We start from the raw sequence: 68,852 nt of genomic DNA, 5'->3' as shown, positions 1-68,852 counted from the left end.
CTGTCACATAGATGCACCTTCAGAACATTATGCTTCTCCATGGCTACCAGAGACATCAAAGGGCTGGAATAAGAAGAGGAACAGCAAATAAACAAACAAAAAAACTATTATGCTAAGTGAATCAGACACAAAATGTCACATATTATGATTATATGAAATATCCAGAATAGGTAAATGCATAGCAACAGCAGAGTGGTGGTTGCCAGGGCCTTGAGGGGAGGGAGTGGAGGAGGGAATGGGGAGTAATTGCATGATGGGCATAAGATTTTATTTTGCGGTGCTGACAATATTTTGTTGATAGATAGAGGTGGTGGTTGTACAACATTGTGAATATAAGAAATGCCATTTTAAAAGGATTATTTTATGTTATGTGAATTTCACCTCAGTAAAACAAGTATTTATCTGATTACTACTCTTGGATTATATCTTTGGGTGGAAAGATCTGGCAGGTTTGCTTGCCCTAAAATTCATATCAGCTTAATTTCTTATTTCGTTATCAAATAAGTTAATGTCATTTTATATAATGCCTGATCATATAACTCTGGTTTAGAGGAGAGACAGTCCCTAGAACATATCTTTATTTTTTTCTTTCTTTATTCTTTTCCAGTGGTTTTTCATGGATTTTATTAATTTTTAAAATTTATTAATTTTATTTTTTACCAAAAACCTTAAGTAGTGATTTTTCCCCCAATTTTTATTTTATTTTTTTAAATAGATCTTTATTGGACTATAATTGCTTCACAGTACTGTGTTAGTTTCTTTTGTACACCAAAGTGAATCAGCCATATGCATACATATATCCCCATATCCCCTCCCTCCCACCCTCCTTATCTTGTCCCTCTAGGTCGTTGCAAAGCACCAAGCTGATCTCCCTGTGATATCTTTAGAAGTATATCTTCTTCATATATCTTATAAACACATAAAAGAAATTGTATTGTACTCTGGGTTTCTTGTAAGAACATAAACAAATTTTTGGTTCCCAATCAGGTACTCAGACATGGTAATCAAGCTCTGTGGATAAGAATTTCCTGAACCCATACATTCTAAATATGTGATTTCCACTGCCAGTAATAGCTAAGATCCTGCCAAATAGACTCTTCTTCAGAAAACTAGAGTAAGCTTCAAAAAGCAGCTGTCTGAAAGCCCCAGAGAGTGATGAGAAGCAGGAAGATTTGGATGAGGTGTCCACACTCAGAGGAGGAAAATTGTTTGGAGTTCCCTGTTTTCACTGTTTTTAGTTTCAGGACAGTTGAAGTCAACTGTGTATGTGGTGTTGGGTGGCAGGGGAACAGCAGTGTTTCTGGCCTAGAAATCCAGAGGACTGATGGCTGGTCAACTGCAGCTATCAAGAGAGTGGGGTGAAGGGAGGGGAGTTCCTTTCTTGGAAAGGAAAACACTAGAGAGGGCATCCCAAATCCTGCTTTCTCATAGCTCTGATTGATCCCTGAATATGTTCACATGCATAACGCAGGTGCAAAGCAGCTAGACCAAACAAAAAAATTTAACTTGAGATTGGAGCTGGAACACAAGAAACAGAGTTTGCAGTCCAACCCAGTTATTTGCCTGCTAAAACAAAAGAAGCCATATTCATTGGTGAAAAATAATCCAATATTTTATTTTATGATGTACCAATGACAATCCAAAATTACCTGACATAAAAAGAACCAAGAAACTCTGGCCCATTCTCCAAAGCAGGGGCTAGCTAACTTTTCCTTTAAGGGGACTGACAGAAAATATTTCGGTCTCCGTGTTCATTCATCAAAGAACGAAGCTTTCCCTTGGGGCCAGCAACACCCGGCAGGAGGACCCTTGTGGGACCCCGGCTTGAAAGGCTTTCATCTGAAAAGATTTCCTCTTTATGATGAGGTTCTGCCCACACTTCCAATCTTCTAGGAGCTTGTAGAATTGTGGAACTGAAGAGCCGTTATGGATCTTGGATATCACCTTTCCCAAGGCTCATATATCCCAGTCAAACTCTGAAGGAGAGAAGAGGCAGGTCACCATATAATCTATCCAACTTCAATTTCAAAAGATGCTGCTGCTGATCAAAGGATACCTAATTCTGGAGACTTCCAGGAAGATGGTGGAAGAGTAAGACGCGGAGATCACCTTCCTCCCCACAGATACATCAGAAATACATCTACACGTGGAACAGCTCCTACAGAACACCTACTGAATGCTGGCAAAAGACCTCAGACCTCCCAAAAGGCAAGAAACACCCCACATACCTGGGTAGGGCAAAAGAAAAAACAGAGACAAAAGGATAGGGACGAGACCTGCACCAGTGGGAGGGAGCTGTGAAGGGGGAAAGGTTTCCACACACTAGGAAGCCCCTTCACGGGCAGAGACTGTGGGTGGTGGAGGTGGAAAGCTTCGGAGCCGCGGAGAAGAGGACAGCAACAGGGGTGCGGGGGGCAAAGCGGAGAGATTCCCGCACAGAGGATCGGTGCCGACCGGCACTCACCAGCCCGAGAGGCTTGTCTGCTCCCCCGCCAGGGCGGGCGGGGCTGGGAGCTGAGGCTTGTGCTTCGGTCGGAGCGCAGAGAGAGGACTGGGGTTGGCGGGGTGAACACAGCCTGCAGGGGGTTAGTGTGCCACGGCTGGCCGGGAGGGAGTCTGGGGAAAAGTCTGGACCTGCTGAAGAGGCAAGAGACTTTTTCATCCCTCTTTGTTTCCTGGTGCGCGAGGAGAGGGGATTAAGAGCGCTGCTTAAAGGAGCTCCAGAGACGGGCGCAAGCTGCAGCTAAAAGCGCGGACCCCAGAGGCAGGCATGAGATGCTAAGGCTTCTGCTGCCACCACCAAGAAGCCTGTGTGTGAGCACAGGTCACTCTCCACACCCCCCTTCCGGGGAGCCTGTGCAGCCCGCCCCTGCCAGGGTCCCAGGATCCAGGGACAACTTCCCCGGGAGAACGCACGGCACGCCACAGGCTGGTACAACGTCATACCGGCCTCTGCCGCTGCAGGCTCGCCTGGCACTCCATGCCCCTCCCTCCCTCTGGCCTGAGTGAGCCAGAGCCCCCGAATCAGCTGCTCCTTTAGCCCCATCCTGTCTGAGCGAAGAACAGATGCCCTATGGTGACCTACATGCAGAGGTGGGGCCAAATCCAAAGCTGAGCCCCTGGGAGCTGTGAGAACAAAGAGAAAGGGAAATTTCTCCCAGCAGCCTCAGAAGCAGCGAATTAAAGCTCCACAATCAACTTGATGTACCCTGCATCTGTGGAATACATGAATAGACAACGAATCATCCCAAACTGAGGAGGTGGACTTCGAGAGCAAGATTTATGATTTTTTCCCCTTTTCCTCTTTTTGTGAGTGTGTATGTATAGCTTTGCTTCCACCATTTGTCCTAAGGTTCTATCTGTCCTTTTTTTTTTTTCTCTTAATAATTATTTCTTTATTTTAATAACTTTATTATATTTTATCTTATTTTATTTTACTTTATCTTCTTTTTTCTTTCCTTCCCTCCTCCCTTCCTTCCTTCCTCCCTCCCTCCCTTCTTTCTTTCTTTCTCTCTTTCTACTTCTACTAATTATTTCTTTCTACTTTTTCTCCCTTTTCTTCTGAGCCATGTGGATGAAAGGCTCTTGGTGCTGCAGCCAGGAGTTAGTGCTGTGCCTCTGAGGTGGGAGAGCCAACTTCAGGACACTGGTCCACAGGAGACCTCCCAGCTCCACATAATATCAAATGGTGAAAATCTACCAGAGATCTCCATCTCAACACCAGCACCCAGCTTCACTCAACGACCAGCAAGGTACAGTGCTGGACATCCTATGCCAAACAACTAGCAGGACAGGAACACAACCCCACCCATTAGCAGAGAGGCTGCCCCAAATCATAATAAGTCCACAGACACCCCAAAACACACCACCAGATGTGGACCTGCCCACCAGAAAGACAAGATCCAACCTCATCCACCAGAACACAGGCACTAGTCCCCTCCACCAGGAAGCCTACACAACCTACTGAACCAACTTTAGCCACTGGGGACTGACACCAAAAAAACCAGGAACTACGAACCTGCAGCCTGCAAAAAGGAGATCCCAAATGCAGTAAGATAAGCAAAATGAGAAGACAGAAAAACACACAGCAGATGAAGGAGCAAGATAAAAACCCACCAGACCTAACAAATGAAGAGGAAATAGGCAGTCTACCTGAAAAAGAATGCAGAATAATGATAGTAAAGATGATCCAAAATCTTGGAAATAGACAAAATGCAAGAAACATTTAACAAGGACCTAGAAGAACTAAAGCTGAAACAAACAATGATGAATAACACAATAAATGAAATGAAAAATACTCTAGATGGGATCAATAGCAGAATAACTGAGGCAGAAGAACGGATAAGTGAGCTGGAAGATAAAATAGTGGAAATAACTACTGCAGAGCAGAATAAAGAAAAAAGAATGAAAAGAACTGAGGACAGTCTCAGAGACCTCTGGGACAACATTAAATGCACCAACATTCGGATTATAGGGATTCCAGAAGAAGAAGAGAAAATGAAAGGGACTGAGAAAATATTTGAAGAGATTACAGTTGAAAACTTCTCTAATATGGGAAAGGAAATAGTTAATCAAGTCCAGGAAGCACAGAGAGTCCCATACAGGATAAATCCAAGGAGAAACACGCCAAGACACGTATTAATCAAACTGTCAAAAATTAAATACAAAGAAAATATATTAAAAGCAGCAAGGGAAAAACAACAAATAACACACAAGGGAATCCCCATAAGGTTAATAGCTGACTTTTCAGCAGAAACTCTGCAAGCCAGAAGGGACTGGCATGACATATCTAAAGTGATGAAGGAGAAAAACCTACAACCAAGATTGCTGTACCCAGCAAGGATCTCATTCAAACTTGATGGAGAAATTAAAACCTTTACAGAAAAGCAAAAGCTGAGAGAGTTCAGCACCACCAAACCAGCTCTACAACAACTGCTAAAGGAACTTCTCTAGGCAGGAAACACAAAAGAAGGAAAAGACCTACAATAATGAACCAGAAACAAGAAAATGGGAATAGGAACATACATATCAATAATTACCTTAAATGTAAATGGACTAAATGCTCCCACCAAAAGACACAGATTGGCTGAATGGATACAAAAACAAGGCCCATATATTTGCTGTCTACAAGAGACCCACTTCAGACCTAGAGCCCCATACAGACTGAAAGTAAGGGGATGGAAAAAGATATTCCATGCAAATGGAAACCAAAAGAAAGCTGGAGTAGCAATTCTCATAACAAACAAAATAGACTTTAAAATAAGGACTATTAGAAGAGACAAAGAAGGACACTACATAATGATCAAGGGATCGATCCAAGAAGAAGATATAACAATTGTAAATATTTATGCACCCAACATAGGAGCACCTCAATACATAAGGCAAATACTAACAACCATAAAAGGGGAAATCGACAGTAACACATTCATAGTAGGGGACTTTAACACCCCACTTTCACCCACGGACAGATCATCCAAAATGAAAATAAATAAGGAAACACAAGCTTTAAATGATACATTAAACAAGATGGACTTAATTGATATTTATAGGACACTCCATCCAAAAACAACAGAATACACATTTTTCTCAAGTGCTCATGGAACATTCTCCAGGATAGATCATATCTTGGGTCACAAATCAAGCCTTGGTAAATTTAAGAAAATTGAAATTGTACCAAGTATCTTTTCCGACCACAATGCCATGAGACTAGATATCAATTACAGGAAAAGACCTGTAAAAAATACAAACACATGGAGGCTAAACAATACACTACTTAATAACGAAGTGATCACTGAAGAAATCAAAGAGGAAATAAAAAAATACCTAGAAACAAATGAAAATGGAGACACGACGACCCAAAATCTATGGAATGCAGCAAAAGCAGTTCTAAGAGGGAAGTTTATAGGAATACAATCCTGCCTTAAGAAACAGGAAACATCTCGAATAAACAACCTAACCTTGCACCTAAAGCAATTAGAGAAAGAAGAACAAAAAAAACCCCATGGTTAGCAGAAGGAAAGAAATCATAAAAATCAGTTCAGAAATAAATGAAAAAGAAATGAAGGAAACAATAGCAAAGATCAATAAAACTAAAAGCTGGTTCTTTGAGAAGATAAAAAAAATTGATAAACCATTAGCCAGACTCATCAAGAAAAAAAGGGAGAAGACTCAAATCAATAGAATTAGAAATAAAAAGAAGTAACAACTGACACTGCAGAAATACAAAAGATCATGAGAGATTACTACAAGCAACTCTATGCCAATAAAATGGACAACCTGGAAGAAATGGACAAATTCTAAGAAAGGCACAACCTGCCAAGACTGAATCAGGAAGAAATAGAAACTAGGTACAGACCAGTCACAAGCACTGAAATTGAAACTGTGATTAAGAATATTCCAAAAAACAAAAGCCCAGGACCAGATGGCTTCACAGGCGAATTCTATCACACATTTAGAGAAGAGCTAACACCTATCCTTTTCAAACTCTTCCAAAATATAGCAGAGGGAGGAACACTCCCAAACTCATTCTACAAGGCCACCATCACCCTGATACCAAAACCAGACAAGGATGTCACAAAGAAAGAAAACTACAGGCCAAAATCACTGATGAACATAGATGCAAAAATCCGCAACAAAATACTAGCAAACAGAAGCCACAGCACATTAGACAGATAAGACGCCATGACCAAGTGGGGTTTATTCCAGGAATGCAAGGATTCTTCAATATACGCAAATCAATCAATGTGATACACCATATTAACAAATTGAAGGAGAAAAACCATATGATCATCTCAATAGATGCAGAGAAAGCTTTCGACAAAATTCAACACCCATTTATGATAAAAACCCTGCAGAAAGTAGGCATAGAGGGAACTTTCCTCAACATAATAAAGGCCATATATGACAAACCCACAGCCAAAATCGTCCTCAATGGTGAAAAACTGAAAGCATTTCCACTAAGATAAGGAACAAGACAAGGTTGCCCACTCTCACCACTCTTATTCATCATAGTTTTGGAGTTTTAGCCACAGCAGTCAGAGAAGAAAAGGAAATAAAAGAAATCCAAATCGGAAAAGAAGAAGTAAAGCTGTCACTATTTGTAGGTGACATGGTACTATACATAGAGAATCCTAAATATGCTACCAGAAAGCTACTAGAGCTAATCAATGAATTTGGTAAAGCAGCAGGATACAAAATTAATGCACAGAAATCTCTGGTATTCCTATATACTAATGATGAATAATCTGAAAGTGAAATCAAGAAAATACTCCCATTTACCATTGCAACAGAAAGAATAAAATATCTAGGAATAAACCTACCTAAGGAGACAAAAGACCTGTATGCAGAAAATTATAAGACACTGATGAAAGAAATTAAAGATGATATAAACAGAGGGAGAGATATACCATGTTCTTGGATTGGAAGAATCAACATTGTGAAAATGACTCTACTACCCAAAACAATCTACAGATTCAATGCAATCCCTATGAAACTACCACTGGCATTTTTCACAGAACTAGAACAAAAAATTTCACAATTTGTATGGAAACACAAAAGACCCTGAATAGCCAAACCAATCTTGAGAACGAAAAACGGAGCTGGAGGAATCAGGCTCCCTGACTTCAGACTATACTACAAAGCTACAGTAATCAAGAGTATGGTACTGGCACAAATACAGAAATATAGATCAATGGAACAGGATAGAAAGCCCAGAGATAAACCCACGCACATATGGTCACCTTATCTTTGATAAAGGAGGCAAGAATGTACAGGGGAGAAAGGACAGCCTCTTCAATAAGTGGTGCTGGGAAAACTGGACAGGTACATGTAAAAGTATGAGATTAAAACACTCCCTAACACGAAACAAAAATAAGCTCAAAATGGATTAAAGACCTAAATGTAAGGCCAGAAACTATCAAACTCTTAGACGAAAACATAGGCAGAACACTCTGTGACATAAATCACAGCAAGATCCTTTTTTAACCCACCTCCTAGAGAAATGGAAATAAAAACAAAAATAAACAAATGGGACGTAATGAAACTTCAAAGCTTTTGCACAGCAAAGGAGACCATAAACAAGACCAAAAGACAACCCTCAGAATGGGAGAAAACATTTGCAAATGAAGCAACTGACAAAGGATTAATCTCCAAAATTGATAAGCAGCTCAATCAGCTTAATAAGAAAAAAACAAACAACCCAATCCAAAAATGGGCAGAAGACCTAAATAGACATTTCTCCAAAGAAGATATATAGACTGCCAACAAACACATGAAAGAATGCTCAACATCACTAATCATTAGAGAAATGCAAATCAAAACTACTACAAGATATCATTTCACACCAGTCAGAATGGCCATCATCAAAATATCTAGAAACAATAAATACTGGAGAGGGTGTGGAGAAAAGGGAACTGTCTTGCACTGTTGGTGGGAATGTAAATTGATACAGTCACTGTGGAGAACAGTATGGAGGTTCCTTAAAAAACTAAAAATAGAACTACCATACTACCCAGCAATCCCACTACTGGGCATATACCCTGAGAAAACCATAATTCAAAAAGAGTCTTGTACCAAAATATTCATTGCAGCTCTGTTTACAATAGCCCAGAGTTGGAAACAACCTAAGTGTCCATCGACAGATGAATGGATAAAGAAGATGTGGCACATATATACAATGGAATATTGCTCAGCCATAAAAGGAAACGAAATTGAGCTATTTGTAATGAGGTGGATATACCTAGAGTCTGTCCTACAGAGTGAAGTAAGTCAGAAAGAGAAAGACAAATACCGTATGCTAACACGTATATATGGAATTTAAGAAAAAAAAATGTCATGAAGAACCTAGGGGTAAGACAGGAATAAAGACACAGACCTACTAGAGAATGTACTTGAGGATATGGGGAGGGGGAAGGGTAAGCTGTGACAAAGCGAGAGAGAGGCATGGACATATATACACTACCAAATGTAAGGTAGATAGCTAGTGGGAAGCAGGCGCATAGCACAGGGAGATCAGCTCGGTGCTTTGTGACTGCCTGGAGTGGTGGGATCGGGAGGGTGGGAGGGATGGAGATGTAAATGGAAGACATATGGGGACATATGTATATGTATAACTGATTCACTTTGTTATAAAGCAGAAACTAACATACCATTGTAAAGCAATTATACTCCAATAAAGATGTAAAAAGAAAAACAATTCCATTCACAACCATCAAATAGAATAAAAGAGGAATAAATTTAAGGAGATGTAAGACTTGTACAATGAAAAATACAACGCATTATTGAAAGAAACTAAAGAAGATCTGATGAAATGGAAAGTCATCTCATGTTCAAAACATTTATGGGTGTATGTCAAAGGTGCATAGGAACAAACTGAAAGAGCTTGCAGTGGCCAGAGCTGGAGCTCTTTGAGCAACAAATTGTGTTGGATTATAACTCAAGTGTAGTGTAAACACCCATGAGTCTACACTGATTTAAATTAATGATTGAATAAATAAACAAATTTGGGAGAATAGACAAATCTCCTGTGCAGAAGAATTTGAAATAATTGATGTAGATACTCTATCCTCAAGGAGAGTGAGCCTAACTCCCTACTCCTTAAGTATGGGCTGTGCATAGTGAGTTCCTGCCAAAGCATACAGCAAAAAAGAATAATTTTACAGTGAAGTAATCTGACTAAACTATATCAGCCAGGTTATCAAGGTCAACATTAACAGTATGCACTTTCATGTTGAAAGTACGTACCCTTGATATGATGTGATGAAAATGGCAATTTACCTCTTTTGTCTTCCTTTCCCAAACTTATGACCTCAGTCTAATCATGAAAGAAACATCAGACAATTTGCAATAGAGGGACATCTTACACAATACTTGGCCAGTAATTTTCAAAACTGTCAAGCTTGTCAAAAACGAGGAAAGTCTGAAAAGCAGTCACAGCCAAGTGGAGCCTAAGAGGACATGACAACTAAAAGTAATGTGGTTTTCTGTATGAGATCCTGGAACTGAAAAAAGGACATTAGGTAAAAACTAAGGAAATCTGAATAAACTATAAGACCTTAATTAATAATAATGTATCACTATTAGTTCATTAATTATAATAAATGTACCATACTAATGTAAGATGTTAATAATAGGGGAAACTGGGTGTGGAGTATATGGGAACTTTGTATTATGTTTTGGATTTTTCTCTTAATCTAAAACTGTTCTTTAAGGTTGAATATAGTTAGCTGTGGGTAGCATAACTCGGGAGTGTGTGTCTCCTCATTTGGGTGAGAAGGTGAGATCTTTTTTATTAAAGGATAGCTGCATCTTATTAGATGGAAACAGTTGTTTTTTAGTTGCTTGAATGGTCAACAGTATGTAGAAAGATAAACACGGAAGCTGGGTAGAAAAACGAGTGGACAGTGCCAGTTTAATTCTTCATCTTTATCTTCATCATTTAATGCTTCATCTCCAAATCCACCCTCTGCCCTGCTTTGTGATGTAAACATTTCTTCTTTGCCAGTTGAAGCAATGTTAGCCTTTGCCAGTAGAGGGTACTGGAGGGATGCTGCATGGTAATAGCAGCAAGAAGGCACCTCACTTCCGTTTTTAAGCTTTCTTTCCTTTTCCCTGAGCACAGGAGCCAGTGGATTGGTGTGTAGATGGTCCAGACTCACCTCGGCAGCCCTGACTGACCGGCTCCAGCTTTGCACTCAGACCCCATTCTGCCCACCTGGTAGCCAGTTCTGCAGCAGCGCCCGCTTTACCCCCAGGCAAAAGACCAGTTCCCACTTCCCACACCTTCTGGCCATGCTGGGCCACTTCTGCATACAAGCCCTGGTCCATGCCTCATGATCTGCCAGACAGATTCAGGCTTATGTTGCTTGAACCCAACTGGTGTTACACAGCCTCCCCTTGCAGACTACATCTTTCCCCTTCTGAACCATTTATTCATTCATTTGCTTATTGATCACTTACTAGGTGCCAGGCAATGTTCTAATAAACTTTTGTGTACAAAAACCAAAACCCAAACCCAGTGATTTAATCACAAGGATGGCAGAGCTACAAAAGAATGTGCAAATTTGACAAGTCACTTATGCTAAAGTCAGAAGCATGAAAAGGAAGGAATGGGACACTTGGACCTGGGATAGGGGTGTTTGTATTAAAGTGCTTCTGAAATTTGACCTTCCAGATTTCCTGAAACATTCCAGGCCAGCAGAGGAGCTCTTTCCTCCTAGAGAACAACTGCCCCTTGCAGACACCTCATCTGAGGCTGATGCTCTCCAGGTAATGCTTGCCCTCATCAGGATCCGCTTCTTTTACTTCTCATTGCCTCCACACTAGTAGCTAAGATAATTTCATCGTGGTCTCACCAGGGCAATTCAGTGTTTTCCCAAGAGAAAACAGACCATTCACTGAAAGACTTGTCAGGACCTGGATAATTAGCACTGGCACGATCCAGCAGAAGATGTATTTGAGTGGATTTTGAGGGTGTTGGATGGAGGGCAGTATAACAAGGTAAGGCAGGAAATAATTGGTATGGGAGTATTCTCCTTCAAATCATGATTTAATATCCTGGCAAGAATACTTAGGAATGAAATGTTGTACACTTTCTTATAATGTTTTAATATTAGGATTCTAGCTTGTTTATAAGAATTGGTCAAACATTAGATCAGATTTGTGTTGAGAATTTGGGAAGTCCTCCATCCAACAGTCTTGGGTCATAATCAGTCATTGTACCCTGGAATTCACATTGAACTGAATGAAAGAAAAGATGATATTTCAAGAAAACTGAACATATTGGTTATCAACTGTAAAGTCATGTACGCTATCAAGATAATCCAAATCCAGTCCCCAAATATGAGGATAATTATTGCATGCACCTTTAAAATGTATGCGAAGAGTTTTAAGTCTCAATTGAATTGGTCCTTAGCAGGAGGATGTAGTTGTCTTAGAGCCTTGTTGACTTGGGATGGCATGTTTACTTGTCAGAGTTGAAGATGAGTATTTCTGTGATGAGGTGCAGTGGCTTCCTATGATCTTTCAATCTTTGTGTCAGCAAAATTACAAGGTCAGTTAATAAAATATAGTCAAGCTATTTTAAATAACTTTATTCTTAAATTTAACAAGCTCTTATTAGAAATGCTTTGGTATCAATACAATAAAAATATGTTGGTTTCCCCCCCACTGAATCATGTCAAGTAACTGGAAAAGTTAAGAGTTTGTTCTCCCCAGCTTTTTTGGTATTTGTTTCAAATAATGACTATTGCTTATTCACATGGCTTAATATGGGTATAATTATAATTTTTTGTATCTCAGGAAAAAGAAACAAAATATCCAGAAGAGAAATTTGCAAATGTTTCTTAGTTTCTTCTTCAAAGGGTGTTTACGTAGATGGTACACCTCTCAGATAACCTTTTTCCCCAGCTTTGCCATTCTCATCCTTAAGGCTGCAAAATAAAGAAAAAATAGAGAGAGAGTTATGGAAAAAAAAGCTTTACTTTTCACTCTAAATGACCATCACATAGATTGCAGGAAAGTTTGAAACATACCTCAGATGATTTTATCCAACAATGTGAGCATTGTTTTAGTAGCATAAAAAGATAGTAGAAATAATAAGCTATGGTTAACTTAGGGAAGAAGCAGGTTCAGAGCTAGAAGGAACCTATTTCTATAAAAATTAAAAGCAAACACAGCATAAATTGAGTAAATACAGGATTAGTGCACAGTATCACTATTAGCCATAGATAAACAGCTATGGGTCAATGACTGTTTTGTGCATATTTCTGAGCTATGTACTACTAAAGAGAAAAAAGCATTGACATAAACCCTAATTCATGATGGTTGGGTTATCTTTTAACTCATCAAACTTGGTTATCCCAAAGGGCTTCATCCTTGGATATAGAATAGCAAGAACAAAATTTTTAATAATGAAACGATACGAACCAGTATTTAGGAGTTGAAGTCATGATAAAATGTCTTTGTCAAGATATGTTATATGTGCTTTCAAAGGGCAAATTTATCTTTTTGAGAATATTTCACTGCTAATGGTATATTGGATGTAGAAACCATTTTAAAAATGTAGATTTAAAATTCATAACATTTCTCTGATGTTCTGGTATCATGCCATTAATATTTAAGAACAGAGTATAGCTGTCTCAGTCACGTTCCAAAAGTTGAGAGATGCTTTCAAGGCACTGAATATTACAATCATGTGTAATATGGCCCAAGAACCAGCTATTTAACTGTTTGCAAAATTTTGTTTAATTAAAATAAATCAAAAAGGGAAATCATGTTTTCTTATTTCACAGCCGTATATTAGTTGTCTATCAACAAATGAAATGACCCTATTTCTAAGAAGCTCTTTTTCACAAATACGAGAAGGTTGGGGATCTAATATTGTAAGAAGGCCATGGTCATTTTTATTTTCACTCTACTTATATGAAATGTTTTCATTTAAATGAAGTCAAAGAGCTTTATTTCCCTTGGAATTTTAAGGGAAATGATTATTTCCAGTGGCAGGATCAAGAATATTCCCTTGAATTCAGGACCAGCTGAGAGAATTTCCTTTGCTCTGTAGCCAGGAGGATGGTGTCGATTGCTGGGAGATGTCGGACGGTGAAACTGAAGGACAGGACTGTGCTTTCACAGCAAGAAGGCAGAAGGCAGAAGGCAAGTCTTTATAGGTTTTACTTTGGGATTTTTGGACCTCTATCTTGCCCATACCAAAAATGAAAACAGAGGAAACATTCATCTTAAGGGACTTTTGAAGGTCTCTTTTAAAGCTGGGGCAAAATCCTCCTCCCTACAGCTACCCCTCAACTTAGATTCAGTAAATCAGGCATAGCCAGTGTGCTGTGGATTTTCAGTGAAGTTCTTAAAGGACATCCTGGATGTTTGCATCCTCAGGAGTGGGGTAATCTAGTAACTCACTGTCCCGTTTTCTTCAGGGGGAAAAAAGAATTCTAGATTGTTAGAATCTGCTCTTCCTTTCTTTAGGCCTATGGTGAGTAGATGGTGTGAGTTCCAAGTAGATGTGTGGGGACACAGCTTTTGGCAATGGGAAGGCCCCTTGGTGTAGCAGCTAAAAGATCTGAGTCATCAGCTCTCCTTTTGACTTCTCCTTTCTGTTCTTCTCTGTTCTGTATCTCCTCTCCTCATAGCAATTCAGATGCACAGTTTTGGCTGGTATTAACTTGAGGGAAGAGAGCTTGCCTCCTTACTCTCGGTGTCCCTTGGCTTCTAATGGTTGCCACAGGTTGGCAATTTTGCCACCAATAACTTTTGAATCCCCCGGAGCTGAGTTTCCCTACCTCTTCATCCTGAAATGCCACTGCCATCTGTAAGAGGGGAGAACAGAGCTAAATGGAGTACAAAAGTAGGTTGGTGAGGATTACCAAAGGGAGTCAACTGTCTGGCTGGTGGGGATAGTAGGGGAGTCCCAGTAAAAGCCTACAGGGGCCACTCATTAGATGCATTTGGCATTGAGCCAGATATTTTGAACATGATCCTGTTATATTTATTGATACATAAATAAATGGACATAAATTTGCCTAAATTTTCTTGTTGTGTCTTATCCTTTTCAAAGTTTTGGCTAAAAAATCTGATCTTTAGGGTCTCCAGGCTCCACCTTTTTCCATCTTTCTTCCTCCTTCATGTTCTTTTTCAAGTTAAAAATTGCTCTTAGGTCAGGCTTTGATAACAGCATTTACACTAAGAGAAAAGAGACTTACCCTTATTAACTATTGTGCCTACTAGGAATATTTATATATAGTAGGGCACTTATACCATAAATAAAGGAATGGACTGAAATGGTGGATTTTCAAGTATCAATATGTATTTTTTTGGGGGGAGGCGTTTAGAGGGAGAAGCTCAACCTAGTTGGTGCTTGTGAAATTGAAATGCATAGGTGGCTATATATTCTATGAATATGGACGTACCCTGAAGGCATATGTCAATATGATATACTTATTTTTAAAAACCCATTAAAAATATCAGTTCTGTAATCCATGTGGTGAATTGGAAAATGGGAATGTAAAATGATGTCATAACAGAAGGCAAGGAATTTGGAGCATTCTGTTTATAAGATGATTTGATTGATAGTACAACATTTGTATTGTTACTTTGTCTGCAAAAGGTCTTCCTGTTTTCATTATTTTAGTTCAGTGGCATGATTAGTGTTGTCTGGAAACATTAGTCACTTCCTGTCTTTTTCTCTGGGATATATGTGTTGACATGGGTAGGGGAGAAGGAATAAGGGTATTCGGGAGGAGCTGGCTAACATCCAAGTTAAAAAATGGGAGGTTTTATAGTGTGTAATGTCACTGCTCTTGACCATAAACAGCATGCTCCTGTTTTCTAAGTCTTCGGTGGTGTTGTTTAAAAAATGAATTTAAGCTGCAAAGTTTGATCATTCTCGTAACAGAAGGGAGCTTTTAGTTTTATCAGGTTTCCGTTTTGCGGACACACCATTCAACTCTGATTTAGGAAGATAATATAAGTGTGCACTTACCAAGAGCTTAGAAATTCTTCAGGTAATTAAATTTACAATAGGTATGTCTAATTTAACTACTTAAAAAATGGAAGAGGTCCATTTTATCGTATTATTGGCAACCTAAGACTGGGTTTCTTGGTTGCAGAGGAAGAAAGAATCCTTCCTGAATGGTGCAGGTACTACCAACAGTTCTGTAGAATTATCAGGTTTTTTGATTGCTGGATTAGCTGGGACTCAATAGTTATTGTTTTTTAATGAAAATTCTTCTATTAGAACATTTAAAATTACTGTTCCTTTCACAGTTCTAGTACGTATGTCTGGGTAATTTGATTTATGTCTTTAGCTATTATAATTCATTTTATCAGCTATTATAATTAATTTTATCATATTCTTATTTATTGTTTACAAATAAATAGAATACAATATTCAAGTGATAATAAAGAATCTAAAATTGATGAGCTATTAGTTTTGTAGAAAAAGTGTTATTTTCTATTCAATGCTAGAAAAGCTAGATAGCTCTAAAACTTTACAGAGAATGAGAATATGTGGAATGCAAATGTTTAGAAAACAAAAAAATAAAATTTCTAAGTTAGGGAAGATTATGTGACATTAAATGTTATAGATAATGTAGAATAAACTGATATTCTTTTTTAAAATGTAGAAAAATTAAGGAAATAAAGTTAATAAAATTATAAAAGTATAGAGAAACAAGATATAACAAAGTAATAAAATATCACATTGAAAATAAAATTTGTTTCTTGTTTTTTTTTGCAAAATTAAGGCAATTTGTTAACTTATGCAGGAAGTTTAAATCACAGAGAGACACAAAAAAAGAGCTGGCTTCGATTCTCATGGGAAAAGATCTAATATTGATGATCCAACATGATAGTAATTCAAATACATTCACACCCATACCATGCCAGAAGATGAATTTCAAGTTACTAAGGTCAATCAATGCAGTACCCAAATAAGGCAACAAATTTTTGTTTCACTTTCTTTATCTTTTGAAGTGACTTAATCACTTTGCTTATGATGATAACAGTTCATATCAGCATTAATAAAAAAATCTTAGCATGTATTAGCTTATGAAGTGGTCAAAAAAAAAAGCTGAAAGCACGAGGGTTTGGTAACAACACAAAGAGAAGATTATCACAGGACTAGACAGCAGTGACAAACCTTGTCATTTTTGTTACCTGTTAAGGAGGGATCCTCAGTCCCATCTCCTGCTCTCTGAACGTCAAGTGGAGAATGGTGGACAGGGCTGCCTAAGCTTTCTTCTTGCTCTTTCAGAGATATGGAATTTTTGTGGGGAGATTTATGGTTTCTGTTTTCATGGGGATTAACTTCTGATCTCTTTCTTGGAAGTGGTATTGGTTTGGCAGGCTGGAAAACCTGACTGTAGGGGGCTATGGGATGGTAGGATAGTTTCTCAGCTTCTCCTTCACCCTCCTCCTCATCAATCACAACCAGCTCAGCATGGATGACCCCGTCATATCCCGTCAGAAGCTTCTTTTCTTCCTCATTGTCTTCTGCCTGCTGATAACCCATGAAAATCATTGTCACGGGTTCTTTCTCATCCATGTCAGAAGGCAGGGAATGAACAATATTATATCTAATGTCTTCCTCATCCTCCTGGCAAGTAGGTGAACCCTGACGTTCTGACTTCCCAACTAGTGCTTCGCTGGGACTCAGTCCCGCCTTTGGAGAGGGAGCATACCTGTCCTGCATTACATTTGATTCTTCCCAAGAAGTCATCAGCCTCTTTTGCTGGGTGTGGGGTGTCTCCTCTGCTTGTTGAAGCATTGATCGGGGTTGAGGTATTGGCCGAACGGTACTGATGTGATCGAAGCTGTTGCCGCTCTCCTCTGAAAGTCCATTGTCCATGTTGCGTGTGGATCTATTCACATCATTGCCCAGTCCGTTAGCTTTAATCTTTATCCTTTCTTGGAAGTTTGGTCCAGGAGTTACCTTCTCTCTCTGTGGTGTTGTAGGTCTGCAAAACGGATTGGCATATACAGGCTCATGATACTCTGTTGGGGATTTAGAATTTCTCTCTGAAGCTTGTCTTAAAAGTTCCTCTACTTCAACTGGTGCCAGGCCGTCGGTGCCGTTGTATGCTGCACTGTGATTAGAGCTTACTGCATATACTGACTTTTGCCCATCGTCATAAACTTTTATCCCTGTACCTTTAAAGTCATCTGATGGGAGAGGTATTGAAGACAGGACTGTACTTTCTCCGGTCTTCAAGTCCTTTTCAACTTTGATTTCCATGGCATACAAAGCTGTTGAGAGACAAATTTGATCCCTGATTTAGTTAACTTTTTCTCTTGTAAACTAGCTAGCTTTCACAGTGTTTATTTTTATATTAAGTATCCCCTTTGTGTTCTTTTATGAGATGTCTTTTTAAAATTGCTGATTTTATTCGTTAATTACATAATGACTAATAGTTTAATCACATGGATTTTTATGTAAGGACGTATGAAATTACTGAAAAAATGGAAAGGATTGAAGAAGAGAAGCTGATTGGAGAAAAGAAACTGATGGCTCCTAACGGTAAGGATTTTCATTGGGGAATCAAAAGATATCCCCTTTCTAATGAATAAATCCAACACAACAGATTTACATTCTTTACATTGCTCAGGGATCAGATCTTTTTTTTAGTGAGGAAGAATATATCGCTCTGTGCATTACTGTAGGTAAAAGGCCAAGCACCGTATATTTTATTGTTACAGACTTGCTGCACAGGCCAGCAGCCTGTTGAAATTAGAGAGGAGTGTTCTAAAATTTTCCCAACTGGGAGGTTGTTAAATGTAGAACTGGTATAGAAGAGAGAGGGAGTAGGCTAGAATCACATGCTTCTCATTTTGCCTTATGTTTCTTTTCATTTTCACTCCCATTTTGAAGAAGGGCTAAAAATAGAGCACTATCAGCTATACTAAAACAACTGAACTGGGGAGAACTGGTTGATTTTGGGGAAGTTGAAATCTGCTTCATGTCCCTGGCAAGATCCTGAGGGCTGTGATTTTAACTGGCAGAGTAAAGCTAATGGGATCCTGGGCAAAATTACAACGTTGTACTGCCTGTTTTATTGTGTGCTCCCGCCTTCCTCTGTGAATGCATCTTGCATGTCATCTCTCCTCCGTAGCCCAGTGGTTCTTGGCCTTCCCTGGCTACCCAAATAAAACTGCAACACCTTCACCCACACTTGCCCTATCCCCCTTCTCTGTTTTCTTCTTCTCTTTAGCATTTTCACTTCCTAATATGATATATTTTATTTGTTTACCTAATTTTTAATCTGTTTTCTCCCTTAGAATGTCAGCTCTATGAGGGCAGAGATTTTTTGTTTTATTCATTACTGTATTCTTAGTGTGAGAACTGAACTTGGCATAGAGTAGGGGGTTCACTGAATATTTGTTGAATGAATGAATGAATGAATGACTACTTCCTGCAGATAGAGTGTAGCTTCTCTTTTCACTCTAAAATTCAAAGGTTCCCTCTCTGCTCCAATACAAGCCTTCATTTTCCCTGGGGCTTTGAAGTATTAGTGTCATGCAAATCATTCCCACATGGGGGTAAATAATGCCGAGCCTTCTCAAGGGGAATATTTTCACTTCATTCATTTCATTTCATTTTATTCTAGTGTCTACTACATGGAATATGTTGGGAGAGATATTTTTGAGCAGGGGAGCTTTGCTTTAAGAGATTCTTGTTTCCTTCAGGCCTTTATCTTCCCTGTTCTTACCTAGTTGGCAGGGGAATGAAATGCGTGGCATAAATATTGTAACCCCATTATCCCTACTTTTGTAAGTGACTCACATACCTCATGGAACTTTGTAAAATGGACCATTGCTTAATCTGGAAGGATAGAATGTCACAGCAAGTTGCTAATATTTGATGTTGTAAAATCTGAATTTGAGAACCTACCATTGAAGACAGATTTTTCGTATACCTTTTCTATTTTGTACATCATCTTCTATTCCTTCATTTCTTTCCTTCCTTAATCTGGAAGGTATGTAGGATTTTGGAAGGTCAGGGATATTAGCATAGATGTCTTCAATTGACTCTGTAAAATCAATATTAATTTAAAATATATTTAGAATATATTTACAATAAAGGGAAAAAGTTCAGTGGACTTGTCAAAAAATATCTCAGTTAGACATAGCATAGGCTGCTCAAAAACATACCTCCTGATGTTTCTTCCTTTTCCACCTTCACAGACTATAAGAAAAAAGAATTCTCCATGATTAATACAGTTTAAAAAATAAATTCTAAATATGGATATATTTTGAAGAATTATATACTATTTGTGGAATCACTTTGGGAGGGATTCAGTTTTTAAATTAGCTAATGCCTACCCGTATTATGTCTTCTGTTGTCCTCTCAACTGATTTTAGTTTCTTTAAAATTGCCTCTTCATTGGTTGAGATTTGCAGTTCAGCTTTTTCAAGATCTTGGATCTCTTTCTCAAGTCTTAACAAAAAGATATACTTTATATTACTTAAGACAGTCCAAATACAGAGCTCTCAAATATATATTCCCCATACACAAATTTTACTTGGAATATTAAATGTAAGTATCCAGATACCTTCTAAGAACTTAGCATCACACCAAACATCACATTAAGTACATAGAAGATACCCAATACCTGAATTTGGCTCAACAATTTTCAATTAAAGTTTTTTTATTTTTTATTTTTGACAAAGGGGATTCTTAGGTAAAATATTTGACCCTTGGTCCCATTTTCTTCATTGCAACTACTAATGTTACTTCCACATGAAACAGAGATTTGTTTTACAAAGAGACTTAAGTTTAAAGTTGGACCAAAAGGAATGGTCCATCTGTCATTATCCTGCAGATTGCTAATTTTTCTTACGCAAGTTTTCATATAAATTGTTTGGAGAAAACATTATAATTTTATTTTCTAGCCAAGCAACACTTTGTAACATTATAATTATTAAATTTGATTTAAAATCATAGATATTTAACACTTAAAAACCCTGCATATCCTAACATTGAGAATGACACTTCATTTTAATTTCACAGTTCTCTAAAAGTTGTACCATATTATAGAGAGTAGAATGAAGAGGTGAGAAATGGACAAAATCTAGTACAGTGGCCTCAGCTGCTGCTGTTTATGGAGGCTACGTTTCCTAGGAAAAAAAATGTTATCACATGGCCTGACAAAGTATAAGGGAACTCGTAGGGACAGAAACAGACATTTGAAATTAGATTGCTGCTTTCTGAGCTGGTATCTAGACTAGTTTAGAGCTACATGTCTGATTCAAGTTAATTCCAGGGTGTGGCATCGTGACCTCTATCCTGGATAAAAACAGACAACCACTAGCATTCACAAAGTTAGTAAAGCTGGCCCTGGGCAGCCATGAAACGCATGTAGTTTCTCAGCCAAACACTCCTAGCTTTCAAATAAGCTGCCTCAAAGGATGGCTGCTTAGATATAGCAGCTAGTTCAGGAGCTGACAGCTGTGGGTATTACTGTCAGCTAAGATAATTGTCAGTTTTTTTGACTTCCTTCTTTAAGATGGTCATGCATCTGGCAGCTCAAAATTCCCGTGCTACTGTCACACTAATAAAAGTCCAAGCAGATCATTCTTCTATTTATTGCTTTTGTTTCAAAATTCTGACTTTCCTCCTGCCTCTAGCTGTTGGTAGTTGGCTGTTTATAGCTGAGGAGGTTTTCTTGCATATCATAGAACTCCAAGTAAAATGCAGTACCTCTGGTTTCTCAGAAGTTACTGAGACGTGATGCCATTCTATTAAATTCCCTCCACATCCATGGAGCACATTTGCCCATCAGTAGAGTTGTGGGGATATATGTTGGTTGGTACAGTAGAAAGTTCTATACTGAAAGTGATATATCTGGATTATTTTGTTTCTGCTACTCATTACTTGTGAGAGCCAATTCTTTTAACTTGCCTGAAACTCAGTTTTGTAACAGGTACAGTGAGAATATAGCACCTGCCTTACTTTATACAGAAACATGGTGAAGCTAAGAAGCAGTGATGTATTTGAAAGCACATTACATATAATTGATATCAGATGTAAATGTTATTATGGTATAATTATCAAAGGTTTTCTGCAATACACCATGCCTATTCCATGTCCTGTTCTGCAGGGTCCTTTACCTGACAGCATGTTAGAGACAGTCTAATGAGGGGCTTTTGGGGAGAAAACAAGAAGGTTCAAGTCATTGCTGTATAAAGCTCTGGGACCTCAGCATCCAGCTGTGGAACCAGGCGGACGTGGGTTTGAATTCTGGTTCATCTGTCAAGTTCCTGGGTGACCCTAGACAAGTCACCAGACCTTGCTAAGTCTCATTGTCTTCATTCATTCATTCAAAATGTTTGTTTAGCATCTACTTTATACCAGGCACTATCCTATTTGCTGGGTTATAACAGTGAACAAAACAGAGTTCCTCTTCTCAAGGAGTTTAACATTCTAGTGTACAACACACTAACACAGGGGCCAGCAAATAGTAAATACGTTAGGCTTTGCAGGCCACGTTTGGTTTCTGTTGCATATTCATCTTTTGTATTTTCCATTTTATAACCTTTTAATAATATAAAAACAATTTCTAGCTCATGGCTATATAAAAAGTAGGCCAGGGCTAGATTTGCCAACTCCTGTAAATGTTGTGTGTGTATGACCCAGGGTCAAATCTAGCCCTGGACTTTATATATATATACATATACGTATATATACATATATACATATGCGAATATATACATATATATACATATACGCATCTCATATATATACTTATAAACACACATATATGCAAATATATATACATAATAAACAAATATGTGTATATGCACACATATATACATTTATTTACGAAGAAAAATGTTTCCATGAAAAAAGTAGCATAAGGACTATAAACAGAAGAATAAGGGAGACGGAGAGTGCCTGGGGAGGGGGCTCTATTTTACAGAGTGTGGTGATGGGGAGTCTTTCTGACAAAGTGTCATTTGAGTAGAGATTGAAGGAAATGAAGGAGGGACACACAAGGGTGTCGTGGGAGTGTGCTTCATAGAGAGGGAAGAGTAATTTGAAAACTTGAAATGAGAGGCAAGGGAATAAGGAGCTGAGTGGTGAGAAATAAAGTCAGAGAGGGGGTAGCTGCCAGATCATAGGGGCCTTCTGCATGGTAAGGCCTTTGGGGAGCCTTTGGGAATTCTGAGCAGATGAGAAACATGCCAAGACATGAAATTTAAACAATTACATTGGCTGGCTGCGGTGTTGAAAATAGACTGGAGGGGGGCAAACATGGAGGTCTCAGTTGTTGAAATAATTCAGACGAAGATGGCTTAATCCAGGGTCCTTGCTGGTAGAAGAGTGAGAAGTGATTGGATGCTGGAAATATTTCAAAGGGAGAGCTGCTGGGCTATGTCGATAGATTACATATGAGAAGTGAGAGAAAGAGAGATGTCAAAGGTGATTCCAATGTTTGTAATCTGAATACTTGAAAAAATGTGAATGCAATTGACCAAACTAACTTGGAAAGGAGAAGGAAGGAGCTTGGTGGGGAAGTGTTAAATGTGAGACAATCAAATGGTGATATGGAGAGGACAGATATAAAAGTTGGGAGCTCAGTGAAGTCTGGGTTTGAAGATATAAAGTTGGGAGTTGGTATTTATAGCCATAGGAGTGGATAAGATTTCCTAGAAAGTTAGGGATTCCAAGGACTGAATCCTGGGGCAATTAAGCATTTTGAGGTCTGGGCAATGTTATCTACTTCGTAGGGTTTAATAAGGAGTAAAATAAAAGAAATAGCTAGCACTTGGCAAATGCTAGTTTCTTCCTGTCTCTGCCCTTTTCTATTCCTGGGGCACAGAGATAGAGCTCTTGATCTGCGTGGGCAATTACATCTCAGGGAAGTATGAAATGCACTGGTATTGGTAGTTGTTTTCCTCTGTAGAGAGGCCCATGCATAACGAAGTGTCATGTAGTTCTCATGAATATCTTTAGACTAATATTGTAAGAATATGAGGTTGAAAGCCTGCTAACCTCGTCAGAGTATCTGCTAATGAATGTTTTTGAAGGTTTTCAAGTCCTCAGTGAAAGCTGAATTAATATGAGGTTGTCATCAAATGACACATCATGATATGTTTGTGAAAAGAAAATAGAAACAAACACGCACCCCTTTCTCTTCTTTATAACAATTACAACCAACTCTCCATTAAATAGGTTAATAAGGAAGTATCTTGGTGCTAATTACTTAGAATTGCAAAATTCTGCCAGGAGATGCTTACTGATGCATTTCAGCATTTCTTAAAATTCTCACTTCAATATGCTATTTTTATATGTTGATTTGATACTTCTGTATATTATTTGTGGATAACATAAATATTATTAAGAGAAAAACTTTAGATGTTTTTTGTCCTGACAAAGCTTTCTAAAAGATTAGCATGTCAGTGGAAGTAATGGGAGACCTAGGAAATAGTAATTGAAGATAAGGAACCAGCTTCTCTCTAGCCTACCCTCTCAGAAGACCAGAACTCAGAGGGGCAGGCACTGTGGTAGCCCAGCTGTAGAAGAAGAGTCCTCACAACCTCTACACCAGATGATGTACCAAGGTTTTGAGAAATGAGGATTCTTAAGGAACATAAAACAAAAATTACAACTGGTAGGCAGGTGCTATCTTTGTATAGCTAGTACAGTGGGTCTCAACTGATGGCAGTTTTCTCTCTGAGGTCATTTGGCAATGTCTGGACACATTTCTTGTTGTCAAAGCTTGAGAAGTGCTACTGGCATCTAGTGGGTAGAGGCTGGGGATGCTGCTAAACATTCTAAATGCACGGCACAGTCCCCCACAACAAACACTTATCTGGTTCAAACTGTCAATAGTGCTGAAGTGGAGAAACGCTGGGCACCTAATACAGTGCCTGGTGTAGTATAGGTGCTTGATACATGCTTTACAAGAGATTTTGAAATATCTACCTCTGGTATATGTTTACTTTTTCCTCATTATTTCTCTCTTCCATTTAGCTGTAATATAGAATTCAAACTTATTATTTTTTTAATAGAATTTGATCATCCTATTTTTATTTAAAATTATCATTTGGGTTCACTTGATTTTCAAATTGCTCTCTCTCTCTCTATAAATATATATTTATTTCCTGGCTCAGTGATCATTCATAATTGAGAGTATACTTAACCCTGATTTGAAACTCCAAAAATGCAGGGAATTCCCTGGCAGTCCAGTGGTTAAGACTCCGTGCTCTCACTGCTGAGGGCCCAGGTTCAATACCTGATTGGGGAACTAAGATCCCACAAGCCGTGTGGTGCAGCCCAAAAGAAAACAAAACCAAACAAAATGCAGGGCTTAAATTAGGGCCTCATATCCAATCCTTTTCTAAAGGTTTTGGGTGGAGAGAAAATTTAGCAAGTATAAGTGAAGAATTGGCGAAATATATATCTATATATCTGTATGTGTGTATAGGTACATTCGTGTATACACATATATGTATATATGTATGTCTGTATTTTTGTGTGTGCATATATAAAATTTTAGTTTTACATATAAAAATATAAATTTATGTGTATATACATGCATATGTAAAACTAATTTTTTTTTACTTGGAAAGCTTCGGGTAGGTCGCTGGGGGATAACTCTCTAACTTTCATCTACTTATCTCTCAGCTGATGGGTTAGAATTTCCATAAGTGCTACCACCCCCATCTCTAGAAGGTATTACCTTCCCGAATGGGAATTAAGCTCCTAGAAATGCAGATTCAGTTTGGTGAGAAACAGGCAGCAGAGAAAGAGAAATATCCTTCCTGGTGCCTCCTGGGCTGTTCGGCGGGGTCTGATGGATGGGTTAGTACCTCTCTCAGTTTCTGAGAGATGGTGAGCAGGCACCGTGTGCCAATTTAGATAAGCAAAGTACATGAAAAAGGATTTGTAATGCTATCCATTATTGGAATCTTTCTTCTCCTTGCTTATTTGCTGGAGAAAAAGAGGGTTATTTTCAAGAGCTCCCTAGGTGAAAGCAGGTAGCTTTCATTTCATGCACTGTTCTAGTAATAATTTTCCTTAATCATCATGAGATAATATCCCCAATCCAATTCCAACATGCAAGTTATTGTCTTAGAAAAAGGACAGCACATTAACGCTGCATGCGCCAAGAAAGGGTTATTTCAGAAGACAATTTTTCTGCTGCTAAGGGTCCATTTATCTCTTTCCGTTTTTGGTGGTGTTAACAAGGATTAACAACCTGACGGGGTTTGCTATTGGGCGCCAAACAAACGAGGAATCAGGAGAAAAAAATTCAAAAGTTTATGCCCTACCTTACAGTACCTCACTTGTTAGCGATTATAACAACATTTAATATGTACTGCGTATTTACACCGTACCAGGCACTGGCCTAATTAGTCCTCACAACACCCCCCATGAGTACTGTTATTAGTTCCTTTCAACAGGTGAGCAAACTGGGCACCTAGAAAGACAACTGGTCCAGAGGCTTACGGGTAGCCTGTGACAGGATGGAATTTGAAATCAAGTCTCCGCCAATAGAGCCTGAGCTCTGAACTCCCTGCTGATTAGCCACGGTGGGAGCAAAACTTTAAAAAATGGATTCTTATGAACTTACAAACAACATTCATTTCCTCAACAGTACGAAAGGATTTTTTTTTTACTTTCTGTGATAATAAAGTGAAGATTGAAATGCTAGCTGGGGTCTACCACAATGTAACAGTGCTGACTCATTACCTGTAAAGCTAATATTTCTCTCCTGGTCTTCATTGGAGTGATTTTGTTGTGCAGAGAACTTCTCTGCTTAGTGGTCTAGTCAGTACGACCAGGATTAAAGTCCAGGCTTTGTCATTTTTCTCTTTGGCTGCTTGAGTCTGGTTTTTGGTAGGAGTTCTTAGAATAGTCTTTTTCAAAGAGTCTGAGGTTTCCTAACCTAGTGCTACTTTATAGAGAGATTTTCTTTGCTTGGACACAAGATTATTGTTCAAAATAATGGAAGCTTTAGGTCTTAAATATAAAACTCGTTATACAATTTGATTACAGCTCCACAATTTGAAAGTAACCACCAATGCTATGTTTGAAATTAAATTTATGACTGGCTTTAGCTATATACTTTGAAAGGACTGATGAATTAATACTTAGTCTTGCTAACTCAAGCTCTCTTATTAAAAGCCAGGACTATATAAAGAGAGCGCCAAATGGCCACTTCTCTGGGATGGCCTGAGTCAGCAGGTCTTAGACCCAGGCTGTGCCACTATTAATGTACCTCTGAGACCAGATGATGGAAGCGCTAGGATCACCTCTCCAAGCCCACCTCAGGCTAGACAAAGAAGGACCCAGTTTCTTTTTGGGACTTACAGACTTTCAGATATGTTTGCCTCCAACAGGGTGTTGAATTCAACATGGAGTTGTAAGCAGTTGTAATCCCTGACTCTTCCCTTGGGCCAGAGATTCTTTCTTTTCTTCCCCACTGAATCTTGGGAGAACAGGAGGTGGCTGGTGGTTTACCTATGTTTTGTGAGGGTTTTTTTTTGGGGGGGGGGAGGTCCACTTTTTTTCCCCAGCTCTACCCATGGAAACAGAAAGTAAGCTCATATCAAAGCTAACTCACTTGGCATAATTATTGACCCCCTCCAAGCTTCAGTTTTCCCATTTAAGGAATAATATTCACAAAGGGCTGTTTTAAGGAGGTAAATGAGATAATGTTTGTAAGTCTCTAGCACAGGGCTTGACATAGAGGAATTCCTAAATAATGATTAGTTACTCCTTTCTCTTCCTCAGTTTTCTAGGGAGAGGAGGGCCCTCTCTGACAACTCCAGTGAAAGAGAAAACCTACCCGGTGCATTTTTGGATTTGATCTTCAACCTTGAAAGCAATGATTTTAGAGCAAGCATGGTGCTAATATAGCATCAGAAACACACCTGTCACCTAGAGGGGTGGGATGGGGAGGATGGGAGGGAGACTCAGGAGGGAGGAGATGTGGAGATATATGTGTATGTATCACTGATTCACTTTGTTATAAAGCAGAAACTGGCACACCATTGTGGAGCAATTATACTCCAATAAAGAGGTTAAAAAAAAAAGATAATAAACATGTATAACACCCCCCCCAAAATAAAATAAATAAAATGTGCTCCACTCCAAAAAAAAAAAAAAAAAGAAACACACCTGTCCTTGAAAATACTGTTCTAGACAGAATAGAAAAAGCAGTGCTCCAGCATTATTAGAATTTTCATAACATTTATGGGGATAGTGTCTATTTAATAAATGAATTTAATAAACAATGTCTATTTAATTAAAGAAAGAATATGCTAGCTTGCTTTGACAACCCACTGATTTCTCCCCAAATCCATTTCTCCTGTTCTTTTTAGTAATAGAACTCCCTGATTTTTATGTGTCTCCCTGCTGCCCTCCTACAGACTACCTTTCCCAGTCTTATTTGCATTGAAATGATGTCATGTGACTAAATTCTGGCCAATAGTGTATTAGCAAGCGTGACCTCTGCAATTTTCAGGTCATATCCTTAAACTAGAGCTGTTTGCCCTCCATTTATCATCCCCTTCCTAAGCTGAAATGCAGATGTGGTGATGGTCAGCTGCCTTTAACCTTACAACCAAGGGCATCCCTTAGGGGGAAGCAAAGCAATAACACAGAAAGAAACAGGGTCTCTTGATCATCTCATGTAATGTTGCCGCTCCCCTCCCTTGAATTTCTCCCAGCTAGGATTGTTATGTGTAGGAGGAAAATGAACCTTTCTAATCTTGTTTAAGCCACTGTTCTTCTGGAGGCTTTTAAAGCAAAAAAAACCCAGTATGTTAATTATTGTATAACCTTCTGGAGGATGAGTCTTGGTGTGACAAATTTTATGAAATTTTTTCATAATTTTTTTTGTTGATTTGCAGAATTAATCATTAGTATCTTGCATTTCAGGCAGTTCACCAGTAACAATAGAATAATAAATCAGTCTTTGCTCCAAGTGGTTAAATAATTTACATGTTTCTAAATGATATATCAAATCTGACATGGTTTGTGTTGACATAAGCTAGTTAATATTGAATGGCTAAGGTTTGCAATGACAAAAGGGAGTCATTTTATTTTTTAATCATAATTCATCTAAAAAATTTGCTCTGAAATTGCAATGGATACTATTGAATACACATAGTTGATGACTTTAATCGGGTATTCTTGACTGTTGTGTGTTGGTCACATGTAATGGGCAGATACATTATTACTAATGGGTCAGAGGTTATAGATATTTTATCTTTACAGATAATGTGGCCAATGGGAATGTCAAACTATATTTTCCAAATAAAATTGGGAGTATGTAATCAGGTAGAAAGTAGGCTGTTTTGTTTTATTTTTAAAGTTGGGGTCCAATAACTTTCATCAAACATTTAACAAACTTTTATTAAGCACCTACTACATGTCAGGCACATTTTTTCACCAAACTGAAATAAAAGTATATCAAAAAAGATGAAGAATGCTCCTATGCGTGGACATAGGACAAGAATTGCCTTTCAATCGGCCCTTGCCGAAGAGCATGTATAATAAGAAAGCTCTAACCCACAAGTGCAAACAATCACATGCCACGGGTAAGCCTGCCAGAGAATTAAAGGGCATTTGGCATACAGCAAACACTGTTTGCCCCGAGTCAGATCTACTGCCTCTAACCCTGAGCACTGAAGAACAGGACAAGCAATACAGCACAGCAGCTTCAAGATAACTAGAAGCAGAGAGCTGGCCCAACAATGACATTGAAACAAGTGTCAGTTTGCTCTGATAATTGGGAACAGAGCAGATGTTTAGAAAAGCTGAATAATTTATAGTTACATGTGAGCAGATTTTACAGGGGTGAATCTCATCTCCTAATATAACTGTAAATATTAACAATTATTTTTTGGGCAGACAATGCTATCACGATTTGAAACTGCCTGGTAGGCATTCAAGAGAGTGATTTAGTAGAAAACCAAACTCTCTCATTCAGAATAATATTTTGTAAATTAAGGTATGCATTTGCCATGAAAAACAAGAATCCAAACCGGTTTTCAGGGAATAAGCTATTTTTATGTGCGAGTTACAAATGTGATTTTCAAATGAACACAAATAAAAGTACACCCGGGAGGTTGGTGTGATATGGCAAATTGGTTAGTTATGGGCTTCTCAGATGTTCTGCCAGTGACCTTCAAATACTGTCATAGCCAGGTCATGGCAAGTTAACTGCAGGTATGCTTATCCATGATTTTGGAAAGCTTTTTTTTCTTAAAAAAAAAATAAGCTGTAGGGGAAAACTAATTTTAGTGAATATACTACTTGTAACCATATTATGAAATGACAAAACATATTCAGTGATGTATACAGCCAGTGACTCTCTCCATTCAGAAATAATTACTGGCTTAGTGTCTTGTAACCCTTAACATTTATCTCTGACAGTATTATAGAGCAGCCACTATATTTTCTACTTTCTATCCACTTCATTATGACTTTGCGCCTAGTGTTAATTGTTCATATTTGATGCCAAGAACAGGACTCTTATTATTTGAACACCAAAAATGTAAATTCCAACCTCAGTATAACACAGAATAACCAACAAAGACCAGTTAGCCTGGGGTGGTCTAAATGAACTAAGTGACATTTGTTTTATGTCAGACAAAAGTTGCATTGCAAGGGGGTGGTGTGGAAGTTTTCTGAGCTATAAATTTAGTGTCTGGGGACTCTCCTGGGGAATGGGGAAGCCTAGGCCCTATGGCAGCACAGATCCTTTCTCTAACACAATGAGTCTCTGCTTTTGAACATGACCGCCACCTGGAAGATGGATCACTGAAACGAACTCTCCTCCCACTTTCTGGATTGTTCAGTTCTTCCTTTGTTCCTTCTCTACTCATGCCAATACAGCCAAAGATCTATGGCATCCCTGTTAAGTGCCTTAAACTTGTGTTTCAAGTTACCGAATATTGTATTGAATGAGATATTTAATGTAAAAGTACATTGAAAAGTTAAAGAATGTAAAGAGAGGTAAACAAATAAAAATTTGCTTTGAGGAGTTTATGATTCTTAAATCTCCTCTAGAAGAACAAAGACTTATATGTGGCAGGTTCTTAATAAATGTTCATTGAAATGAATCAAGAATAAGCAGGGTGAAGCATGGTGGAAAGGGTCTGGAGTCAGAAAGATCTGTGTGTGACTTACAGGTCAGTTGTTAAAAGGTTCATAGCTTTCTGTGCTTTAGTGTCTGTATGTGTAAAACAAGGCTAATTAGACTGCCCTCAGAGAACTGTCATTCTCAAAATAATGCTTAGTACATACTATGTACTCTGTAAAGGATAGCTGTTGTTACTGAATTGCAGTCGGGTGAGGAGAGGACTCTCAGAGGTTATTCTAATCTACCTTTCAGCTTACCATTGTGGTGGGGGAGTGTTTATTCTAGGTAACCATTTAATCCTTATTTCTACTAACATATAAACGAGATTGGCAGGTATGAGCAAGAGAGAATGCTGGAAGGCAGGAATAAGGAAATAAAAGAGCATATGAAGAAGGGGGAAAGTGAGAAAGTAAAATGATGAGGTGGTAAAACATGCTATCAACAATTGCCTCAAAAACCAGGGGCACTATAGCCACATAACTTTGCCCTTGACTCAATCAAGATAGTTGGGTGTTTATTTTTTATTTAAAAAAAAATTTCAAGACATTCCTTTGTAGTTTATTAACATTCAAATCACTGATCTTCATCTGGTCTCCTTAAATATGTGGTATTTTCAAGTCCATTCATCCATCCATCATTCATTCATTTATTAAGCTATGTAGTCATAGATATTCCTACTATGTGCTAGGAATTGTATTTTTTTGTGGGGGGAGATAAATTTTCCCCCTTTCCTTATGCTGGAAATTTGGTTAACTTAGCTCTTTTTGTTAAATTAAAAAAGCTCCTGAATTAAAAATAATCAGAATATCTGGGAAATTAAAAATAACCACAGATGAACTCTTACAAATCTGGTAAACCAGTTAGTCAAATACTGGCAGTGAAAAACATGCTTGGAATGATTTTGACTCAGATAATTGCCTCAGAATAATTTCTTGTGTGTTTCTAGGCAACAGCAAATTTAAGAAGAAACAAATGGTGGGGTTTTTTTCTCCCTTTTTGCCTTTTCCCCCTTTATCTTCTCTTATGTAGTCACAGAAGAGCAGCTTGTCTATCTCCATGCAATGTGATGTTAGATGTGGCTGGTTGGGTCAGAGCAGGAAGACAGAAACATTTAGCCTGTGATATTTTCCATGCAGCATGTGCCACTGTGTTTGATGAGACATTATTTTCACTAAGGTACAATTGGTTTGTACAGGTAGATAAGAACATTAGGTAGTGGTTAAACTTGGATAGAAATAATAATGAGCTAAACTTTGATAAACCATAACCAGCGACAAAGTCATTTAACCTTTATATTTCTACAGCAGTACTTTGGGTTCCTTTTTGAAATTGGATCTTGCCTGCTATCTTTTGAGTTAACTGAGTAGTTTATTGCTCTATGTGCTGGTGAGCAGAGTGCATTTCCTAGTTGTCCATCTCCACTTGTGGAGGGATTTCCCTTAAGTGATGTGAGTCAGCTATAGCTGCTATAACAGCCCACTATCCAGCTTTTCTCATGACATTCGATCACATAGAAATCCAAGCTTCACACACACCTTCCCCTGAGTACGATACGTGGAAGGCAGTTTCTGCCTATTTGGAGACGAATGAAAGTGCATTAAAGAAAGGCAGATGGTCAGAAGGGTACTTTGGAATATTAAATGTTACTAGGGAACATTTAATCAGAAGTAGATAATCCTTCTCAAAGGGAATACAGTATATTTGCATCATTCTCCTTGGCAGTTAACCTTTTGCATTTTAAGCTTATGACATTTATTTCAGGCACTCTGTGTACTCCAATTGAAGTCAGAGGTCTTTGGACACAGTACAAAAAGTAGCAAGTATGTGGAAGGGAGCTTGATGCAAGGCAGTTTGGCAGAGGGAGTCATGGAGAACTGCAGGGTAGCTAGATAGCAAAGAGGAACCTAGCAAGTGGATGACATAGCTCCCTTGGACACTTCTTAGGGTGCTTGGGGTGTCTTTTGAGGGTAGGTATTGGATGGAGGAAAGCAACAGAAGTGATAGAACAGGATTTCTAATTCAGCCTATAAATCTGTGCGCATGGATATTTGGACTGAGAAGTCAGTGCTGGATTTGCACCTGTGCCTACAATCAGGAAGTAAAGGGTTCAGTGGTCACACTAAGAGCAGGGCTCATTTGGGAGGCAAATTGAAGCTCTAATTTGAGCAAAGTGATTCAGAAGATGTTCAATAGAGTTTTCCCCCTGGGAATGTTTTCTCCTAAGGTATTAATCAGGGCCCAAGTCAAAGTGCTCACTAATATTGTTCCAGAGCTAACGTGTGACTCAGAAACAAGAACTATGGAAACCCACTTAGTTTCTGAAATGTTGCCTCTCTTTGAAAGGAAAAATGAGAGGATAAATATGAAGACATACTTTACTTAAAGGTTATGTGTGAGTCAGGGAAACTCTGAGTGTTTTTATTACGATAAAGAGTCACATGAATGTCTCTATAAAATGATGCATATAAAAGTGAAATGATAGCCTGGATTGGAAATTAAAAATGATGTAGAGGATAGCTTTTGTAGGATTTAACTTTTGTAAAATTTTGCTATGGATCCAAGACACAATTTATTTTTATGATTAGGACTTTTAATTCTATTTTAAATTCTGGCTCTTAATTTTTTAGCTGTATGACATGGGGCAAATTAGCCTCTATAAATGTCAGTTTTCTCACCTGTTAAATGTTATCTCCCTCATAAGATGGTTGTGAGAATTCACGAAATAATATATATGAAGTGCTTAGTACAGTGCCTGGTCTACAACTGATATTGTTAACATTTTAGTCTTCAAACCATAAAGAAAATCCATCAATTATTTTCCATACGGAAAGAATCTTAGTCGGGGGATAACCTAAGATTACTCAAAGAAAAAGATTCTTTGTACTAGCATAAAGAAATGAGAGTTCTTAGCCAAAAGATGAAAATCTCCAGATAAAGCTCTAGGCAGTGTCCTTCTTTTAATTATTTTTGATTCCTTATAAGAAATAGTATCTAATGTTTTCTGAACACCTACCATGTGTCAGGCACTCATGAAGTTGTTTCACTCATCCCAGTCCCGTGAAGTGACTTATGATGGTCCACTATTACAGACAAGCAAATTGAGGCCCAAAGAGATGAAAGAACATGGCTAGGCTTATGAACTCTGGTCGGCAGAACAGGGATTTGAATGACAAAGACCATGCTCTTTCAGTTCATTGCATGAAACCGTGGAAGTAAAAGGAATGCAAACTTCATGGGCAGTCTGGCCTTGCTACAGACTCTGAGGTAATAGCAACATCTCTATTTTGATGTGCCTATTAAAATCTTATCCTATAGCTGAGAGGCCTGGCAGATGGCAAATGTTACCCTTGAGCAGGCACCTAAGTAGGGTGATAAATCACATTCAGGGATTGGGATACTTTCTCTGCTTAGGGAAGGAGGATGGCTCTGCCTACTTCAACCTCATCAGTTGGCTTGGTTGCCATTCAGAGCTTACAGGAAAATGCACTGTATTTAGCTGGTAATAAAAGCTTCTTAAGCACTGTGGGTAGTTGTTTCTGAAAAAGAATGAATTTAAAAACATGTACCTGATTATTTAGCAGCTTTAGAAATATCTGAGGAAAAAATGTTCAGTTATCAGGTAAAGCTGCTTTGGCAACGTGATTTCTATAATGCTAGGCAGTAGTGGAGGCTGCTTAATACTGACAATGCACAGTTATTTTTTGTCTCCGTATGTTGCTTTAGAATGTTCTGTTCCCTGCACATTTTTAATGAGATAAACATGCCTTTATGGGTCATGATGGTGCAAATTCTTTACTAGCTCTTTGCAAATACATCTTTTTAGGACTACTCCTTAAACAATGCAGTTTGCTGTTAGGTGTCAGGTATTTTACTACTTCCAGAGCATTGACACCTATAGCTCTCTATTAATTTTACAGCTGGAGAGCACTGAATTTGACTCACTTTGAGACCCAAATCTATCCTTTACTGGCTCTGTGATCTTAATGAAGTCCCTTATCCTCTTTGAGCGTATTTCTTCATCTATGAAATGGAGGTGTTGATGCTTTCTTTCTAGGGTTGCTGTGAGTAATAAATGACTTAATGGAAGTGCAACTGCTTTGTAGATTGCACAAGGCCATTTAAAAATGAACCATTACTGTTATTATTATTTATATTTGGGGATTAAAATCGTTTGGTGTTAATAAAGGAGCACTGATGGGTTAATGACATCCTAAAGATCTAAAATAAAGTCGCAGTGAGATGCCAGAAATTGGGTAATGAATAGGCATTTAATTGATAGTTTAACAAAGACATTAATTGGACGTGGAAGAAGATCCTGATTGTGGTAAAGACTGTTTGGAGAAAGCAGAACCAAGGGACAGAACATGCTTCAAAGACTTCTTACAAGATAATGAATTTTCAGTCCACAGAGGTTGCTGTGTGCCATTATTTTATAGGCAGCATTGGATAGTCAAATTAAGTAGTCTCTGATCTGCCACTTCCTAACAGTGTGAATTCTTTAATCTCTCTGCAAAAAGTGAAGATCATAACACCTGCCTTATAGGGTTATGGAGATTCAGTGGGATGATATATGCAAAGTGCCTGGTACATAATATGGCTCAGCAAATAGGTTTCCTCCTCTTCCTTGTTTTTGTTCTTCTTTCTTCCTCCCTTTGTCCCTTCCTTCCTCCCTCCCTCCCTCCCTCTTTTCCTCTCTCTTTTGTCACATAGGGGCCCTAACTAGGCAAGCCACTACCAAAACTCCTAGAAGCTTATGTGATTCTCAGAGCATTCAGGCAAGGCCTGAAAGCAATCAGTATAGTCCTAGTAAATTCTCTTGGATTACTCAGAAAGCAGCCCAAACTCGTTAATGGACTTTGAGTATATGTAGCTACTTCATTTATCATCAGATGCAGAGAAAGTTGTAGGTGTTCAGTATGTGGAAAGACTCCAAAGAAGGGGCTCTGAGGGGGAAGAAAGGAGGTGTCTGTGCAGGGCAAGGGTTTACAGGAATTAAATTCAGAGCTCCTTGAGAGATAAGGATTGTGTGTGGAAGGGTGAGGAAAGCAATCTTCAGCTAAACCAGACTTTGTTAGGAAGCTTTTGCTAAGGGATGCCTTACGAATAATCAAGTTTTCCAAACTGTAGAGTTGATTTATTGAGTTATTTTAAAAGTATTTACTGGGCTTCCCTGGTGGCGCAGTGGTTGAGAGTCCGCCTGCCGATGCAGGGGACACGGGTTCGTGCCCCGGTCTGGGAAGATCCCACATGCCGCGGAGCGGCTGGGCCCGTGAGCCATGGCCGCTGAGCCTGTGCGTCCGGAGCCTGTGCTCCGCAGCGGGAGGGACCACAACAGTGAGAGGCCCGCGTACCGCAAAAACAAACAAACAAACAAACAAAAAAAAAAAAGTATTTACTATCTTCCATTCAGCAGCAGTTCGTATCTTTGAACAAACAACTGAGGAGTTTATAAACATAAACATTTCAGTTATAAAATATAACTTTAAAAGAATGGTTAATTTAAAAACATCTAAATAAGAATGAGCAGTCAATGATTTTAGCTATTAAATATACAAGTTATGAAATTAAGCTAGTAGAATAAAAATCAGTTGCAAAAAGAAAGTTGTTTTTTTTTTTCACGTTGTCAGTTTAAGGCCTAATGCAATTTGTTTACATAGTGTGGTGAGTATGGACAAAATGTGGTCATAGCACAGCTATTGGATATTTTTATCTTCCCGGTCTTTCCTATGGTCCTCACAAAAGATAATACATTTGCAGTGAGTGAGGCTTTGAAAGTTACCTATGTTTCAAAGATGTGTAGGCTTTAAATTATTGTCATTATTATACCATAAAAAATTCCATCTTTTTTCCGTGTGTGGGCTAGAAAATGATTCTGACATTTCTCACACCTTTTTCTTCTGTGCTATCTATACTTTGTGATAATATTAATAATCCTATCTTATATTTGAGCTTTCCAATTTTTTTCAGGTCCAGCACCTCATTTTAAGCCAAGGCAATTAAAAAACTTTACTTGCTATATCCGAAGTTGCTGAGTCTGTACTAATTGTGTTTGATGGTCAGGAAAGGACACTGAGAAGTGAAATCAACCCCTGTGACCAGTCAGAGAAGTAGAAGAGAGAAAATGTTAGTGAAGTAGTCCTACAGTGTCTTCTCTTCCAAAATATCATGGCTGAGGCTAAGGAGGGCCTGGGAAGAGGTGTGATGGGGGGAGAGTATGCACACACTCTTATAACTGTCACCTGTCCTAAGATGAGAGAGGGGGTTGAGGCAGTGAAGAACTGCTTTTGCTCTCTTGCCAAATGCCAGGTAGGTGCTAGTAGTTTAGTACATGCATTTATTAACCTGTTCAACAACTCTGAAAGATAGATATTGTTACTACCATTTTGTAGATGAGGAAATGGGCTCAGAGAGCTATGGGTAAGTCACCCATACGTATTTTATTTTTTATTTTATTTTTTTTGCGATACGCGGGCCTCTCACTGTTGTGGCCTCTCCCGTTGCGGAGCACAGTCTCCGGACGCGCAGGCTCAGCGGCCATGGCTCACGGGCCTAGCCGCTCTGCGGCATGTGGGATCTTCCCGGACCGGGGCACGAACCCGTGTCCCCTGCATTGGCAGGCGGACTCTCAACCACTGCGCCACCAGGGAAGCCCCACCCATATGTATTTTAAAAATGAGTCTCGTGTTGCTATGTTTTGGGGACCTTTACAGCAAAATTTCTGTTGTTGCTTTCTGGTGTGTTTTCTTAGTCTTAGAAATCCAAATGGAAGATCTGACTGTGCCCCTAAAAAGGAGAATGGCCTTTATACATTCAACATGGGACAAAGTCAAAATAAAGGTAGTTGTGGAGTATCTCAGAGAGGGCCATACCTGAGGATACTTTGTTCTAGAACCTGGATCTGGTGTTGGTCTTGTTGATTTTGTTTCTTCATCTCTTCCTGTTCTTTTCCACTGCTGATTCCATCTAGAAGCCATTTCTCCCTCAAGGCCTTTTTCTGATATCAGGAAACATAAATATATGTTCTCATATCAATCGAAAATTCCAAAATCTGAATGCTTTCAAATCTTATTAATTTCAATGGTGGAAATATTAAAGAGAAATTGTTTTCTCTCACTGTCTTGCCTGAATAAATCTGATAGTTTCCTACTTCGCACCCTTCTTGACCCCCTTCTAAAGCCAGGGTTTATGTATCTGAATCCTATGTATATCCTAAGGTCTAGTTCAGGTCCTCCTTCTCTATGAAGATCTCTGTCCTACCTCTGCATCTTCCCCCACCCCACCCCCAGGCAACTCTCCTTCTTCAGAATCACACAGCAGTGTATGTTTACCTATACTGTATATTTACTGTATTTTTAACAGTCATGTAGGGACCTCATCGTGATGATGCCTTACTATGATTTGTTGGGTTGATGGGTGTATATCTGTGTCAAAGTAACAAGCTCCTTGAAGGCATTTGCTATTCATCCCAGTGACAGTACATAGTGACCCCTCCAAAAAAAAAATAAAATCTTTTGTGGGATTAATTGGAATGGTGGGCAAAACAAGAGATTGCTATTGTATCTTAAACTAATTCAATGACAGTCTTAGGCTCTGTGGTTGACATTTATTGTTTTGCCTACCCAGTACCCCTTCTTTCTTCTGAGAGCCTCCTTGGTTCTAGATATCCTTTACGTTCAACTCCCTACTCGTCCCAGTCATATGATACATAAAATTCACCGATCTGTCTAAATATTTGTGAGTTGAATTTTTATCAACTTTAATAAAACACAAAAGATTTATGTTTCATCAGGCAGAAAAAAAATGCCCTCGAATTTGCATGAAATAATTACATTCCTGGACTTGAGCCTAAGAAGACAAAGCAAATGAAGAAGACCTGTAAACTTCAGGGGGCTTTAGCTAGCATCCTGTCTGTGTCTCAAGGGAAAACTGTTAGATATTATATTCAAAGTGTTTGAGTTTCTTCTTTTCTTCCTGAAGAAAAGTACTGTCACTATATATCTATCTACCTTTGTAAATTATTTGTTCAATAACTATTCCCTGGGAATTTACTGTTTCTAAAATGGTGAGAAGAGAAGAATGGGAATTTTCCTTATTTTTTGACACTTCTCTCTCTAACACCATGATTAGAATGAAAGCAAGTAAGAGGAATATTTGTCTGTTTTAAAAAACATGCTTGTTTTTTAAAACAGAATTAATACAACTGGAATGTAAATACCTCTGAATGTAAAATAAATTTAAATAAGGTTGATTGGGCTAGATAATTACCAAAGGAAGTTTATTTTAACTAAGGCAATTTTTTTTCAAATCATTAAAAATATTACACTGATTACAAATAAATGTTGTTTGGAATTGTAACTTGTAGAATAGATGAAATGTGGCCTGCTCTAGTTGAAGGAATGAGGGGGCCTGGAAGCCTACAGATGCACAGGACACAGTTTGAAAACCACTAGATTAAGTCAGTAATTATCTCAACCCAGGTCATCATATTTGTGTTGATTTTTTTCAGAGTTTCAAGAAATTTCTTGTGAACAACACACCCCATAAAAGCAGTTTGTATTATTCCAGTTTGTAGCCGGATTCCTTCCCACAATGTTATCTTTTCCCTTAATTATAGCTGTTCAGTTGTTTGTAAAAATGTGTTCCCACAGACACAGTAAATATTATTAATAAAGGTCAAGATTTATTTCCTGATAATATGCCAAGAAAATCTCAATATATCAGCATTTAAGAATTTACCTTGATTTTAGTTTATTTTTATTTGATGGAATATGATGATAGCTAATGCACAGTAAAGAATATAGATGACATCCATCAAAGTAAATTACAGTTCTTACAAACCACCTGCAAGGATAGTTTCAGTCAATTACATCCATATCACTGGAAGAAACACTCAAATGGGATGGTCTTATGATGCTGTGTTGTAGAGGGTGGAGAATGGCTCCTGTGACATAATTATGTTATCTTGGGGCTTCATTCTTGGTTCTTAGTCTGGTTAGGACTAAGAATAATTTTGATTTTAGCCTTATAAGCTTTGTTCATAGTTCAGGAATTGTCATTTAACTCTGGCAGAGAACTTTTTGCCTCTAAATATAAAATATATAATTTAGATGTACAATCAGAATGATATGGTATAATCACATATTGTGGTAACCACAAGACAGTTATTTTGCTTTTATGTCACAGTTTAGACTTATGCTTTAGTCTATGACATTGAGGAATAGAATAAAATCTATTTCACAGCAATGACATTCAGAATCAAAAGCCATAGTAACTAAATAAAAATATAAGTGATACGCAGGTAGTAGATCATTTGGCAGTCTTTTAGGGAAAGGTTTTCTTGAAACACTTCTGTATTCTGCACAGCAGTTACAGGAGACGTTAAGAATAAATTAGTTTTTCATACCATGATTTAAATGGACTTCCAGAAAAGTTTTCTAGGTTGAGTACTAGGCAAAAAGATCAAGAGTGGACAAGTCTCAGAATGTTTGAATGTGAGAATGCTGTTAATGACCGTGGAAACTCCCTTTCCAGGATGTCATTGGTATGAATGTCAGGTTCCAGAGCTAAAGGATATTAGAGTGAGTTACCACAACTATTTTGAAGTGTGTATACTGCTCACACAGAAGGAGCACTTTGTAAATATTTACGTTTGTGTTGTTCAAAGTGAGTCATTGACATGTAATGAAATAATTTGCAATCGGGAAAGTGGTGAGGATAGTCACTGGAATGGAGACAAATGGATGAAGAAGAAAATAAAAAGAAAGGCTGGTAATTGCAGAAGCCAACAGAGCTTTTTTGACTTGGTGAAGATATTTTGGAATCAATTTTTAGAACACTTCTGCACATTTTTGAACCCTATTTTGGAATTGTGCCTAGTTGCTGTTGGAATAGCCAACCATTTTCTGCAGAACTTGGAAGAATGTACTTACTGAAACAGCCATTCTCTCCTCTATGTTCCCTTTGCAGTTGATGCCTTGAATATAGTGTTCATCACAGTATAAATGTCATTATAAGTTTATGTGTCAGTTACCATTTAAGGGCACAGATCAAACTTATTTTATATTCTTCATGTCCAGCTTAGTACCTTGCACATAATAGGTGCTTAATAAATGTTTATTGACTGAAGGTTTTCTACTTATCAGTTAAGACTCAGGTTAAATCCCACACCTTTAACAGAACTTTTTTTGGCCACCTCAGATTAAAGAATTACTAATGCTTACACTTATGCTTAAATTAAAAAAAATCATCCTTTAACTTGTACTAATTATTTACTTAACCTTGAATTTCTCAGTAGGTTGCAAGCAGAAGGGCTACAACTCTCAAGGCCACCGCTAGTCTCTAAGGCATTAATATGCAAATTAGGAAAAGGTACAGTTCCCCACTCCTACTCCTTCAGGTCAGTGCACAGCTTGGGAAGGTGGACAGCACTTTTGTGCAGAGAGAAAGAAACTTTGTCCTCCAGACAGAAGCAGCCCTGTGCCAGAGTGCACTGTTCCAAGGGAGTATGGGCAGGATTTCAGCACCCCCCTGTCTCAGGTAACTTTACGCAGTATACCATTCTGCACAACTGTGTACTGCAGTCCAAAGCATGATACATGCTTTGACTGGATTGGATTAGAAGAGGTCTTCTGGGATCCAGAAAGCAAACCTATAGGGAACAGTATATATTACTTTTTGGACTGTTTTTGTTAAGTATTGAAATGAGGTGTCACTTCAGAAATGGACCTCTCAGTGTGTTAGAATTTTCCTGTGTGAAACTTACTTCCTAGAATGAACAGAGAGGATATATAAAACATTTTTTCTACTGTGAACTCTAATGTTGTTTGGCTACTCATTCTGCAAGGATAGCAATTACTCAGAAGCAGTAATTAGTTCACTGTGAGATCCAAATTGTGTGTGTGTGTGTGTATGTTTGTGTGTGAAAGAGAGAGAGAGAGAGAGAGAGAGAGATTTTGGAGTTAGAAATTGCCTATCTCAAAAATTGTTGTAGACTTGCTTTTGACTTCATTTGACTTGTATTAAAATGACTTGGTAAAATTTGTTATTTCATTGATTTTTCTGGGAGTACACATGGCATTTCTTGGCTATGTCTCCTACTCATGTAAATTCAATGTGACAAACTGTAAGGATAGTAGGCTGACTACATATTGAAATTATTCATCAAACATTGGAAATGTCAATTTGTATAGGAGCAAAGAAGCAAACAGAATCCAGAGAACTGAGGCTAATTGGAATCCTAACCTGTGTCTTTTTTCTCTCAAGAGGTGGTTACTTGATCCATCAGAAAGATGGACTTAGCTGAATTTGGCAAGTTTACCAAAAGATTGTAGACCCCACGAGTGTGCGGCATTGTTTCACTGAGGGATTTATTATATCTATGGATAGAAGCCCTGCCAGGTAAGTAGTTTCCTGCTTGGGCCTGTTCACGAGGAGCTCCTGTTTGTCATTTGGTTGCACCCTATGACTAAGCTACATAATGTGAGACTCAGTGTGCTTAAATTACAAAATGACCACACCCATGAAAGATGTAAAGTCTGATTTTAAAAATGGAGGTTTATTTTTGGTTATGATCTCATGTTCTGTCAAAACAAAATAAAACAGAACCTTGAACCACACTCAAACAACATTGAATTCATTGCACTGAGCTTTTAAATACGAGCATCCTTGAGCAGGCCAGACACTGTCTGCTTTGCATGCCCTGGGTAAGGGCTGGCTTTTCATTGATTTCAAAACGGACTTCCCAGCTGGATCCACTCCCAAGGGATGTTAAGCAAGACTGTATTCAGGGCCAAACTATCAAGACTTAATTCTCAAGGTTACCCAAGAAAGTGAGGAAATTCAGTAATAAAGGGTAAAAGTAATAAAACCATGTTTTCAATTTTCCACGTTTGCCAGGAGGTATTAGCCTCATATGCAAATATTACTAGCTTATTGGCTTCCCTTATGGTTATTAGGGTGTTAGTATAACTGTTGGAATTTTTTTCCTTCCTAAAGCATCTTTACTACTGAAATTTGAGTGCAATTAGAATATTTGAATGCAAAATCATTGAAATGAAATTAAAGTCATAAGTTACCTTCAAATGCTGGTGCTTTAGTTTTTCTTCCTCTATTTTCAAACGCTTCTGTGAGATTTCTTCCTGTATTTTTCTTTTATCCTGAAATAAAAAGTGTTCCAGCATAATCTATTTTTTTTCAATTTGCTTAAGTATGTTTCCTTGGGGATGTTGTCATTATCAAATGGCTGGCCAGTGGTATGCTCTTGGCATTGGTATGAAGCTGCTTTGGAAACTCCTATTTCAAGGCAAAGAAGAGCAAAGTGAGACATTCAAAGCATTTTACTGATGGAAAATGATATAAGGTGCTTTTTCAAAGAGAATTTAAAAATATTTTAATGTCTTTCCTTCCTCCCTCATCTTTTCTATCTTCTCCATTAAGTCTAACAAGATTGAGCTCCTTAGAGATGCAATGGAAAATGTGAATTTTAAGGAGGGAGTTTTGAAATAGGCATGAGGAAACATTGTGAGGAGAGAGACTGTTCCTGGCATAAGGCTGAAGAAACTGCTGGGTAAAAGATCTGCTTATGTGGGAAAACAGGATAGCCTACAGAGTGATAGAACACGAGGAAACTAGAAAGTGAGACTGTTTCCTCCTGTAAACCTTGCTATGGGCAGAGAGAGAGAGAAGAAAGAAGGATCAGATAATGCATGTTAACACTAAGAGGGCTTCTAGCAGAGGTTAAAAAAATTCATGGAGAGGTATAGTATCTTTCACCAAGTTTAAATTGCAATACCTTAAAATCCCAGATAGAATAACTATCTATACACAGAAGTTGTACTTTTTAGAAAATATAGCCTCTATACTATATAGAAAGCCTGGTTTCAATTTCTGGCTCTGCCATTAACTAGCTGTGTGTCCTGGGACAAAACCCTTAACTTTGTGCCTCATTACCTCATCTGTAAAATGGAAGTAATAAAGGCATCTACCTCATGAGCATTAAATTAGCTAATATATGCAAAGGCTCCTAGAACAGTGCTTGACACATAGTGCTCTACAAGTATTTGTTTAATACAATTAAGTAAATAAACATGTAATCTGTTAATTACACAGAAAGCAACACACTAATTCTGATAATGGTTCCATTGGTCTGAAATGTTTTAGAGATTCCCTGTCTGGAGTTGTTTGAGATGTTTTACAAGCCATGCAAAAAGGCCCTTATTTCCTTATTTTTTGACCAGAGGTGACATTATCCTCCATCTTATTTATGAGTTGTTTTAAAATCTGCTTTCAAAATTGAAAACTCCCAAAGGTAAACATTTGTTTCCAATGAAGACATCTAAAAGAATTTGAAGCAGGCTCAGGAGGTAATTTAGAAGGAAGAGTTCCAAAAATATTTGGCAGCATTATTGAAACAAGTGCATGGCTTCCTGATGTGACTCTTTTGAAGGTAAATCTCCTTGTTGATGCATAAGTTCAGGTATATTTGTTGAATGTAACAGCATTCATTTGAAAATACATTGCTGTCCAAATTTATGTCATGTTTCTCTTTGTGTGTAAGAAGTGTATATGACATTGCCTGTATTGTTTTTTAACTTTCATAAACAGCTCTTTTGGAAAAAAAAAGAGCTAGGCAACACGCATCGATATTCAGATTCACTTGTTTGTTTGGATGAAATCTGGTCATTAGGAATAAAAACTATGAAGACCTCTCTGAGTCAGTTCTCCATTATATCTCAAAACTGTTACCGAGCAAATGTTGGTAATATTTTAAACTTATTGTGCCAAACATTTTGGTAAGTATTTTTCAGGCACTATTTAACTTAATAGTCATAATAACAGAGATATAATAATATTACACTTAATAGTCATGATAACAAAGAGATATTGTAGTATTTTCATTGTATAGAAGAGGAAATGGAAGTTTCTGGAGATTAACTAACCAGTCCAGGTTCTCACAACTAGTAAGTGGCAGAGCCAGGATTTGAAGTCAGGCAATCTGAGTTCAGCCTCTTAGCCAATTCACTATACCATTTCCCTGAGTGGGAAATTAGTCCAGCTTCTCACACCTTCCCCATTGCCCTGTCTATCGGGAAGTACTGAGGTCTGGAGGCCAGCACAACCAGCGCCGGAGGAGGGCCCCTCATTAGAAAGGAGCACATTTTTAGTTCCCTGCATGATGGTATGCAACCGCCCATCTCTCTCCGTGGACGGCCCATAGAAAAGATTACGTTATGTATGTGTGACTGTGACTGCTGAACCCAGCAACGCTTCCCCACCACTGCCGGTAACCAGTTTGGGTTGTTTGTTTCATTCTGAGATTAGTGATAAGGTAATGAAAGCTGTGGGTAGAGGCAGGGCGTCTAAGTGTTTTGGCAACACGATGCTTATCGAAGGGTTGCTAAGGAATACCAATGTTTTGTCACTCAGAGGTAATGTGATGCCTGTCTCACATCAGTCTAGGAAGTTAAGAAGGTAATTTTATAATGTTATGGGCATGACTCTATTTTAAGATAGGAGTACTTTTCCTCATAAGATATTCATCAGCAGCAAGTTATTATCCTTTTGCCAAATTTCATAAAGATCTATAGGCATTACTGAAAAATATATGGCAACAATTTAGTTTCATTATGGCAGAATAAATTATAAGTTTTACATGTAGTTCTATTGCTAGTATACTGAAAGTTATCATAGCCAGCTACTTCCTTCCCAATTATCATGGAATAAACGGATTTTTATTGAAATGCCATCTGCTTCCCAGAATTTCCCCAGAAGCTTGAGCATCTCTATATACACCTGTCATAATCCAGCACGTCAGATAGTTATTACCGTTAACCATTATGAATAACATATATTTCTTTTATTTCAACATCTTTATTGGAGTATAATTGCTCTATAGTGGTGTGTTAGCTTCTGCTTTATAACAAAGTGAATCAGCTATACATATACGTATATCCCCATATCTCCTCCCTCTTGCGTCTCCCTCGCACCCTCCCCATCCCACCCCTCTAGGCGGTCACAAAGCACCGAGCTGATCTCCCTGTGCTAAGTGGCTGCTTCCCACTAGCTATTGATTTTACATTTGGTAGTGTATATATGTCCATGCCACTCTCTCACTTCGTAATAACATATATTTCTGTTTACTTCTTTTTTTTAAAATAAATTTATTTATTTTTTACTGCTTTGGGTCTTCGTCGCTATGCGCGGGCTTTCTCTAATTGCAGCGAGCGGGAGCTACTCTTCGTTGCGGTGCGCAGGCTTCTCATTGTGCTGGCTTCTCTTGTTGCCAAGCACAGGCTCTAGGCGCGCAGGCTTCAGTAGTTGTGGCTCACGGGCTCCAGAGCGCAGGCTCAGTGCTTGTGGCGCATGGGCTTAGTTGCTCCACAGCTTGTGGGATCTTCCCCGACCAGGGCTCGAGCCCGTGTCCCCTGCATTAGCAGGTGGATTCTTGACCACTGCACCACCAGAGAAGTCCTGTTTACTTCTTCAGTGTTCAACTAGTAAAGACGTTTTGTTCAATGAACAATTGCCTAGATTTTCAGCTGTCTGACTTGGAATATTTTAGCAGCTGACACCCACAGATTCCAGTTCTGTAATAGCCTAGCTCTTAATTGTTTTGAAAATTAATTTAGTAAAATTGTACAACTATAAAGCTATTGTGACCGTCTATGACTCATTGATATTACTGCAATCACATACTTGATAAAAGTAAGCACAATACTTAGGAGTGTGAGTATTTTAGAGATATTATTGATTAATGATTAGCTAATATTCTAAAATGCTTGAATCTATCAAGAAGGCAGGATTGATCCTGAGTTATATAATTTTTAATTTATTCAGCACTTAGGGACATCTCTATAAATGCTATGCTAAGGTGATGTTAAGAGTTGTGCTATGTTTAAAAATTATTCAGAAGTAGATACTTTCACCAAGGAGGTTACATTGTCTTTAAGAAGGAAAATCATTTGTGCAAGGAACTATAGTCTAAGAAATAAGTGATAAATGTCATTACTAAGGCACAAGTGAGGTCTTGTGAGAGTTGAGGGGGGAAAGGGAGTGGTTGTTTCTAGATGATCTGGTTAGGAGAGGCTTTCAAGTAGCATCCAAATAGAGTATGTTGGGTAGTTGCTGGAGGGCTGGGGGTGGGGAGGAAGGGCATTCACCTCTAGAGCTCATTGTGAGCAAAGGCCTGTTGTAGAAAATTGGGACATTATTTGGAATAGCAAGTCTGGAATCCAAGTTGTCATACAGAGAGTAGAGGGAAGTGAAATAAGAAAATGAGATGAGGATAAATCCTTAATAGAGAATACTAAAAAGCAGGGAAAGGAGTTTAGAATTTATTTACATATTGAGATAGGGAGCAATGAAAGGTTTTCAGAGGGAGAGGAATAATAGAATTAAAACCATGTTTTAAGAAGTTTAAAATAGCCTGATTTATAGATACTTAAGGAGGACAACTTGAAAGGGATAATCAGTTAGGCTACAACTCATACATAAGATCAAGAGAGCTTGAACAAGAGGTAACAGAGGGTGTGGATGTCAGAGATACAAAGGAGTTAAAATTAGCAGGACTTGGCAACTGATGACATATGGATGCAGGAGAGGAAGGGGTCAAATGGGGTATAAGGTTTTTATATCCAGGTAAACTGAGAGGAGAACAGAATCACTAATAGAAATAGGAAATTCAGGAGAAGAAAGAGAGTTTGGGAGGGAAGATGGTGATTCACACCAAGGTTGAGGTGTCTTTGGAACAACCTGGTGGAGTAATCTGGCAGGTAGTTGAAATGTTGGATGGAGCTAGATTGGAAGGGAAGTCAGAGCTAGAGATAAAGATGCCAGAGTTTTGGAAGGGGTAGCTGAGGCCGGGAGACTACATCAGAGCATGACAAGAGACATATTTATGTAAAGGAGAGCTAAAGACAGAGCCTTCGTGAAACACCTACATTTAAGAGGTATTGGAGGAAGGGAACCCATATGGAAATTTATTTTGGGATTAATTAGACATTATTGATAATAGAACTTTGTGAATTCAATTAGGCAAATGGTTTCAGATTCATTCTAATAGAAGTATCTTGTAACTTCTTGACTACCTTTGCTGATATTTTCACTGTTTAAGGTCTCAAAAGAACAATAATAGAAGCTACTATTTGGATTTAAATACTACCAACAACGCAAAACTTCCTGGTGAAATGTATATAATGATAACCTTGAAGGAAAGGGTTGTGCTAACACAATCCTCCTAGAATTGAATCCTGAGCATAGTTAGAGGTTTACTACATTTCAATGAAAGTAGATTTTTTAAATTCTTGAAAAAAATTCTTGAAAAATTATTTTAAAAATTTCTTGAAAAAGAGGCAAGCATTTTAAGAAAGAAGATAGATCATGAAGTATGGGCAATTTACCAATGGAAATATTGAACCCAATTAAAAAATGATCTCAAGTAAAAAGAAAAGAGAACTAAACAAAACCAAACTAAATAGCTTAATATCACTGGGAGCTTCCCCAAAGCTCGTGAAACCAAGAATACAGATAAACAGGTGGTACCCATTTGTAATAGGTACAAATATGTACAAATATGTAAATAAGGTACAAATTCAGGCTGACAAGATGTGAAGTATGTGAAAAACACTGAGGACACAAAAAGCATGTGTGTACAAGTATATATATTCAATATTTAAGTTATGTTGAGAGCAAAAGGACTACTGCTGAGATACAGAGTGTAATATCAACATGTCAGAGATAAACTAGAACTACTTCACTCCTATTTTACTTCCATTCTTTTTGACTGAGGAGAATAATCTTGATCCTGGAAAGGGTAGAACAAATATGCTTAAAGGGAAATCAAAGCCCAAGAGGATATAAAGCACTAAAGACAGAACTGCTCAGACTCCAATGGGTTTCATTTCAGGGAGCAGAAAAATTTATAGACACGACAGGAAAATATTATCAAGTAGTCTTGGAATCTTGGGTGAAGTGAAGAGGCACCAGAAGGCTGAAAGTGGCAAATGACCCAGTTTTTTGAAGAGAGAAAAAGGTCAATTATGAATATTTAATGACTGGTGAATGTATTGGTTAATACCTGGCAAAGTTGTAGAATGAATTGTTAAACAGTCTTGTATTTAGACAAGGAATGTCTAAGAGATAGCTTTCAGTTATTAAAAACAAAGCATTTAAGACTATTTCTTTTGCTTAATTTTTTAAGATCTGCTGCTGCTGATGACTATGATGGTTGTAACAATAGCTAACATTTATTGAGAGATTTTTATGTGTCAGGAACTATTTAGAGCACTTAAATGTATCAATTTATTTAATTTTCCCCAAGTCTCTAGGAAATATGGACCATGTTTATCCCCCATATGCAGGTAAAGAAACTGAGGAGCACAGGAACCTAGATCATCGGAATTCAGTATATCTTGGTTTTAGTATGACTTTTGACAAAATTTCTTATTATTTTTCTTTTGGAAATTTGTGTAAATGTGAAGAGAGAGGAATATTTATTTGAAAGTGATTGTCTTAATGTGTTTTTTAAAAAACCAATGCCCTATAAGGGACAGAAAAATAAAACTAAGCCCCTACCAGAGGGCAGACAGCAGAAGCAAGAAGAACTACAATCCTGCAGCCTGTGGAACAAAAACCACATTCACAGAAAGATAGACAAAATGAAAGGGCAGAGGGCTATGTACCAGGTGAAGGAACAAGACAAAAACCCCAGAAAAACAACTAAATGAAGTGGAGATAGGCAACCTTCCAGAAAAAGAATTCAGAATAATGATAGTGAAGATGATCCAGGACCTCAGAAAAAGAATGGAGGCAAAGATTGAGAAGATGCAAGAAATGTTTAACAAAGACCTAGAAGAATTAAGGAAAAAACAAACAGAGATGAACAATACAATTAACTGAAATGAAAACTACACTAGAAGGAATCAATAGCAGAATAACTGAGACAGAAGAATGGATAAGTGACCTGGAAGACATAATGGTGGAATTCACTGCTGCAGAACAGAATAAAGAAAAAAGAATGAAAAGAAATGAAGGCAGCCTAAGAGACCTCTGGGACAACATTAAATGCAACAACATTCACATTATAGGGGTCCCAGAAGGAGAAGAGAGAGAGAAAGGACCAGAGAAAATATTTGAAGAGATTATAGTAGAAAACTTCCCTAACATGGGAAAGGAAATAGCCACCCAAGTCCAGGAAGCACAGCAAGTCCCATACAGGATAAACCCAAGGAGAAACACGCCAAGACACATAGTAATCAAACTGGCAAAAGCTAAAGACAAAGGAAAATTATTGAAAGTACCAAGGGAAAAACGACAAATAACATACAAGGGAACTCCCATAAGGTTAACAGCTGATTTCTCAGGAGAAACTCTACAAGTCAGAAGGGAGTGGCATGATATACTTAAAGTGATGAAAGGGAAGAACCTACAACCAAGATTACTCTACCCAGCAAGGATCTCATTCAGATTTGATGGAGAAATCAAAAGCTTTACAAACAAGCAAAAGCTAGGAGAATTCAGCACCACCAAACCAGCTCTACAACAAATGCTAAAGGAACTTCCCTAGTGGGAAACACAAGAGAACAAAAGGACCTACAAAACCAAACCCAGAAAAATTAAGAAAATGGTAATAGGAACATGCATATTGATAATTACCTTAAACATGAATGGATTAAATGCTCCAACCAAAAGAAACACGCTTGCTGAATGGATACAAAAACAGGACCCATATATATGCTGTCTACAAGAGACCCACTTCAGACCTAGGGACACATACAGACTGAAAGTGAGGGGATGGAAAAAGATATTCCGTGCAAATATAAATCAAAAGAAAGCTGGAGTAGCTATACTCATATAAGAAAAAATAGACTTTAAAATAAAGAATGTTACAAGAGACAAGGAAGGACACTACATAACGATAAAGGGATCAATCCAAGAAGAAGATACAATAATTATAAATATATATGCACCCAACAAAGGAGCACCTCAGTACATAAGGCAACTGCTAACAGCTATAAAAGAAGAAATCGACAGTAACACAATAATAGTGAGGGACTTTAACACCTCACTTACACCAATGGACAGATCATCCAAAATGAAAATAAATAAGGGAAGAGAAGCTTTAAATGACACAATAGACCAGATAGATTTAATTGACATTTATAGGACATTCTATCCAAAAACAGCAGATTACACTTTCTTCTCAAGTGCGCATGGAATATTCTCCAGGATAGATCACATCTTGGGTCACAAATCAAGCCTCAGTAAATTTAAGAAAATTGAAATCATATCAAGCATCTTTTCTGAATACAATGCTATGAGATTAGGAATGAATTACAGGGAAAAAACCATAAAAAGTACAAACACAGGGCTTCCCTGGTGGCGCAGTGGTTGAGAGTCTGCCTGCCTGCCGATGCGGGGTACGTGGGTTCGTGCCCCGGTCTGGGAAGATCCCACATGCTGCGGAGCAGCTGGGCCCATGAGCCATGGCCGCTGAGCCTGTGCAACTGGAGAGCCTGTGCTCCCAAATGGGAGAGGCCACAACAGTGAGAGACCCGCATACCACAAAAAAAAAAAGAAAAAAAAATACAAACACATGGAGGCTAAACAATATTTTACTAAATAACCAAGAGATCACCGAAGAAATCAAAGAGGAAATCAAAAAATACCTAGAGACAAATGACAATGAAAACACGATGATCCAAAACATGTGGGATGCAGCAAAAGCAGTTTTAAGAGGGAAGTTTATAGCTATACAAGCCTACTTCAAGGAACAAGAAATATCTCAAATAAAAAATCTAACCTTACACCTAAAGAAACTAGAGAAAGAAGAACAAACAAAACCCAAAGTTAGCGGAAGGAAAGAAATCATAAAGATCAGAGCAGAAAAAAATGAAATAGAAACAAAGAAACGATAGCAAAGATTAATAAAACTAAAAGCTGGTTCTTTGAGAAGATAAACAAAATTGATAAACCATTAGCCAGACTCATCAAGAAAAAGAGGGAGAGGACTCAAATCAATAAAATTAGGAATGAAAAAGGAGAAGTTACAACAGACACCGCAGAAATACAAAGAATCCTAAGAGACTACTACAAGCAACTCTATGCCAATAAAATGGACAACCTGGAAGAAATGGACAAATTCTTAGAAAGGTATAACTTCCCAAGACTGAACCAGGAAGAAACAGAAAATATGAACAGACCAATCACAAGTAATGAAATTGAAACTGTGATTAAAAATCTTCCAACAAACAAAAGTCCAGGACCCGATGGCTTCACAGGTGAATTCTATCAAATATCTAGAGAAGAGCTAACACCCATCCTTCTCAAACTCTTCCAAAAAATTGCAGAGGAAGGAACACTCCCAAACTCATTCTATGAGGCCACCATCACCTTTATACCAAAACCAGACAAGGATGTCACAAAGAAAGAAAACTACAGGCCAATATCACTGATGAACATAGATGCAAAAATCCTCAACAAAATACTAGCAAACAGAATCCAACAGCACATTAAAAGGATCATACACCATGATCAAGTGGGGTTTATTCCAGGAATGCAAGGATTCTTCAATATATGCAAAACAATCAATGTGATACACCATATTAACAAATTGAAGAATAAAAACCATATGATCATCTCAATAGATGCAGAAAAAGCTTTTGACAAAATTCAGCACCCATTTATGGTAAAAACTCTACAGAAAGGGACATAGAAGGAAACTACCTCTAACATAATAAAGGCCATATATGACAAACCCATAGCAAACTTCATTCTTAATGGTGAAAAAGTGAAAGCATTTCCTCTAAGATCAGGAACAAGACAAGGATGTCCACTCTCACCACTATTATTCAACAGAGTCTTGGAACTTCTATCCACGGCAATCAGAGAAGAAAAAGAAATAAAAGGAATACAAATTGGAAAAGAAGAAGTAAAACTGTCACTCTTTGCAGATGACATGATAGTATACATAGAGAATCCTAAAGATGCCACCAGAAAACTACTAGAGCTAATCAATGAATTTAGTACAGCTGCAGGATACAACATTAATGCACAGAAATCTCTTGCATTCCTATACACTAATGATGAAAAATCTGAAAGAGAAATTAAGGAAACAGTCCCATTTACCATTGCAACAAAAAGAATAAAATACCTAGGAATAAACCTACCTAGGGAGACAAAAGACCTGTATGCAGAAAACTATAAGACAGTGATGAAAGAAATTAAAGATGATACAAATAGATGGAGAGATATACCATTTTCTTGGATTGGAAGAATCAATATTGTGGAAATGACTATACTACCCAAAGCAGTCTACAGATTCAATGCAGTCCCTATCAAATTACCAATGGCATGTTTTACGGAACTAGAACAAGTAATCTTAAAATTTGTATGGAGACACAAAAGACCCAGAATAGCCAAAGCAGTCTTGAGGGAAAAAAATGGAGCTGGAAGAATCAGACTCCCTGACTTCAGGCTATACTACAAAGCTACAGTCATCAAGACAGTATGGTACTGGCACAAAAACAGAAACTTAGATCAATGGAACAAGATAGAAAGCCCAGAGATAAACCCATGCCCCTATGGTCAACTAATCTATGAGAAAGGAGGCAAAGATATACAATGGAGAAAAGACAGTCTCTTCAATAAGTGGTGCTGGGAAAACTGGACAGCTACATGTAAAAGAATGAAATTAGAACACTCTCTAATACCATACACAAAAATAAAATCAAAATGGACTAAAGACCTATATATGAGACAGGACAATATAAAACTCTTAGAGGAAAACATAGGAAGAACACTCTTTAACGTAAGTCACAGCAAGACCTTTTTTGATCCACCTCCTAGAGTATTGGAAATAAAAACAAAAATAAACAAATGGGATCTAATGAAACTTAAAAGCTTTTGCACAGCAAAGGACACCATAAACAAGATGGAAAGACAACCCTCAGGATGGGAGAAAGTATTTTCAAACGAATCAACAGACAAAGGATTACTCTCCAAAATATATGAAGAGCTCATGCAGGGGCTTCCCTGGTGGCACAGTGGTTGATGTAAACCTGCTGATGCAGGGGACACGGGTTCGTGCCCCAGTCCAGAAAGATCCCTCATGCCATGGAGCAGCTGGGCCCATGGGCCATGGCCGCGGAGCCTGTGCGTCTGGAGCCTGTGCTCCACAATGGGAGAGGCCACAGCAGTGAGAGGCCCTCGTACCGCAAAAAAAAAAAAAAAAAAAAATAGAGTTCATGCAGCTCAATATTAAAGAAACAAACAACCCAATCCAAAAATGGGCAGAAGACCTAAATAGACATTTCTCCAAAGAAGACATACAGATGGCCAAGAAGCATATTAAAAACTGCTCAACATCACTAATTATTAGAGAAATGCAAATCAAAAGTATAATGAGGTGTCACCTGACACCAGTTAGAATGGGCATCATCAGAAAATCTACAAACAACAAATGCTGGAAAAGGTGTGGAGAAAAGGGAACCCTCTTGCACAGTTGGTGGGAATGTAAATTGATAGAGCCACTATGGAGCACAGTATGGAAGTTCCTTAAAGACCTAAAAATAGAATTACCATATGATCCAGTAATCCCACTACTGGGTATATACCCAGAGAAAACCATAATTCAAAAAGACACATGCACCCCAATGTTCATGGCAGCACTTTTTACAGTAGGCAGGTCATGGAAGCAACCTAAATGCACATCAACAGACGAATGGGTAAAGGAGTTGTGGTACATATATACAATGGAATATTACTCAGCCATAAAAAGGAACAAAATTGAGTCATTTGTTGAGACGTGGATGGATCTAGAGACTTTCATACAGAGTGAAGTAAGTCAGAAAGAGAAAAACAAATATCGTATATTAGTGCATATATGTGGAACCTAGAGAAAGGGTACAGATGAACTGGTTTGCAGGGCAGAAGTTGAGACATAGATGTAGAGAACAAACGTATCGTCACCAAGGGGGGAAAATGGTGGGGGGGTGGGGATGGTGGTGTGCTGAATTGGGTGATTGACGTGTATACACTGATGTGTATAAAATTGATGACTAATAAGAACCTGCTGTATAAAAAAAAAAAAAAAACTAAGCCCAATAAGAAAGTAAACATAAACATATTTAGCTAATTTTATGAACCAGAATTTCAAGGGTGAAGCGGGTGTGCACTGGAAGACTTGTTGCTAGAAGCTGCTCCAGGCAACTTTAATGAACAGCCCGGTTTGGGAACCAATGAAATAGAAGATGACTAAGCCAAGATTTCAAACATCTTGTCTGGTAGGAAAAAGGGACCCAAATTAATGATTAATTTTATTATTAATAAATGTACCCTATGAAACTTATAGGATATGTTAATTGCATAACAGTTGAAAAATCTAGACGACTTTAAAGAAAAATATAAAAATCTCCCATACTCCCACTACTTTAGAAGTAACTACTATGTACATTTTGGCGCATTTTATTCCAATGTTTCTTCAGTGTACCCAAAACACAGATATGCAAATTTATACAGACACACATGTGAAAACCACGCAAGGACGCCCATACACACAGTTTTGCGTTCCACCTTTTGCACTTAATATTGTGTCATGAGCATTTCTCATTTAATTGAATTTTATTAATAAAAATATTGAATTTTATTCAGAATATTGTAATTTGCTTAATCAGTCTCCCTTTTTCTGCCTTTTAGGTTGTTTTGAATCTTTTGCTGTTATAAGTCGTTGTATGATAAAGTTCCTTATTTGTAAAATTTTGACCACTTTTGTCTGATTATTTCCTCACTATTGGTCCCTAGAATTTAGTTAGCTCGTCAAGGGGTACGGATGTTTAAAAAATTCTTGATGCAGATTGGTAAAAGGACTTCAATGAAAAGTTATTTTAACTTATATTTCTGCAAAACAGTGTCCATTACCTCACTCTAATTAGGAATATTATAAGTAAAAGATCCTTTAGCAATATAAGCAGAGCAAAAATAGTGTCTTATCTTGATGTCTTAATCAGATTTCTGATATTAGTGTGGTCAAATATTTTTCATAATTTTCTTGGCTATTTGTATTATTTATTTTTTTAAATTTCCTGTTTGTGATGGCTACCTATTTTTGGGTAAAGCTTATTAATTAATCAACAATTTGTAAGAACTCTTTGAATTAGGAATAGTAACCTTTTGTTTGCCATACTAGTTGTAAATAATTTTTCCTATTTGCCTTTAAATTTTATTTATGGTGTTCCTAGAATTACTGAAAGATTTTTCCTGTTGCGTTTTTTTGTTTTGTTTTGTTTTTTGTTTTTGCGGTATGCGGGCCTCTCACTGTTGTGGCCTCTCCCGTTGCACAGGAGCACAGGCTCTGGACGCGCAGGCTCAGCAGCCATGGCTCATGGGCCCAGCCACTCTGCGGCATGTGGGATCTTCCCGGATCGGGGCACGAACCCGTGTCCCCTGCATCGGCAGGAGGACTCTCAACCACTGCGCCACCAGGGAAGCCCTTTCCTATTGCTTTTATGTTTTTAATATCTTTTACTCTCTGAGATACAGTAATTATTCACCCATATTTTCTTCCAGTTTCCTAAAGAGTTTAAAAAACACCTCTTAAATCCAGCCTAATTAATTTTGATTTATGGTAAATGCTGAGGGTCTAATATTTTTTCCCCCAATTTTAAACTAAGTCTGAAGTTTTATCAAAGAATTCTTTCCTATTGGTTTACTTTTTTGTTTACTAATTTCATCATTTACACACAAAAAAATGTACATTAGGGCCTGGCTCTAGGTTATCTGTATAGTGTCTTTAGTTATAGATTTTGGTACTATGTAGCACAAATGAGATAATTTAACATTTTATTGGGCAAGTTTTCCTTTGTTGCTTTTCTTTAAAATGTCTTGATTAGTAGCAGTAGTTTATTTTTCCAGTTGGACTTTGGAATCATTTTGTTACATTCCAATAGAAACTAAATTGAAAACTCAACCAATTCCTTATGCTTCATCACTCCCTACCAAGCCAAAAAAAAAAAAAAAAAAAATCAACAACCAATCAACCAAACAAACAAGCAAACAAACAAAAAAACCACATACCCTGATGGAATTTTAAAAGTTACTTCTAATAGTAATTATCTTTATCCAGAGATAATCAGAGATCGCTACTGTTATATTTGATTTACATCTGCATGATATATTATAGCTCATATAAAATTTGAATTGTATGTTACACACTTAGTAATCTTATTTTTTTAATATATCATGAACATAATGATATACCATGTCATTAAATAGTTTTCTAAATTATTATTATTATTATTTTTGCGGTACACGGGCCTCTCACTGCTGTGGCCTCTCCCGTTGTGGAGCACAGGCTCCGGACGCACAGGCTCAGCGGCCATGGCTCACGGACCCAGCCACTCCGCGGCATGTGGGATCTTCCCGGACCGGGGCACGAACCCGTGTCCCCTGCATCGGCAGGCGGACTCTCAACCACTGCGCCACCAGGGAAGCCCTCTAAATTATTTTTAATGGATGCACATTATTCTATTTCACATACATGCATATATATACACACATGTATATTTGCACTGTGTTTACTAAACTAGTGCCTATTTTCGGACGTTGAATTTGCTTCCACTTTTGTACTATATACTATAAGAAATGATTTTATTATGATATGAACATCTTAGGAATCCATCTTGTATGCATCTCTTATTTTTCTTTATATAAATTTCCTTGTTAATGAAATTCTTGGTCAAAGGGTAAAACAGTTTTTGAGTTTTCTTTTACCAATTGCCAAATCATCCTGTTTTAGCAATTTCATGGTGCCATCAGAAGTGAACAAGAATGCCTCGTTAGAGATTTTGATTGGAATTGCATTAAACTTAAAATAAATTTGAAAATATATGACAGCTTTTTTGTATTCAAACTTTACCTCAAGGAATGGTGTGCTTCTCTAGACATATATATTATATCACTTAGTAAAGTTTCACTATATATATATCTTGCACAGTTCCTTAGTAGGTATAAAAACATAAAGATTTCTTCATATAAATTCTGCACATTTTCTAAATAGGATTATTTTTAGGTTTCAACAGTTTTTAAAAAAATGTAGCTATCAGGAATGGGATGTTTTCACATTACAATTTCTGACTAATTATTGTTTTTCAGAAAGCTATTGATTTTTGTATACTCATTGTGTATCTGAATACTGAGCTTTCAGGTTAATTCATTATTAATTTTAGAGACACTGAAGTGAGGACCAGAGAGTTTATCAGCTTCCCCAAATCATAAAGTTGGTCTAGTGTTGGAATTGATATTGAGCCTAATTTTCTATAATTCCAAATATAATGCTCCTTATACTACTCCTTATCACTTCCCAAATATATCTGTAGAAATACAATTAGCCAAACAAGGGAAATTATAGCAGTAAGGTCTCTGTACTGGTCAGAGTGTTCTGTTTAACTCTCAGCACCAAATTTTAAGAGTGACACTGACATTTAAAAGAGCGTCTAGAATGAGCCTGTGATATGAGGAATGATTGAAATCAAGAAAATAAAGCTGTACAGCTTCAATGGCTAGAGCCATGACTGGGAAGACGTTAAAGGAAACTAGATTCTGGCACATTATGTCAGAACTCAACACAGAGAGTTGTTCTCAAATGGAATAGGGTATTTTGGGAGGTATTAATCCACCTGATATTGGAAGTGCTCAAGGAGAAACTGGGTGAGCATCTCTTGAGCATGGTGTAATGCGGATGGGAATGTGGATGAAGAAATCTCTAAGTTTTCTCCTGGTCCTATGATTATTTCTGAATTTAGCTTTGAAAAACCCTAATTCATATGTTAGCCATGGGCATTGGATGTAGTTATCACTACTACTTATGGGGTGAATTAAAAAGCACAAATTTTCTAAACCTCATTTTATTTAGTAAATTTAGTCTTCTTTCCCAGCTTTACAACAAATTCTGACAGATCTCTAAATAGAATGTGGTTTATGTTCTACTCTTTTATTCCTTTGTCTACCCTTTCCTGTTTGTTCTAATGAATTGTGACAAAACGAAACAAAACAAAACAAAACAAGGATAAACACAAAACAAACTCCTGAATAATCAAGGGGTGATGGTAAACTTGGCCATGTCTTCAGTAAAAAAAAAAAAAAAAATCTGTTAGCTGGGTGGACAATCATTAGCTGTCTCCCTCCTTTCAGCTTGATGGTATTCACTCATTCACTTATTCATGATGGGTTTTTTGGGCTCCAGCTAGTGTAGAGCTCGGTGTTGGGGGGAGCCGTGAGAGATGCAACAATGTCTTTGCCTTAAGAAATCCTGGCTGGAAGGGAAGAGACTATGTAGTGGAAGTGGGATGAGGAGAAGGTAACCGAGGCTTAGAATATGGGATGCTCCGAAAAATGATTCTGTCCCAATCCTGTTAAAGCAATAACAAATGCTTCTGCAATGGCATCACATTCTTTCCTTTCGCACTTCTACTCCTATCAGCCTGGGGAAGAGGAGAGGAGACTTCAGGGTGTGAAGGACTGGTTTGGGTTAAAAAAGGGGATTACGTGAAGCAGAACCTCCATAGATTCTTCTCTTTGCTCCACTTCAAACTTTATTAAGAGTGAACAACAGAGGAAGTTCTGAACAAGGGTGAGGTTTATGGTTTTGAAGTTTACTAGAATTTATTGTGATGTTATGAGCAGAGACTCTACCATTTTCTACGATTTAACTAATCCCTTAGCTTTCCTTGGTCTTAGGTTTTTCACCTATAAAATGGGGATGGCAACATCTGCTTTTGAAAATACTCATACGACTGTTTGGACAAATGAAATAATGAATGTGAAAGTTTTTGTTTTTAAAATCTAAATGCTATGCAAGAATAGGTTATTATTATTTTTTAAATTGAAGTATAACTTACAATGTGTTCATTTCAAGGGTACAGCAAAGTGATTCAGTTATATATATATATATTCTTTTTCAGATTCTTTTCCATTATAGGTTATTACAAGATACTGAGGATAGTTCCCTGTGCTACACAGTAGGTCCTTGTTGGTTATCTATTTTATATATAGTAATGTGTATATGTTAACCCCAAACTGTTATTATATTTTCCATCTTTTTTAAAAAAATTGAAGTACAGTTGATTTATAATATTGTGTTAATTTCTGCTGTACAACAAAGTGATTCAGCTTATATATATATATATATTCTTTTTAATATTCTTTTCCATTATGGTTTATCTCAGGATGTTGAATATAGTTCCCTGTGCTATACAGTAGGACCTTGTTTTTTATCCATTCTGTATGTAATAGTTTGCATCTACTAACCCCAAACTCCTAAAACTATAATTCAAAGAGATACATGCACCCCTACGTTCATAGCAGCACTATTCACAATAGCCAAGACATGGAAACAGCCTAAACGTCCATCAATAGATGAAAGGATAAAGAAGATGTGGTACATATATACCTTGGAGTATTACTCAGCCATAAAAAGGAATGAAATAATGCCATTTGCAGCAGCATGGATGAACCTAGATATTACCATACTAAGTGAAGTAAGTCAGAAAGAGAAAGACAAATACCATAGGATATCACTTATTTGTGGAATCTAAAATGTGACACAAATGAACTTATTTACAAAACAGAAACAGACTCATGGACATAGAGAACAGACTTATGGTTACCAAGGGAGAGGGGGATGGGGGAGGGATAGACTGGGAGTTTGGTGGTATTATTATCTTTAATTGCAGAATTCTTGTGCTTAGGATATATCTTTATACCTATATTTGTTAGCATAGATTGATTTTGAGTAGCTCTTGTAGCTCCTTTTAACATGTTGTATCACCCCATATCAATCATTGATGCAGTTACACACTGAAAACTTGATGCTTAAGACAGAAGCCAGAGGTTCAGAAAATAACCTGGCTCCATGTCTGAAATGGTTAGAGTGAATCCAGTCACTGGGGTTTTACATAAAAACCGTAAGTTCAGATCTCACTCAAACTGCTCCTATGGTGTTTTAGAAAAATAGACATGTCACAGGGTTCCTGGTGAGGAAACTTCTTGAGCTCCCCAGAATGACACCACTGCCATTTAAATAAATTAAAAATTAAAATATTCTTATTTTATTTCAAGAGAAGCTAGGTAGTTTGAGACTTTAGATTAGGAAGTGGAAGCTCTGTTTTGGTTTTAGCCTGAACTATGCTGTACTTGTTTAGACTCTTGTTAGACTTACTCTCTGGTTTGTTTTAATCACAGTTTTCTATAAAAGAAGCTTTTCCTTTTCACCATCTAGTAATGTTGAGAAAGTTCATGGGGATCCTTGTCAGTAGAGGGCTTTGCAAAGTAGCATTATCGCTCTGTAGCACACTGGAAAAACCACCCCTGGTTATCAAAAGGCAGTTTCCTTAATAAGCTATCAAAATTATTATACCTCATCACATGGTCTCCTTTGTGGGTGGGCTATTATGTTTGGCAAAGAAATGTGGCATAGTACTTTTGTTTGAAGAAACCTTTCCCTCTCTGGAAGAAACATGTAATCTCAGTATAGCACTGTGGAAAATTGTGCGGAGGCTTTATTGTTTGAATATAGTGGCACAGGACATCTTTACTTAGGAGATTCCTGTATCTCCACATACCATCTTTATGTGAATGTCTTGGGATGCTCATGACAAATTGGGAACTCTTCCTGTAACTTTGTCTTAACCGCGAGGTACAGTGGAACAATGGTTCACTATGCTTCCTTTTAGTCATTATTACTTTAAGGAGTCCTTAGAGCTCTAAATAACACAGCGATCCAAACACATGTTAAGGTCTAACTTCTGTCAAGATCCAGGCTGGCTTGCACTTGTTTTCATGCTCTCATTTGTACAGGAAGAATGAACAGGGAAAAAAAATGTACCTGGCCAGCAGCCTGGGCTTCTTGGACATGTGACCTGTGAAGTCATACATGAGGGCACCATGATCAGAAGGGCCCAGTGTTTAGTCTGAATGCTTTTAAACTTCTGCTGTTATCACCTTGAAATTCTGAACACTTTTTGAGCAGGGATCCCCACGTGTTCATCTTGTACGGGGCCTCACAAATTATGTAGCAGGTCCTGCTTTGAGGTCATTAACTGTTTTATTAACTGTTAGAAGATTCCAGATATTGAAAAAAAAGAGAACGAGATGAGGTGGGGTGTCTAGTGAGAGGAAACGTGCTGAGGAAGTAACTATTAATAGAACCTGTGTGTATTTATGTTATTGTTTTAATAGTGGTCTTTTGTATTGGGTAGATTTCTGTTTTATGTAAAGAGCTTTCTACCTCCTACATTCCTATGTTTACAAGTCGAGAAAAAATTCCTTGGGAGTGGAACAAAATAGGGAGTGGATCCGGGGAAATGTGAGAGCTCTTGATAATTCTGAGTCATGAGCAGATTTGGCCTGCAAATCTGTTGCTCAGATTCCAGCATCAGGCCTTTAAGTGGCTCATTACCAAAAGGAGTCAGTCCTAGGCAGGGGCTTGTCCTTGTGATTATTGCTGTTGTCTAACTTTTGACCAAGCTCACCTCCTTCATCTATGATCAAATGTCATCGTCTCCATGAGGCCCATCCTGACCATGCTACTGCAAATTGCAACCCATCCCATACCACTCCTGACACTCCTGATTCCCTTTTCTTCACTTATTTTAATGTGAATGCATGAGGTTTGGCACAGGGTAAGTGCTCAATAACCATAAATTGAATAAAGGGAATGAGAGAATGAGTGGATAACATGCATTTCTAACATTAAAGGTTAAGCTTTGAAAAGAGTAAAAATATCAGCTTTATTCTTACCCCCTTTCTCCTCAGCTGGTTTGTTCTCTGTACATTGCTTCTAGTTCTCAGAATTCTTCTGAGCTCAACCCCCTCACCCCAAACAGTACTATTTTTGTGAATCTATGATCTCTAGCCAGTTTAAGATCTAGGAGTTTTCCAGTCTGAGTCTCCCCATGGTATTTAGTAACAGTATTTTCTAATGTCATCATCGGAGTGGAGACAAGAAAACGTGTTCCTTGTTGGAGGAGGATGTGAGCAGTATAGGATATTACTGGTCATAAGGGGATCTTGCTATTTCTGAGGGAAATTTACCTGCACCTTTTCATCATCCTTTGGTGTGGACCATGTTTACTTCCAGAGAGGAACCCTGTAGGGATAACTCTTTCAGTCCTTCATCTCACTCTTCCTGAGAACGCTGGAGACATTGGTATTATCAGTTCCAGTGATATTCAAAGCACATTTCCAATCACCTACTTCAGTAGCTCTCCTTTTGTATCAAAATCCGCTATTTGTTAAAACACTATGTACTAACTTAAGCCTCAAGAGACCTTTTAATCGATGTAATATTTAATTAGTTTGAAGTACCCTGTTTTCCACTTAGAGTTGAAAACTAAACTCTTTGGCTAAGATATACTTTGACCATTAATTTAGTAAGTGAAGGGTTGGTACAGGTCTACCTCATTTTATTGTGCTTCACTTTTATTTCGCTCCATAGATACTGCTTTTCTCTCTTTTTTTTACAGTTTGAAGATTTGTGACAACGGGCGCGGAGCAAGTCTATTGGCGCCGTTTTTTCAACAGCATTTGATCACTTTTACATTTTGCTGATTGTTGCAATACTTCAAACTTTTTCATCATTATTATATTTGTTATGGTGATCTGTGATCAGGGATCTTTTTGTTTGGCTTTTTTCATTGTGAGCAGTCTTTTTTTTAAATTGAAGTATCGTTGACTTACAATATTATATTAGTTTCAGGTGTACAACCTAGCAATTCAATATTTTTATAGATTGCACTCCATACAAATTTATTATAAAATACTGACTGTATTCCCCGTGCTGTACATTACCTCCTTGTAACTTATTTATTTTATACCTAATAGTTTGTACCTTTAATCTCCTTTGCCTATTTTGCCCCTCACCTTTCCCCCTACTCTGGTAACCACTAGTTTTTCCTCTGTGTCTGTGAGTCTGCTTCTGTTTTGTGATAATTGTTTGTTTGTTTTATTCTTTAGATTTCACGTATAAGTGAAAACATACAGTATTTCTTTGTCTGTGATCATTGATGTTACTATGGCAAAAAGATTACAACTCGCTGAAGACTCATGATGGTTAGCATTTTTTAGCAATAAAGTCTTTTTTAATTAACGTGTATATGTTATTTTTTAGACATAATACTGCTGTATTATGTTATGCAATAGTATTATGCAGTCCAAACATAAGTTTTATCTCTACTGGGAAACTAAAAAATTTGTGTGACTCACTTTTTTATGATATTTGCTTTATTGCAGTGGTCTAGAACCAAACCTGCAGTATCTCCAAGGTATGCCTGTACATGGATAAAGTAATGAAGGAGAAACATGAGAGTAAGTGTACAAAATATAACCCATATTTGGTATACCCAAATGAGGTGCCTTCTTTTAAACAATCATTTCTGTGTACTTTCATAATTTTGTCTTTATTCTCTTTAAGTCTTTCTTGTTTTTTTTTTTTTTTTTGGCCTCGCCCTGTGGCTTACGGGATCTTAGTTGCCCAACCCAATCCACCCCCTCGGCAGTGAAAACGCAGAGTCCTCACCACTGGACCGCCAGGGAATTCCCCCTCTTAAAGTCTTTGAGAAGGACTTCTGACTAATCTAAAATTCAACTTACTGATATGAGAAATGAATGTCACCATCACAGTAATTTTGTTTTCAGCTTGAGAGCCTGGTGTCACATTCCATCTACTTACTACGCTTAATCTCATTTTTTAAAAAGAGGAACAATAGGACTGGCACTTGAGTCTGTCAAGTTATAGGCATATACATTTGTTTTTTAAATTCCTTGCAGTGGAAATAATGACTTTTTGGACACTCAAAATCATGTGGAATAAATATAACAGTGAAGATTATTTCATTACACAGCCAGGAATTGGAGGGATAACTTTTAGTATAATAATCAAATAGATCTTTCTTAGACTGTCAAAAGTTTTTTATTTTTTCTAACAAAGTGCCTATGAGTTGCTGTGTTGGGTTACATTGGGCAATTGTCTTATGATTTTGATTTTGTCTTATGATTTTATAAAGTATATAAGAATTATTTCAGTGTAGGGAAATAAGAGGAAAACAGTTAAAATTAGGATATTGTCTCTGAGTTTTTGTCTAGGTCAGAGATTTTGAAGATTTTAAGTACTTCCAAAAGTGAAACAATCCCTGCAAACTCTCTGGACACTGTGTGTTTTCATTTCCCCAGGGGGAAGGGCAATAGCTGAGGTGGCTTCCTGCTTAAGGCAAGGGTGGAGAAAGCTGGCATTTCCCAGGGTGTCCAGGGGAGATGAGTGGATGTGTTGTTTCCATGGACACACCACTGCTCCATTTTTTCCTTTTAGGTGGTGACCATTGTGACTGGACTTAGTCTGGTGAGGTGTACACTATTGGAGATTTGCTCTCACAAACTCTTCTCAATTTTTTCTCTACAATCTTTATACAAGTATCTTACTTCCAAAATAGAATTACTTTGTGATTTTACTTTGGAGATTTGCTTAATTCTTTCTAATGGGATATGGTTAAGCTAATGAAATATTCCAAAAAGTAGTTGTTATTTTATTTTTTAAATGATCATAAAAACACACACCAGTATATTCAAGAACCTATTTATTGTCTTGTCTGCTTGTAAGGCATTTAAGGCATTATGACTTTTGTTCTAGTTCTATTTGCATTTGGAACCCTCAGTGAAAATTCCTAGTTTTCCTGAATAACTGTGTGCAGTCATACCTTTAGAACACATGCGCTTTAGTACGAGTTGTAAGGTGCACTGGGTGTAAAAAGGGTGGAAGCAAGGGTGGGCTGTGATTCAAAAAGGAAAATGTGGAACAAGGGGCTACTTGTGGATTTCATTGGATACATGATTTAATTTAGTTAATTAGGAGATAGAAGCATCAGGAAAAGCGGAGCTTGTGCCCACACAAGTCACACAGTCTAATACAGTAACCTTTAGACAACAGCTGTAACCTAAAAGGCCCACGCCAAAAACAACAGAGCAGGGCCCAGTTCCTGTCCCTTAAAGCGGGACAGCTGAAATGGTGGCTGAGTTTAACAACAAAAAAGAACAAAGCAAAACAAACAATAATCCAAATCAAGGTTTTCTGAAAGGAAAATGTACTAATTAGAAGTTGGACATTTCGAGAACACTGTCTTATGGAGTATGCCAATTTTATCTGTGGATTTTTGGTTCCTAACCATTGGCTGAGAAAATATTTCAAGTTATTGCATCTTTCTAGGTGGAACTGAAACATTGTATCCTTCTAATAAAAATTCTAAATTGGGCTTAGCATAGTAATAATTTATGTTGTGGGACTTTGAAGAGCAAAGAGTAACATCTTTCTACCCACCCTGATTTTGCATCAGTTTTCTTTCCACAAGGCAATGAAGAGTTATTTTTATAGATAGTAATGTCCAGTATACATTGAAATTAATAAATCCGCATCTGTGATATTATGCATCAGTTTTTAAAAAGTACTCCTGACGGTTAATTTCAGTGGCAGAAAATGCTGAAAAAATTGGGATGTTGATTTCCAAAGTGGTTTTTCTTTAAAAAAATTATAAGTTGTAGCTAATGATAAGTGATTGTGCCAGAGATTTCCAGGTTACTGCCAAATAGAGGATTTTGGAAAATTAAAAAAAAAGAAAAAGCTGGATCATTTAAGGAAAGTAATTCATTTCACACTTTGACTCTTTCCCAGAACAAACATAAAAAATGCACTATTCTCCTTCCCGGTATTAACGAAATATTTTCCAAATCCATTGCATTGCATGCATTGCATTCCTTTATCAGGATCTTATTCAGTTTGTGACTCTGCTGGAAACTGATATCTTAGAATTAATCTGATACATGCTTTTACCTACTTTTCTCTTGTTTAATGCTAAGCTTAAGTACAACGACATTCATTTTAATTTTGTTAGGCTTTCTGGACACACTTCCACAACTACAAATAAAAAGTTTCAAGTCATTTGTTTTATTTCTTTTTCTCTCCTCCTTTTAAAAGATTTTAACTTTTTGGTGAATTAATTGTTTAAAAAAGTTTCCAAGTTAGGGATCTGTTTTTTGATCTACTGTTTGTCGAATATAAATTTAAGGAAAATCTGCATTTTTTTTAAGGTACATAGAAGGTTAACCAAACTGCCTTAAAAGCTACTGACTGCTATTTAAAACATAGGCACAGTTTTTGTGGAAATCAAGAACATTTGCCCTGTACTCAGGTTCGGAAAACCAAGAGTTACAGAGGGTCACCAGGGTTAAGAGAGTGGCAGAGACCCGTCGTCCATGAAAGGTGACAGTTCTGTTTTTCCACTTACGGGGCTCAGCGGCCGGGGCAGCTAGCAACGCTTCTGTTTGTATGAGCAACCTTCTCCATGAGTTATAACTGTATGCAAGACTTACTGTGATGGCCTGGAGTCTCTCCTTCACCAGCTCAGCTTCTTCCATTCTAGAAGTCAAGGACAGGCAGCCAGTGAGGGAAGTCCAAAACTACCATAAAGCAGGAGCCTCCTTGGGGAGAGGAGTGGAGGTGACAGAGAAGCAGGGAGAAATCCGCTTTGGCAGCGGTGGAGAAAAGCAGAAATCCCCGACTCGGCAGGAGCGTCTCTGAGCAGATGTACAGATCAGGCCAGACACATGTAATGAGGGTGTGCTGGGGAAGCAGACGCTGAGGCTGCTAGCACGGGCTGACTGACAAGTTTGAACGGCAGCCGTACAAGCCCTTTTCCTTCAGGAGCTGCCAGCTCTTTGTTGTAATGTGCACAGTTAGCAAGGCACATTTTCTTATTAACTGTTCCTTACCCAATTCATTCTTTCCTAGGAGTAGCGCTAGAAGCCCATGCACTGAGTGCTTAATCAGACTCTGCTCTAGCCACACACAATCAAATCTCTGCATGTGTGGGTCTGTGTGTATTTGTAACAAAGTTGTTTACCTGTACTGTCCTCCAGAGTTGCAAAGACAAAGGCTTACCTTGACTGGGTCAAGTCACTTGCTTGCCTTTCTTCCTTTAATTGCATTTAGATAAGAATACAAAATTCTAGAGTAACTTTAGAATTTAATATAGTGGTAAACTTACATCAGGCTGTCCTTGCCTTTCCCTTCCCCTCCTACTTCAGCAGTTTGTTTCAAATTTTGGAATCTTTAGGTCATGGAGAAATTAAAGGCATTAACGTGACTCTGTTAAGAACTTGGTCCACCGGCTGTGTTCAGTGTGGTTTAAATGTCAAGTACCACCCTCCCTTATTTCTTGTCTTGGATTTCTATGGAATGCAGTTCTTTCTTGGATCCTATTCAGCAATGACACTCAGAAAGTTGCCCATCTTGACCTCACCAGTTATGCAAGAGAAAGGAATGAGACTTTGAAAGTGTGATGAGACATTCTGTAACTCATGTAGTCTGACACCATGTGAGTATTCCCTGGCCCTTTAGAAAGAGGAAGTCAAGCCCAGCGAAACTCTTAGGTCAAAGCAGAGGCTGGGAAGCTTTATGACTGACTTTGTGTTCTTTCCCCTACCATTTCTTTAATTAAGTTTTGATGTAATAAATCCTAATTACCATCTACCTCATTGTTACATGTTTAGATGCTATCAAGCACCTTCATATCAACATTCAGCTGAAGAGGTTAAAAGGACACCCCAAACATTGAACAGATGTTCTTATTTCCTTTGCATTATTGATATCAGTAATAATAATGGCTAACATTTGTTCAGTACTCTCTATAGGCAAACGCTTTACGTTGGATTTATCTTACAAGGTGCTGGCGATATTAGCCCTATTTTAAAAATGAGGGAACTGAGGCTCAGAGAGGTCATTTGTCACACAGGTAATAAGTAGCAATGCCAGGATTGGAACCTGGACTTTCTAATAGCCATTCATCAGTTCTGCCCAAGAAGCAGGGCAAGGTGAAACACAGGCTGAAGGTTACATCAGTTGTTATGAGAAAGAATTGGGCCCCCAGCCTCCTCCTCCATCTAGCTCCCAGAACACTTAGAGCTGGTTATAAACCACTTAGTTAGAACTCTGTGGGGATCTCCTCTGGGTGCCCTTTGTGGCCCTAGTGAGAAAAGATTTCCCCATATTGTCATTTAAAGTCACGCTACCATAGAACCTTAAGGTGAAACTCACCAGTTTCCACAGTGTGAAGTCATACATGAGTGTAGTTTGTCTTTACTCATACATCCTCAAGGGACATTTAGGGAGACTAGAGAATGGGAGAATTGACCAGGTGTGGGCCAAGCTTGATT

At 37.9% G+C, this 68,852-nt stretch overlaps 1 protein-coding gene across 2 annotated transcripts; it reads right to left on the bottom strand.

The window, feature by feature from the left end:
• Positions 1 to 12,074: 12,074 nt before the first annotated feature.
• PALMD (palmdelphin) lies at positions 12,075 to 67,832 on the bottom strand. Of its 2 annotated transcripts, none has more exons than XM_032612081.1 (9): positions 67,685 to 67,832; positions 67,011 to 67,056; positions 42,680 to 42,760; positions 37,475 to 37,599; positions 19,828 to 19,942; positions 19,657 to 19,690; positions 19,422 to 19,535; positions 16,666 to 17,754; positions 12,075 to 12,428 (listed from the first exon to the last, which is right to left on the bottom strand). In XM_032612081.1, the coding sequence occupies exons 2-9, from the start codon at positions 67,053 to 67,055 to the stop codon at positions 12,385 to 12,387; spliced, it is 1,647 nt and encodes a 548-aa protein (XP_032467972.1). In that variant the 5' UTR covers position 67,056; positions 67,685 to 67,832; the 3' UTR covers positions 12,075 to 12,384. The 2 variants fall into 2 exon arrangements, with proteins under 2 accessions (XP_032467972.1, XP_032467969.1); XM_032612078.1 differs by having other exon boundaries at positions 67,579 to 67,717.
• Positions 67,833 to 68,852: the final 1,020 nt, after the last annotated feature.

The sequence above is a fragment of the Phocoena sinus genome, chromosome 1 (assembly GCF_008692025.1).
Source record: "Phocoena sinus isolate mPhoSin1 chromosome 1, mPhoSin1.pri, whole genome shotgun sequence".
NCBI lineage: Eukaryota > Metazoa > Chordata > Mammalia > Artiodactyla > Phocoenidae > Phocoena > Phocoena sinus.
This window is presented reverse-complemented; position numbering and strand designations above follow the sequence as displayed.

Coding starts and splice junctions, on each gene's coding strand:
- PALMD (XM_032612078.1), bottom strand. CDS start 67,625: ATGCAATTAAAGGAAGAAAGGCAAGCAAGTGACTTGACCCAGTCAAG. Junction 19,691..19,827: donor CAACAGAAGACATAATACGG/GTAGGCATTAGC, acceptor TTTTTCTTATAG/TCTGTGAAGGTGGAAAAGGA. Junction 17,755..19,421: donor TGATGTACAAAATAGAAAAG/GTATACGAAAAA, acceptor GTCTCTCAACAG/CTTTGTATGCCATGGAAATC.